General features: G+C 38.2%; 1 protein-coding gene across 1 annotated transcript; it reads left to right on the forward strand.

The window, feature by feature from the left end:
* Positions 1-13899: 13899 nt before the first annotated feature.
* PPARG (peroxisome proliferator activated receptor gamma) lies at positions 13900-44602 on the forward strand. The gene is made up of 7 exons (XM_009982127.2): positions 13900-13942; positions 18464-18691; positions 20697-20866; positions 22597-22735; positions 31957-32156; positions 36391-36841; positions 44355-44602. The coding sequence occupies exons 2-7, from the start codon at positions 18472-18474 to the stop codon at positions 44600-44602; spliced, it is 1428 nt and encodes a 475-aa protein (XP_009980429.1). The 5' UTR covers positions 13900-13942; positions 18464-18471.
* Positions 44603-63974: the final 19372 nt, after the last annotated feature.

Raw genomic sequence — 63974 nt, forward strand, 5'->3', positions numbered from 1 at the left:
AATTATACTAATATAATAAGCATGGAAATGCTGAAGTGTGTGAATTTGTGAAGCAAGATCTGTATTGTGAAGAAAAAAGAGTACTATAGAGGTCGTAATTGTTCACTCAAAGGAATATCACTGTGTTCCAGAAACAAGCCATTATCTCACAGCCAGTGCTGTCCTCATCCTCTGAATGCAAGGAGTCCATAGGCTTTAAAATCCCTCAAAGCTTAATCTCTAATGACATTGTGAGGAAAAAAAAAATATGGGTGAAAGATTCAGGGAAATACCTTTATTATGTTCCTGGGGTTTTTTTAGTTAACGTACCGCATGACTTTCCTCTCAACCTCTAGGAATGCATTGGATGTCTGTCAAGACCACAGTCGTCCGTACTGTAGAAATGTATGAAAGTTGTCTCTATACACAGTTGCCATTGCTCTTTTCCTTATCTGTGAAGGAAACACAGCAACTCCCACTGGGGAAATTTCATGTTAACTCGCTCTTAAAATAAAAAATCAAGGGAAAGGTCATATCCTAATAAGCTGTGCAAATCTAAATTCCCAGGGAGCTTCAAAATGACATTGTATGACTAGGGCATTAACAATTTTCCAACAATGTATTTTTGAACTGCTTCCAATAGTGTTTTTAACATCCGAGAACAAATAGTAAAATAAAAGATATGACTGGTGAGATACAAGATCCAGTTGAGCTCTGCAATTCGTAGTATATAGCTCATTGATAATCTGGGGACTTTGTATCTGACAGACATAATGAAATCAGCAACTTTTTCTGCATTCATTGACATGTAAATCTTGTAAGGAAGCTATTTATTGATCAGTTTATTTATTATTGTGGTCTCCTTATCAGTAGTTTCTACTCTTCTCCTTAACCTGGGATTATAGAGCAATGATTTCCTCAGATTGTCTGAGGAAGGAGGAGGTTCAGTTCGAGAACCTGCTTAGCATGGTATGTATGTTTGTGTTGGCTGAGATTTTGAATATTATGTTCAGATATTGACCAAGGGGTGCAGAATTCCTTCTCAAAAACACACGCCGTCATCATCATCATCCCACAAAAGGTAAATGAGGTAAACTGACAGAAATTTTACAGTCAGTTTTAAAGGGGCCAGTGCTTGACTCCAGGTTATCTTGTCTGACTCAGTGAGTGTATTATGTGGAGTTGTACGAAATATTCCATAGTTTCCCAACAATGAACCCAGTCCGGTACTGGTTTACATCTGAAACAGTTTAGGAGTTTTGAAAACACAGGGGAGACTGTTGCCTAATTGTATTAGTTTCACGTATAATGCCACACGCGTTTTACAACTCCATCCTTTACATAGGAAGAGTGTGCCCATACAAAGCTGTGAGGTGAACACCCTCTTCTTGTAAACCAATGAAAACCAGTTTCTGCTTTGCACATAGTTCAGCGTTTAACCTATTTTGTGATGATATATTGATAATAGAAAGTGAGAGTGAGAGATCAAAACGAGGGTCTAAATTCCCAATCTCTCCCAGTTTGGTGTCATGGAATTAGATTACAGTTTTCCTTATTCTCCTCCTTTGCATACCCCTCTGAACCAAGTATATCACTGTTGGCAAAGGGTCACCTAAGCTGCTACAAAATAATTTCTTATTTTGTACGGAGTATAGTAATAAGGTTTAAAACAGATGTTCACACCTCGTTGCACAAAGGCCAGGAAGTACAGGGTGCGGGAAGCAGTCTGCTATTGAAGACCTTTTCTGATCTTTTGGATTAGAGGTGGATCAAAAAGTTTCAGTGGGAGTTTTACATGGACCATGAATGCAAGAAGGGTCTTATCCTGATATTCAGCTCTATATTACCGTACATCGCTCTGGATGTAATCCAGATGTCCCTTCAGAATTTATTTTTTGTGATAATTTTAATAGTTTTTTAATAAGATTCCTTTTAAATACAACTGAATCTTTGAAGACATGAATAGTCTTGTGATCATGCTTCAAATTCAGCATATAGAAAATGGAAAACTTTAGATTTTTGTTTAGCAATTAAAACCAAATAATTAGAACAGTAAAAAGTCACAGTAACTTATCCTCAGTACATATCAGAGCCTCATGATGTTTAGTTGTTCGCAAGCCTGCTTGAGGGGTTACAAAAAGTCACAGTAATAACTTTTAGTTCCTCACACTAAACTTGCTTGCCTAGAAAATTAATCACCTTAAAAGAATAATGGGGCATAACGATATAATTTATTGCAAGGTTAACTATTGGTATTCTGTCCAAATTAAAGATGACTAGCTGATTTAGAAATAAAACAGTCAAGTTATCAAGCATTCCAGAGCTTATGGGCAAAATTCCAGTGTATAATTTGTGGTTTGTTTGTGAAAATGACATGCATATTTAGATTAATGTTGCATGTCATTATTCAAAATAACACTTTCCAGAAAGTTAGTTAATTTGATTCTTTTCAGTATACTAACTTAATAAATGTTCCAGGAAAATATGCAAGAAGTTAGCTATAAATGTAAGTACTTAAATATACATTTTTGTCTTGAATTGTGGTGTATACATCTTTATCATGACATGAAACTGAAAGATTGGCTGTTAGCTGTCCTCTTAGATTACTTGCAGAAGAAATTCTTAAAGCATTTTAAATATAGAAAAAACAAGATGATGACAAGAACACATGACAGAGAAGGGAACTGAAATTTTCTCAATCTCTTTCTTCCCCTCTTTTTAATACTGTTAAATTTTAACATAGCTGCTTTGCTTGTACCACTATTGTTAATGTTGCATAACGCTATAATTATTAATCCTACTGACACAGCCTTAGAACTTGATTATACACCTTTCTCCTCAGCTGAAACTAGCAAATGCTGTCAAAGATGGAAAGGGAATGGCAGTTCATAGTTTTAAAGAAAACAGGCAAGTTTACATGAACTGTAGGCAGATGTCAGTCTCATACACAGAGCTTCAGAGAATCTGAAATCCATATGAACAAAAGTGACTGGGCACACGGAGATTTTCTAGCTTAGAGCTAGTAGGCGCTTCATGCTCTCCACAATATTTATGTGCAAAATACAAAGTGCAATCAGAGTCTTTACTGATTTAGTAAAGCATTGGTAGATTATTTACAGCTGAAAGCAAAGAAATTTACAAAAACCACTGTGTAGCATTAGTAGTTTAAAATAACAAAATTCTGAAAGTATACATTGATAACAGTTTCCTAACAGGAAATTATTCTTAGCTGTGGATACTCCACTTTCTGTTTCGTGTCCTAAAATTACGTCATTTTAACTCTTGAAAATTTCTTGTCAAAAATAGCAACAACCATTTCCATCTTCCTTTGATAGAACGATTTGTACAGTCATACAATCACTACACAGACCAAAGCTCTGCTGACTTTGAGTGTCAGTGCTTGTGACAAGAGCGCGACTTGCTGTGCGTGGACACTGTGGGTTAAAGGTCACTAAGATTACTAACTGAAGAATAACATCAAACACAATTTAAAAAATGTTGTTTTATGGCAGAAGCAACGAACAGTAGCAAAAGCCACAGAACTGCTAAATTGCCAGGCATATGTGTTTGCTTAGGCATTAATATAAATATTCCCTCCCTGCTTTCTGGATGAATGACACTTACAGGAAATATGGGAGTGACGTACAGTTCATAGGAAGGAACAAATGAGTTGTGTGAAATAATTTTCCATAACTCAGCAGGTAAAAATGTTTTATTCCTTTATGGGGAAAGCAAGGCAATTTCAGTTGATTGGTTGGAAAAACTTTTACTTCAAAATAGAAAGCTTGACAAAAGTAGGGCCAAGTCATAGTAGACATACTCTTAGGATATTAATAACATAGCGGAAGAATAACCCAACAGAAAATAAGATCAAAGGAATTATATCGTTTTTAGTTTTCATGCACATTGTAAAATCCAAACCTTATCAGATTTCTTATTAGAAAATACTGTAAGTTTATGCAATAATAACAAAGTCAGGACTTTGTAGAATTTTGCATTAACGCAGGTTATATTTAAGTTCTTTTCAAAATGCATTCATGATTTTGAATTTCATGAAATTTTGATTCATGAAATTAAATCAAAGATGAAACTGTGTTCTTTCCCACAAGTATTTCATCTAGTTTTTCTTTCAAAGGGCTGCAGGGAGAACGTTCATCTTTTCATTCAGGTTCAAACAGCACTTACCAATTGTGTTTTTAATAAGTTAGTTCTGTGTCTTTAAGTGAAAGGTATCTTGGTTTTTTTTTCCCTTGAAAAGTACATTTGGAAAAAAAAAATCTCCGTCAAATTCAGTGCCACTCCCAAAGACTTGTGTCAGAAAAATTTGTGACAGGGAGCCTTTTCTTGGAAAACTACTGAGGGATGGGTGACAGAAGGCTTAAATAACCTTGTACAACAACTAAGCATGTACCCTTTTTTGAATTATTATATAATATTGACCTAATACTCCATTTTCCGAATGCATGTATCACGATATTTTCTTTTTGAGTGACAAAGGCAGTTTTGTTTATTAGTATTATATAGTAGGAACAGAAATGATGTAATTGAAAATAGTTTTATTTGTCCAATGTATAGACTAACATCCAGGACTGCTTCAGCGTTCGCAAAGGAAATTGTTCACCCATAAACTTACAATTCTAACCCATTTTATTTAGTTTATGACTTGATAATATGGTTCTGTTCTAGAGCTTCTCGATATCTATTTCACAATAACTCTGATCCTGGGCTCCGTTTGTTTGGGCTGGGTTTTTTCTTTCCTCTCTTCTGTAGTTGCTCTAGTTTTAAGTTCCAGTCTGCAAGAAGTCTTTCTGAAGTATGTAAAATAGAAAATTCCAAATGAAATTCATATAATTTCTGTTGAAACTAAGAAATACAGTAACATGAAAGGAGATAAGGTGGTGCTAACTTAATGCTGAGTTTTCATAGTTGATACTTTAGTATTCTTTGTCTCATATTGCTATTATACAGTCATAGGCAGGCTTTAAAATTAATATTTTATATCTAACTCTTATGACAGCTAGTTTTCAATGCTAAATTTCCTTCAGAAAGTTTCCACCCATTTTTCTTCTGGAATAAAACGCAAAGTACGATGTTATATTACATTTTATTTTATACTGACCCCAAAAAAATCCCAAGAATGGGGAAGATTCTCTTGATGCTCATGTCCTGTAGTCCAACAGAAGATTCAGAGGGGAACTGTTCAAGGTAACTTTAAATTTAGAGCACAATTCGTAATTTACTGGTGTTCATTAAATACTTCTCTGAGTGTTGCACAAGGTTGCAATTTCGGTTACAAAAGCAAGCTTACTCTATTTATGACCTGATTCTGCGCTCCTTGTGTAGGCAGCCTGAAGTCACCTTGGGGTAGTTTTAAAGCTATCTGGAAAAATTAATATTTAGAAAGACGGAGTACATGAGATGCAAAGAACATTGATCTAAATATGTGATAAGTATCCTACACTATTGAGAACAATAATTATTGAATCACATGTGAAAACATGTCAACATATTTTAGTTGGGAATACTTTGGAGGGTCAAAAGTACAGTAGTCAGATGACAAGAGATTGCTCTATTGCTGAAAAGTGGCTGAGCAGGTTATATGTTTCTTACTTCATACAGTTGAGAAGGTTAATTTTTTTTTGCTAATTTAAAAGATGAAAGAGATACATTTATGCAAGAGATGATAGGTGTACAAGAGTTCAAGTGTCTTTATTATTAAATTATTTTAGTTGAGTACTCCTAGTAGTAGTAGAAAGCCTGCTCTTACATATAATCAAAGTGGGGTACCCATTTTTCTTTCGCCTGGTGTTTATCTTGTCACAGTAATGGCAACGATTACGATGGAGTAGAGAGTAGGGTCCTTCAGCTCTGAGTTGGGCAGCACTGCACTTGGAAGAGGTACGCCTATCACTCATAGCACCCTTCTGAGTTTAGAAATGTCTGATAGAGCAGCACTAATGAAAAAACTCTTCAATGACAGTGTGTAAATAACTGTATTCCACACAAAATTTGAGCATACTTTTACTAGGTTAATTTGGGAGGCATCTGAAAGAGGAGAATGCTGAACGTTAAGCCCTCTGTGGTACTATTTATCTGCTTTCTCAAGCTTTGATATGTTTGAACTAGCTTGGCATCACAGTTTATTGGCTGTACACACACGTGTACAGAGTATTGTCTTATACTTGGCATAGATCAGAAATTACATATAACTATACATAAGAGAAATTATATATAGGAAAGTCTGCTCCCTGTCATGCCGAGATATTTTCTGTATTTAACGCACAAATAGCGCTAAGCACGTTTACATTATCGAATGAGTTTTGCAACACGGTGCTTTTTAGCTTTTAGGACTTGGTGATTGTCCAACGGGTTACAATATTGTAAGTGGTACTAAATAAAAAAATAGTGCTCAATCAAATTATATGGGACCTGCATATGGTCGTACCATATTAAAATACATTTTACATTTTTAGTATTTTAGAAGATGACAGCTTTGTGATGAAAACGGCTCGTCCTGATATGAGAGAAGCATTTTTAGGGATAATTTGCAATGTATTTGACTGCCAGGAAAAACTTTAAAAGTGGGATTTAATTCAAGGAATGAGTTTAAACTCATGCTGCATTTGTTCCTCCTCCCCCTCTTCCTGTGGGAGTATTCAGTATTTTGCCATGGCAGGGAACTGCATTTAGGATATTAATGAGTATATTTTATCCTATTACAGTTGTGTGCCTTATTAGCTCATCTCTTGGAAACAATACTTGAGTTGCCTGTCTTGTGAACGTTAAAAAGCACTGACATGACAGAGTCGGAGGAAAGAAAAAAAATCCCAGGCTTCTTACCAACAGTATTATGCATCTGTAAAAAGATCTCAATAAATTCTTTGCTACTACTAAGTGAATTGAGAAAGCTTTATGTGGTTATTTAAGTATTAATATTATAAAAGTTCTTCAGTGTTAGTACAACATTTATTACACTTAAGATGTCTTAGAAGAATAAATTAACCGGATATTGTGCATGTATTAGACAACATTTACTATTAAAGTTATTAACACTTCAAAATTAAATACAAACTTCGTATTCAGATTTGAATCCCATAGTGGAGTACATCTATCCTAAAACTTCATGCTAAATTGATATCTTAGCTGATTATTATTGACTAAGCACCATTTTTAAAGAATAGAGTCTACGATTTTATATTAAAATGCATTAAAAGACACAGTGATGATGACCTAATGAAAACAGATAAACAATGGAACATAAGATTGTCTTGTAAATAGCTGCAGTGCTGCTCTTGTATATTTTGCCATACTATATGCTGAAGCCTTTGATAATGTCCCACAGGAGATTTTTCTCGTTACAAAATTCGATGTGATTCGAGGAATTTGCAAATTTTCATACTATGAATCACGTGTGAGCACAGCATAAATTTACTAGATAGCATTTCTACTATACTTGAATACTTTGGGATGGTGCTGTTTCCTCTTTAAACACACAGTAGGAATCCAGCTAAACATTGCAACTGTGTTTCATGGTAGCTGTGAGTTTATTTTATTAATTCTGGGCACAGTGTTGTCACTGTGATTTGTGAGAAACAGTAATTTTACATGGAAAATATGGCATTTTATGAGAACCTAATTTCTTATGGAGCTGTATTACAACATATATTGTTTTATTTATGTGTACACGTGTATGATATGGAATTTAATAACACACTCTAGCTAAAGAAGTCCTTCCTTAACTAGGAACTGAGTTTTTAAAAGTACTTAACTTTAAGCAAGTGTTTCAATACCATTAGCAACAATACAATATTCAAAATAAAGCCTGTGAATTAGGATTTTACTTAACTGTGGCCAAAACACTGAGTTTCTGCTGAAGCTATAAAACTTTTATTGACTTCAGAACAAGTTTGACATCAGAAAGCACAATCACAGGTTATGCATAATCTGCACATGAAACTTCTGAATGTGGGATTTTCTCTTAAAATACTCTTAATGGCATGCACTGAACTTACAAATCTGACTGAAACTTAGAGAATGAGAAGGTACCAACTCCTTTTTGTTACTGGTAATAAAAAGAGCTTATTATCTATTATATGATATGACATCTTATTTTAAAATTAATTAAAATTTTTATTGTCTTATTGTACATCTCTGGGATATATGGAAAGATTTCTGGAACACTGTTTTAGACACCTTATTTCGCACGACGAGAATCCAGTTTCAAAGAATCTAGATGCAGGTTGTTCTCTCATATTGAGACAGAGCCAAAAAAAAAACCACCAAAAAACCTGCCCCCCCAAAAAAACAGTGTAGGTTAAGCTCCACAAATATGAAGTTTTTGAATTGTATGAATTTCCTGTAGGGTAAAACTTTCACTAGACCTGAGTAACGTGGAGTCTGCCCGGTGTAGGTAACTGCCAGTTGTAACAGGTACATTGAGTCTTGGAGCCAAGCACAGTTCTGAGAACGTTAACGTTCTTGTCAATTAAATTGCGTTATGACTTGCTGGTTGACAAAGCCTTGCTCTCTTGTGTAAAACACAGCATGGTTTTGCATGTTTTAAAACCAATGACTTCCTTCAGTCATGCGAGGCCACTGACATGGCAAGAGAAGGCCTCCTCCTTAGGAGCTTGGCACATTTAGTTGTTCCTCTTTGCCAGAGGGGGCAAAGGTCTCCCTTCAGAAGCGAGCTTACTCTGGTTACAAAATTCAATGTGATTCACTGCCTGTCTATCAGTATCCTTTTTTAAATCACAATGATTCATAGAGAGTAACGCCTACGTTTTGTATCATGAGATACTTTTACAATATTACCAGTGCAAGTTAGAGACATGTTTGTTTCTGGTTTCCTCAAATCGCTCAAAACCAGAGTGATCCAGATGTGAGCTCCACTAATGCAGGCAGGCATACTGTAAATACTGATCTATGATCTTTGCCCACTAGAATTCTGTCGGAGTTTATTCTGAATTTTGTATTAGCAACCAGATGATATCTTATTTTTCAGATTTTGATACCTCTCGGTTGTTTTTTTGTGTTAAATGGAACGAAATAATAATTTCTATTTTGAAGAGTTGGAGGTATTTTTAAGACATTTTTGTACAAAAAGCATTGGAAGATAAGTCTTTCATCAGGATTAATTTTAGTTTCCCTATATGGCACCTCACAAAGCACGTATTGTAGCTGCCTGTAACTAGAAAACTGTGCAGTTTTCCTGTTTGGGTGTTTCTAAGAACAATCTGAGGGTCCTTTCCCACAAACTTTGAGTCTGAATCAACAGAGCAGAAATTATCTCTGCAACTCAGTGTTCTGTCAGTCTTCCAACTGTAGTAGAACACTTTCATTTCTGTTGTAGTCAGTCTTCTGCCACCGGGACCATAACCGTGTCACTTGCAGAATTTTGTAGTTATGTTCTTCATGATTTTGAAGTGCTGCTCCTCTTAAATCTGTCTGCAAAGTTTTTCAAATATATAAATCAGTATTTCTAATACAGCTATCTTCCATTGTTCAATATCCTCTAATTCTGTTTAAGCCCTTATTTAAGCTCAGCCTGGCAATCAATTTCTCTTATATCCTGAAATGACTTAGTTTCATCAATATCTATCCCGTATCAGAGTGCAACAAACCTTACATTAAGCAATTAAAAGAGGACGGTAGAGTTCGTAGCATATCTGAGTAGCCTGTGGCATTTTTGAGCTTGATTCTCCTTTGCATTTATATTTACAATGGCTTGTGTTGCTGCAAGGGTATAAAATGCTGGTATTTCAAATAAGAACCCTGACCATTTACCATTTTGTGTGAATCCCATAGGCACAGAATATATTTTAAATTAAACAGCTCTATTATTCCCTGAATGGGCTTTTCCTGCCTCACCTCCCCCCCGCCGCCCCCCGCCCGTTTCTATTAGCAGCTACCTCCTAAACATTGCAGTAAATTTTATGGACTGTGCTTTTAGTGATCACAGCTTGTAGTTATAATTCAGTTATAGGAATAAAATACATTTCCTAGTGATTTATGAGCTGCTTGCTTTTGGCCTTTTCAAGCATTTGGATTTACACTGTTTCTCAAGTTTCTTCCAATGTTTTGCCATGCAGCCTGGCTGAGAGGATGAGAGGGTTGACTCTGCTTTTACTTTTTATTTGGCTTTTTGAAGGATGTCAGTGTTACTGTTCTCTACAGCCCTTGCACGGTGCACCACTTGGACTTCTCAACCTGGTTCTTAAGCCATCCAGTCTTCAACACTCCTCCATGGTTTGCACTGGGGAGATGTGACAGAAACTTGCATCTGGTGGCAGTGTTTCAAGATGTTCCTGGGAATATCTGGTTTGTTGTCACACCCTTAACATTCCACTCAGCCTCTGGTTATTGCTTTTCTTTTTGCTATCAGAATTTTGGTCCTGTGCTGGTTCTGCAGGTTAGCACAGCAGACTGTAAAAGGAGACTTTCATAAGCTCGTACCCCTCCCACTCCATGATTAACCCCTGAGATGTGCTTGTCGGCTGCACCCTGCCACAGGGATGATACATCCCTCCTCCTCTGCTTAAAGATGTAACAAAACCATTTTGTCTAGAACCACGAGGCTTGGTTTTATACGGAATGTTTATTCCCGTTCTTTCAAAAGTACATTATCTGTGTTGCATGTTTTTGATATTGTCAGGTATCTTTCCTAATGGACATGTGCATTTTTGGGCCATGTTTAGATGACTTGAGGGCTGGATCTGAGGAACAGAGAAGAAAGTGCCATCCGTTGTCTTGCTCTTGTGCTCAGAGTCAGGGCTGATGTTAAAAGCAGGGCACCAAATCGTCTGTCAACATACTTCTTCACTGTCGCTTGTTATCGTGGAGCTGATTTTGACACTCAGTATTTGCTAGAGGACACTAGGTATTTTCTTTGGTTTTGCAGGTAAATTAAGAGGGATGGAGAGCTGTAGTTTAGAATTCTTTAATTGAAGTAACTCCACTAAAGTTTTGTTCTTTTCTTCTGCAGTGAGCTTAATTTTCATTCCTGCAAAAATTTTTGATAAATTCATATTTGAAAAGAAAAAAAGCAGGTCTACTGAGACAGCGATACAAGCAGGAGTGTGCTCGAGTCCAAGGTGCATGCAGAAGTACTTTTGGTCCTGCTACAATGCACAGGTCTAGGGTAGGAGTGCTGAAAGTCAATATCAAGTTTTCAAAAACTATTTGAATTTACAATACAAAAATTTGTCAAAATACTTATCTGTTAATTGCCTAAGTAAGCCTGGGTCCTTTTCCCACAATCACAGCGGTTTCTAATTAATCTGCTTGGAAAAAGACTGCTTTGGAGAACTATTTTAAGTCCTACCAACATATTGCTGTTCAGTGCACACATCATCACATAAATCAAACAATTTCTGCCCTGAATTATACCAATGTTTTGAGTATGTGCATGGATAAAATGAAAAAATCCTTTTTATTTCTGCTTCTTGGTAATGCAAACATAAAATCTGTAATGGGATTCTTAGAGCAAGTCTTTATGGATTTTTGCTGTTGCTTTCTTTTTCTTGCTGCAGTTTGAAGTTACTGATCCATCATGATTTTTGTCAAAACACCGAATCGGGGGTATCAGCCAACAGGATCTTTTTATGTACTTTTTTACTTGTTTGTTTGTTTAAGAGCATCACTGATTGTGTCAGCAGAGTTCTTGGAAAGAGTGTTTTTTTAGTTACGCTGTGCTCCCTCTGCTGACTCTGCAGCAACAGAACACAAAGCAGTGCGGGTCCTACGTTATGGAGTGGTTGTTAGATTTGAGAACCTGCAGACTGTACAGTTGTTTCAATGTCCAAGAGCTTTGTGTCATTGTTTCCAATATAGAAAAAGACGCACATATTTTGATTTATCCAAAACCAAATTGCCTTTATTTTATGCAAATCTTGTCTAATAAATAAAGTCCATTATAATGACAGATACTACGAATGAGAAATAGGTAATATTCATGATTGAAGAAGGCTTAAACAAAAGGTTTAAACTTAGCTTAGTTCCTAAAGGCTTAAACTAAGCTTAAAGCCTCCTTGTTCTCAGACATAAACAGGAATATTAAGAATGTGTAGAGTAATACCATCCCTGCAGAAGTTGTTGCTGTTTTAATGATAACACAGTGAATGGGGAGGGTGGGGGAATATAATATCCTTTCACTGGACAAGTGGAAAACTGAGACAAAAGTCTAAATAGAAGCATGTTGTGTTTTTTTTCTTCAGGAAAAAGTAAAAGCCATAAGATGTTGCAATTTTCTCTGAATAACCTGAAGAACAATGAATAGGACAAAGTGATAGCATTTTTTTCAAGTCTTACTGGAACTGATGACCGCCTACACCTTTCAGAGATCAGTTAATCACTTTCTGAACACAGTGTATCACCAGACCCCACGCCTCACATCGAGGACCTGAAAACAGCACTGTTGAAAATGTTGGCTTGAACTGCTTGTCCATTGCCACATAGAATTTCTGTGTCAGAGGCATTGAAGGGGCTGAGTTCCTGAAAGGGGGCTGCAATTGCTTTATCACAAGACTGTCCTTTCTCTTCTTATAGTCCCTTTGCAGCATTCTCGTCTAAAAGATTGGTGAAGGTCTTTAATTCAGTGGATCTGGTGCCGTCCTTTAGGGTAGATGTATTTTTGCAAGGCTCACATAAAACATTTTCTTGTTCGTCTTAAGTAGATAAATAAACTAAATATATGGGGATACCAAATGACTCTTCGCCATCTCTCAGTCTTTCTTAAAAGCTAGGAATGGTTGCGTGATCTTAACCAATTTATGCATGACATTATTTCAGAGATGGTCTGAGCCTGCTTTAGTTAAATGGATTGGCAAAAGTCTCATTAATTTCTGCAGCACTTGCATATGAGTTTATCAACCAACTCTGACAGAGTTATACATGAGATTAAATTCAAACTATGCCATGAAATATGTTTTAATTAAAAAACCAAACAAACGAAACAAACCAACAACAAAACCCCAATATTTGCATCATGTATATTTGTCCGTATTTATATCTGTCCATGTAGTATAACTATACCATTGCCTTGGTTTTAACAATGTTTCAAAGCTGAGAGGCTATAACTATTTTGGTTTTTTTTTTTCCTTCTGATTTTCTGTAATTTGTATGAGGTCAGGATGTTCTGGTTGCTTCATTAAACACCTCTAGGGTCATATTTTGGTAGTTTTGTCTGGAAAGAGCGTGTCTAGAATGTAGTGTAACAGGCCTTTCAGGTTAACTGAGCACAGGTAGTGTTTATGGTAAAGAGTAGCTTGTGATCCAAGATGTTTTTCATACCATGGTAATCTCGTGCTATATTTTATGTTTTCCTAATATAAAAAATGCACTGAGTAACTTTCTTAGGAACTGGAAATCAATTTGCAATCGTTGCTGAATGAAATAACTTAGTGATATAATAGTTCTTACAATCAGCACTAGGTTAACTAACTGTAAGCTGTCGCTATGGCTGATAGTTAATACAGACGTGTATCAGATGAGTTCATGTGCCTTCTTTTATCTACTTTATGCTAGTAGATAAGAGTTGGCCACATGAGATGAAATGCAAGTAAAGGGAGTTAGAACAACTAGTTTCATATCTCAGCATTTAATGTTATCTCTACAGCGTTCTCTTTCACTTCTGGCCTTTGATGATTAAATGTTAAAGCATATTTATCTGACTTCATGTGAATAACTTCTCTGCTACTATTCTGCGTAGTCTTTTGCTGGTTGAGAATGATGTTATGTTATTTTTTTATTACTTGGATCTCATATGAGCATGTGTGAGTTTTACGAAAGAATCCTGGAGTTGTCTATTGATTGGACTTAACGCTTTAGATGTTTTAGTGATTGTTTCTTGTATTAAAAAAAAAAAGCCATGAGGTGACTGCAATTAAATAGTTTTTTTCAGAGGGAAAGTTGACATTCATCTTTTATGGGGAGGAAAAAAGACAAAATACACAGCAGAAATCGAGTAAAGTTATGTACAAAACAGAAATATTTTTAAAGTAACTATTAAACAGTTTTCAAAATTTAGTTTTCAATAATGCAAGAATAAAACTAGTGCATAAAAATTTTTCTTCTTTCTAGTATTTATAATACAAATTAAAACTGAACAGTAAAATTAATTTTGTTTCCAGCGTAATAGTAAATTTTATTAAATTGAACAAGATATCCATAATTTACTAAGACTTAGAAGCCATATATGAAGATTCAAACTTTAAAACTGAAATGAAATGCTTTGATTTTTAGATCAAAAACCTGAGTGAACCTGAAAATTCTCATAATTCAGAAATGTTTATGAATAATATTAATGTGGGACCATTGCTGCCTAGCTGGTTTGTTGTATAAAGAAATGCTGTAATACGCATCTTGTTATCCAGAAATAGAGAAAGGAAGCACAGAACAGCTGTCTTGTGGTTGGTTTGACCTTAGATATTCTTGCAGTACAAAATCTATTACACTGACATTCCTTTAGCAACTTTGAATTTACTGGCATCTTCAAAAATTAGCTATTGATTGTATATCTATATGCCAGGTCACATTGCTGCTTTTTTTTTTTTTTCCAACCAAACAGGTCAGAAATATGTGCATAAGGAGAGAAAGTCAAATATTTTAGTCATTGTGTTGCCGTTGAAATACAGTAAGAAAATAATCCTTTACCACCTCTTTGCACAGACGTCGTAGTAAGTAGCAGCAATTTAGTTCCTACAGCTGGGAAAGGACAGAAGTCACTTTATTTTACACAGCAATGAGGAAAGGCAAGATTAGGCAGAAGCTGCACGTTCTCCATCTCTCCCCGTGTAGACACACACACGCATGTAACACCCATCTTGTCCTGCCTTGTGGTGCTGTTGGAGAATGTTGCATCCCTCAGAAAAGATGGGCTTTCCTTCACTGTGGCGCCCGAGAGGCAAAATGTTTCTCAGCGGTGGTTAGATTAATTGTGCTGTGTTCATGAGCCATCCCAGGTTGGTGTGAGACTGGGAGTCAAAATCCATGTAGAATGTACAGAGCAAAGGCCTTGTCAAGTTAGATTTGCAATATAGCCAAAGTTCTGTTTCCAGTGGAAGGAAAGCAGTTAAAAATGTACACGCAAACCCTTTTTTGTGTTTGGTAAATCCTACATACTTATGGCATTTTACCACGCCAGAACCTTTTATTTTGACAGAAGACTTCAGATGTACACACTTGCGTGTATGTGTATCTATATAGTACCATTGCTAGGTACCTTTGTGGCCATCTTATGTGAAATTATAATATAGACAACAGGATGATTTTTCAAAGCTAAAAATAGACATTTTTTACAGTGGAATGACTGAGCAAAACTTTTTTAGTTGGCTGAAGATCAGAAGAGCTGATATTACCAGTCATGGGATGTTAACCTCTGGGAGGGGTGGAGTTTATAGGCTTCTGCTCAAAGAATTGTAAATGGCTGCTGATTCCAGGGTTTATTACCTTAGAGCAGAAATATGAGTAACATAAAGTGGAATTACTTCATGACCCGTAGCAGCTGATAGGTGCACTCACAATTCCCTGGTTTTACTCTTCAGTGTAATCTTGGCATTTTTATTTCCTCTATTCCCAGCGTACAGACGTGTGATGTGAATGGATGCACAAAAAAAAAAGGAATGGGTTTTGGGGGGTTGTGCCCAGCAAGCCAGACCTCTGGACTTACATGCTTAGCCAAGTCTTTCTAAGCTGTAGCATAGCGGTACACGGTGAATTTCATGCACACACTGTGGTCTTATGCTTCAGGAGTTTCAAAGAATTAATTACATTATACATAAGTTCTCCAAACCATCACTGTCGTCCGCTGTGTTACGAAGTGAGATACAGACTGGCTTTAACTCGCCGTTAGGCTCACAGCGGTTTGCAAACTGAAGGCTTTTAAACTGAAAATACAAAGTGATGCAGCCTCAAGATTGGGAGAATATTTTTGTAGGTATTTTATGGGTGATGCAGGAAAACTGTTTAATTTCAACATCTGCTTTGCGTGTAATAAAATATCATGATCAGTGGCAAGTGATTAAGCATATCTCCACTCAGTGAGTGGCTTAAGCTTGCACTTCTCTTTAAGCATGTACTCAAGCCTCTCCAGCTGCAACTCTAGCAGGGGAGGTGCCGTGAAGGGCAGCTGGCAGTGAGTCCTCCTGCCCTCAGATGACACGGTTGTCTGCAGTTATTTCTTGGCTGCATGGTGCCCTCCTGGACACACCTGCGCATACGGAGTCCTATGGACTCCATAGGATTAACTCGGGCTGTAGCCAGGACCATGCCTGTGGGCACCCTTCTTCTTCGCCCTTGAGGCAGCACTCCAGATTCAAAGGTGACATAACTCTCAACGTCATTTGCTTCAAGGAATATAAGCCAATCTTTGAATTTTTTATGGCTGTTGATTTTTTTTTAAGATGTGTCCAGTTAATTACAAAAATGGAATCTTAAGAGGGAATCTATTCTATTTTATTGTTTTATTTGGAAATCTGTTTAAGGAAGACTGTTCCCAGTGTTGATGGCCAGGGATTTGCATTTCATACTTACACACAAATTGACCATTTGGAAGATACTATAGAACACCAAAGTACTCCGACAACCTATAATGTACTTTCACCAGATAATTCCCACTTGTGGCACTTAGAAATTCTGTTGCTTACTCACAGGCAGATCTTACTTTCGTCAAGGATAACAGGAGATTGTGTATCCCATCCAATGGCTGAAGCCTTTGGGAAGGCAGACGCCTGGCTGACCGTTAGGCTGACCTTGCCAACATTTCACCCTTAAATACCGTTTGCTTTGCCAACATTTCACCCTTAAATACCGTTTGCTTTACGGAACTCTATCAGCCATGTAGTAACAGGAGTGGCCGTGTGAAGGAACTACAGGTTCTCCATCTGTTCTACTCGGGACGACGTGTGTTGTGCAGCACGGGACGCAGTAGTCTCTTGCTTCCACTGCAGTGAGAATTTCTTACCTGAAATTTAAGAATAAGAAAGATGTCTTACAACCTTTGTTGTCAGTGTTCAAAGTAAAAGAACTAAAGGGTTGTGCTGCGAGTCCTAAAAGGTGGAAGAATGACGGTGGCTTTCCTGAGGAAAGGTGAAGAGAACTGGAACCATTTCCAGCCGTGACTACCTTAGCACTTCAGCGTAGTTGGTGGGGAGAACAGCCACTGTTCTACCTACCTGTAGGCCTGTCAAAACAAAGGATCATCTCAAAAATTAGAGAGGTCTGTTCCATTATACTCGTTTTGCAACAGTGTTTTGGCAGTGTAACAGAGTAGTTTTAATTCTAAGTAGGTCAAATTAAAGTTCCTGTTATCTAGAGGTTAAAGGCTACTTACCGGATTGGGTCTAAAGTCCAAATTAAACAGCCAAAGTGACCAAGTTATTTTAGTTCCATAACATCTATTCTATTTTTAGATTAGAACGTTCTTTTTATAAATCATGGAAAATTAAAGACAGACTCTATTTATAAAACAGTAAGTGCTTTACACTTGCTGTTTCTTGCAAACTTTTTCATAGTTGAAATATGTCTAAATCAAGGATTTTGGTTCAGCTAACTGTCAGAAGAGGATTCAGAAAAACATTTTATATCTCAATCTAAGTTCACTCAATTTGCTGAAGATTTTTGCAGATTGAAGCTGTTTATTTGTTTACTACTTTTGAGATCTGCATAAATGCGTATGGAATTTGGAAAGTCGTAAATTAAATTTCCTCAAGCCTTGCGTTTAAGACTTTTGACATACTTTAGGAATGATTAAAGACTTAAGATATTTCTGGTTATTTGGAGGAAAAACACCACTATTTAATACCAACTACTTTTTTTTCCTTAATATGAAAAACCTTGAGATTTTCAAGCCCTAGGGAGAAATGATGATTAGAATTTGCAAAACTGAAAACTGAAGTGTGGAAGACTTCTAATTCTATTCATATGCATACTATTGAGACATGCAATTAAAGTCAGTGTCATCAGTCTGTAAAAAAAAAAAAAAAAGTTTTTTTTTTTCTGTTATGCTGCTTTAATGTCACCTTTTAAAAAAAAAAATTACTTGCGTGCTTACTAAAGTACATAAGCGTTCTGTAAAGTATCCTGTTAAAATACAGGTGTATTTCATCTGGGCATTCAGAATTATTTGGATGGTTATTTTTCCCAGTTCACTCTAGCAGCATACCTACAACAGCCGTTCTGTTCTAAAGTCAGCCTGAGCAAAACCTCATTTGCTCTTATGACATGAGATGTCCTAAGAACCTCAAAGCTGAGTTAACTGCCCAGTGTTAGCCATGCATGTTACTGTGCAGCCTAATGTTTTATATGTGACAAACTCAAGCCAAACGTTAGATGAGGCCTAAACATTCCCCTAAAACCTACACCTGGTTGTGAGTTTGCATCTCAGCCCTTTGGGCAGGAGACAGTTGGGCCTCTGCTTGGGCCCAGACTCATTACAGACATAACCAGCTTCTTTTAAAATGTCTATTTCTTTCTTTTTTGCTTTCAGGGATTACAATGGTTGACACAGAAATGCCGTTTTGGCCCATTAATTTTGGAATTAGTCCAGTGGATCTGTCTGCGATGGATGATCATACACATTCCTTTGACATAAAGCCATTTACCACTGTTGATTTTTCAAGCATCTCTTCACCGCACTATGAAGATGTTCCTCTTGCAAGAGCTGAGCAGACAAGCATTGATTATAAATATGATATCAAGCTCCAGGATTGCCAAAGTATGCTTTTAATTTTTTTTAATGTTTCCTTTGTGTTCACATTTGCTTCATTCTCTGGAGTGTACTATCAGCAAAAGGGCTTTGAAGTATTCAGTTGCCTAAATGCTGGTGTCTTGTGTTATCAGAGATGAGAGGTTGTGGAGTCTCCTTCTCTGGAGATGTTCCAGACCTGCCTGGATGCGTTCTTGTGTGATCTGATCTAGGTGGTCCTGCTCCAGCAGGGGAATTGGACTAGATGGTCCTTTGAGGTCCCTTCCAATCCCTGACATTCTGTGATTCTGTGATGTCCACAGGATATTCTTGCAAGGCAGGTAGAAAAGATAGAATATATATAGCAGACCTTCTCCCTTCCAGAGCAGCAGTTGGAGATTAGACAAGGTGTCATAAAGTATCCAAAATGACATTAAACAACCCTACCATTTGTTTCTGAAACCTCCAGTCTCCTGTTCACGTATCTTGTGTGTAAATTGTTCTTTGAAGCTCTGCACACACAATGCAGAATGAATATCCTGGATGTTAAAAAATGCCCCAGCATACGTAGCATATTAATTATTAATATGTGTAGCTTTTAAATTCCAAATGGCCTAGGAAACTGATAAAGTAGAAATACTGGCTACATCTGAGTCACCATGTTGGTATAACTTTTATCAGTGTTCCTAACGCAGGCACTGCAGTGTTCCTGCAGCTTCATGGGTAGTATTATTTATTTATATACTGTGAAAAATGCTCTTCTTTCACCATTTACAGCAAGAAAAATTAGATGGAACTCTTCTTTTAAGAAAGGAAGTGACCTATTCTTAAATAAGTTGTTACTTCATTCCTGCTCAAAGTAGGAATGTGAGGTTTCTGTGCCTAGAACTTTTTTAAAGATCCACTTAGCCTACTTAGATCTGACGTTACTTTTGTTTGTAGTAATCTGTGCAGGAATTCTTTCAGGGAATTCTTGCTAGGAAAATTGTGGTATTAATTTCAGTTGTACAGTGAAGCAGGTACTTTGTACAGTGAAGCAGGTACTGTGTACCTCTGGGTTACTTATGAAATTAATCAAAAGGCATTTTTCCAACTAATAATTTATTTTTCTTTTGTTTAATTAGCAATATGCATAACACTGATAACAAACTAGAGAGTGCAGTAGAGTTTAAGTAGGATAAATCCTCTTTGTCTTTACTTAGATAATTTTCCACATTTCCTTTTTCTTCCTAGTTTTTATAGGAAAGAAGATTTTCTAGTTTGTGTAGTGTAGCCAGTCTGGAAAAGAAAAACATTCAACTTATTGTAATAGTATGTCTGTTACATTACTCCTGAGGCATGACCTGATCAATGTTACAGTGTCAAATGGCACAGCTTCCTCCTGTGACCAGTAAAGACTGGTTTAAAGGTGTCATGTTTGGCTGTTTGAGCTTGCTCAATGTTACAAATTGTTCTCTTAATTAGGAACCTTCAGAAGAGAAAATGAATCTTTAAACTGCATCCAAAGTTGAACGATGTTCCCCAGAAGAGAGAGAAATCTACATATCTAGTACTATACTATCCAATATATGTATTATCCAATAATATATTATTCAATGTATGACTATTAGATACTTAAATATACTTTTTTAGACTAGAGTAGAAGCTCCAGTCCCTCTCCCTGCAGTAGTTCTGAACACCTTAAAATAATACAACCAGGTTAGATACTGCGAGAAGCAAAGCCTTTCAAATACGAGGTCCCCATACGTGAATTTTTAATATCCCTATCTTCAAGTCATTCCACATTATAGAGCTGAAAACTGAATCTGTAATACACTTTCTACATCAGAATCTGCCTCTTCAAGGTTTTCAGCCTATCTTCTGCCAGTGAAATAGCTGCTTACGTCGCTTTACATCCTTGGTTTACTACTCATCCTGTATTATGAAGCAGACTTTGGAATCTGTTTACTGTGATTGCTTGTGATTATTCCTTGTTTCTTTCTATATATATTTAATTATACTCTGAGTTTATCATTTATATCTTCTCTATACACAGGTGCAATCAAAATGGAGCCACCTTCCCCACCCTATTTTTCAGAAAAAGTTCAATTGTACAATAAACCTCATGAGGAATCTTCCAACTCCCTCATGGCTATCGAATGCCGTGTGTGTGGGGACAAGGCCTCTGGATTTCATTATGGTGTGCATGCATGTGAGGGTTGTAAGGTAAGCTGTCACAAATGTATTTTTTCTGAAGTCAGATTTGATGCTATTTTCATCTGAATAATCACCTGGTAAAAACAGAGATCTGTGTTTTTTAAAAAAGTCTTGGATCTGTAAGTAAATTGTTCCACATGTACTGTGTATACTTTATCACTTAGTAAGTGGGAGCTTTTAAAAATATAATTTGCTTTTTTAATTATGTTACTGATCTATTTGAATTTTCTATGCATTTCTCTCTTTTGTCAATTATGCAATTATATTTCATTCCTGCTGTCTCGGAGATCACTTGTAGAATCTGAATTCATATAATGCAGCAAAAGCAGGCTCATGTCCAAGTCCAAAGCTCAATACTCTGAGCAATTTAAAATTCAGACCCTGTTATTCTGATTGATTAGTTTCTTTACCCAATTTACACATTTCTAGGTGACTACAGAAAAGTCTAATTGTAAAAAAAAATGCGGCTTTCTGCTTTAAGACTCCACCAACTTTTTTTTATGTCAAGGATATTTAGTGTTAGTAATACAGAAAGGACAAATGAATGTTATAAAAATTGACCATCCTCAAGAATGAGAAACGAAATGCCAGAGAAAGAAATTAATAATAATTCATTAAGTTCAAAGAAAAATATTACAGATTTTAATGTGAAATTCCCATCTTCTCTAGTTTCAATATTTTGAGGAAAATAACTAATAGAAAAGATCCAATGCAGAGCTTAAATAAAATTTGTAGCACTGAATGAGGAGCACACATAAAGCAATAAGTATGGTGTTGATTACTTAACTTACAGTGAATTACATAAATAAGACTTGGCATTGTGCTTTCATTGTTATTATTCACTGTGAGGAAAATTAGTTGTTACAAATAACAAATGATGATGAATTTGGATAAACTTTATTAATTACGAGTGATCCGAGAAACCATCTTTAAACTGTAAAAAGACAGAATTGTGAATTCCCATAATGATTTCTCTCTTTATAAGTCTTAATAAGACTTCTGTGTAATAATTTCTGTGAGTTTGGCACCAAGTTTTTTAAATTTTCGTGTGCCAATGTACTTTGCAAACAATGGAGATAAACTAGAAAATAGAACCCAAAAATAAACATTGCAAAACTGGTTCAGCGCTGTGCAAAAACACAGAAATAGAATAGGTGAAAGAATATAAATTCTCTTTAAGTACTCAGGCTCAAAAAGGAAAAATAAATATTTGAAATACAATAAAAAAATACTTAGTTGGGAAAGAACATTTAAACAAACAGATAACCCATAACCTTTTTTATTTACTTGAGATCAAACTGCTGGTGGCAGAATTTTTGGTTTGTTGTGATTCGTAAAAAATTTTCTACATTAGTAGTGAAAATTTCCTGTTCATTTTATAACAAATTGTCCCATGAGCAGTGGAACAAATGGAGCTCTGCTTCCTTTGGTGTAGTGTTCCTCATGCTCAGCATGTCTGTGGAGCTCCCAGCTTACGTCCCTGCTGTCATTCAAACCCCGTTGCTTGCCATAAGCTTCCCCAGCTATTTGAGATTTTCACCCCTCTATCAAACCAGGTTGAAAACGGCTAATAAGATCGGAACAGGAGCACAGTATGATCACGAGCCCTACTTCCTTAGGAAATCTGTCTAAAACAGATTCAGTGTGTGTACAGAAAGGTGCCTTGTATGTGTAGAGAAGTGAGACAACGACACTGACAGTTTCTTGCATCCTTTTACATGCTTTTGTGTTTGCTCCAGGGCTTTTTTCGAAGAACAATCAGATTAAAGCTAGCTTACGACAGGTGTGATCTTAATTGCCGCATCCATAAGAAAAGCAGAAATAAATGTCAATACTGCCGATTTCAGAAGTGCATCGCCGTTGGAATGTCACATAATGGTAAGTGTGCATAGTGTATTTCAAACAATGATGTTTCATCTGAAAAATAACATGAAACATTGCTATGATTACTGAATGTGCTGCTTTCATATTTAGTGCCTTCTGTTTCTTTAGGCTAGGCAGTTCAGAAATATGTGTCGGAGAGATTGCCCCTGAGTTTAGCAGACTCTGTATGATTGGAGCTTACTTTAAATATAAAAATCAGATAGGCAGAGATCTGCACTTATACATATAATACATGAAATAACGTATGAGTGTGTTTTACTCTCCATCATTCTTGCTCATTACACTGTTGGTTGTTCTTCCTGAACATATTCCTAGTGTAATTGTTATTTTTCAGTGTGCTGTCTTGTTTTCTGGCAGGTCTCTTCTGCACAATATCCCTTTCCCATGAGTGGAAAACTTAATTTAATTATGAAAAACAGACTAGAGAATTTACCGAAAGTTTGTAAATGACAACTAGAATTCGATGCATCGAACAGTTATCGAGGACTGTTAGCATCACTAAATGAACAATTCCTCGTACCAGAACACAACATATTTTAAAGGAATGGGCCAGACCCTGTACTGTTTTAAAACAACCTGTCCTCCTCCTTCCTAGGCTACCCACATCTGGGCATAGATTCCAGTGTGTGGTAAGTAGGAGCGTAGTGTTTCTTAGCATGCTCGTTCAGCTGTTGGCCTCTCACCACGTAGCGTGTGTAGCTGTGATTCCTGTGTCATGTGCACGGTCCGACCTCTCCAGCATCCAGAGGTGGATATCCTTCCCCTCTGTGAGCTGGAAGCAGCATCTGTGTTTTGAGTATGTTGCAGTCTTGGATAGCAAAGGTGTTTGCGATTGTGTGTGGTTCTGTGATTGCCTTCTTTACAGCAGGTGAGCAGATAGCATTAAGCACGTCACCATACTGCTCTCTTGGATAGAATTTAGCAGAAAGTCACTATGAACTTCAAAATTAACATATCAATTCATGTGGAAATACTTACGAATGTTTGGACAGAAAGACATAATGAAGATTCTTTGCTGCCTTGCTTTGGCAAAGTTCAGTAATAACAGGAATTCAATGTCATAACATAGAGACTTTTGTAATTCTAAGGGTAAAGAATTGCAAACATGACTGGGAAAATAATTTCGCTGTGGTTTTTTTAGAACTTTCATTATTTTCAACATAAAAAAATGAGTGTAATGTCCCCAAGAGGAAAGCTTAACTGTGGTTTGTGAAGTTAATACACGCAGTGAATGTAAATTGGTATGGGAAATGTTTTGCTAATAGAAAATATGGTTTTCAAGTTCCTGGGATGCAACAGTAACACTTAAAAATAAATCTAATTTTGAAATGCTACTGTGGGTATTTATATAGTAATTCAGGAGGTTTTATTATTATTATTTTCAAGGTGCATGCCAGATTCTCTCATAACCTAGCAACGCAGCTTCCGATCGTGTCAATGGGAACCATGTGCAGTGCTATCGAGAAGGGGAAGGCCAAGGCCGTTCTCTCTGGCTTAGTAACAGAAAGGGCTCAAGAAGTCTTTTTAAAATTAATATTTCACCTGCCATTCCCTCTTGTTCAGCCACTGCCAAGGCAGGAGCTGTGGCACCGGCAGGGGCCGTGGTTCCGGGAGTCGGGGAGGCAGAGAGAGGAGGGAGAAAGTGCAAAGCCGTTTGTCCCAGGGCTTGAAGGAGCACTTTCATTTGCTCTCACCATGAGTTCACCCAACAGGGAGTCAGTAGTGTTTATATTCAAGTGTTGGCTTCTACATTTGCCTTTTTTGCCCACTCTGGTTACATCCAACACCCTCATTCCTCCATCATTTATGAAAAAGAACTAAATTTTGCCTGTGAAGGCACAGGCTGTGTAAAGAAGCTCGCAGAAATGCAGCGCTGGATGTTGGCAATGACACCGAGACGCATTTTTGTGTTACATCTACAGATTAAAGCTCATCCATTTGGGTAGTGAAATTATCTGAATTCTAAATGCTTGGAATCAGAATGTGGATTATTTGTGCCTGAGGGTTCCAGTCTATGACTGGTTTTGAGTAGATATGTTATTGCAAAATGAATAGGGCACTTACAGAAACGAGGGATGCAAGGAGACACACAGCAGCTACAGGCACATTTTTTCACGTATAAATGCTACATACCACTTGGCTGAAGGTTAAAACAGACAGTAGTGTTCTCATGCTATGAATATTGTTTTACTTTCCTTCTCTAGCCACAGTGCTGCTCAGTGTTTAACCCTTAGTTGCTCAGATTGTATTCTGTAGTACCACTAAGCAGAAACTTGGTTCTTTTATTTTAGAAGTGTCATTAATTTTTTCTCTTCTACTAAAAGCACTACTTATATAAAACCAACTACTGTAATGGGAAAAAGAGCACACATGGCAATATATCTTTATATATTTTTTGTGTTTACTGGACACATGCCCCCAGTAAACTCAGACAGGTATACACACTGGCTTTATCATGTGTTTTCTAGTGTAAGAGGCTGTGATTATAGTCTATTTGGGGACTCATTTTTGCTCAGAAATAATTTAGATGATCGGAAAAGTAGAATGCAATACAGAAGAGTTTATAAGCAATCGTAGTGACTTCTCCAAGCCATAAAATGTGGCATAAGGATAAATATCCTAGTTTTTTCAGAGAAAGGCAAAGGATATAATGTAGCATGTAGTGTCTTACTATACTCACTATTGGTTTTATATCACTGACATATGGAGAATACTGTAAATGCAAGTAAAGGAATAACTGCCACAGGAAAGAGAGAGAGGTCATGCATTCCAGCTGCAGGCACATGCCCAAACTTGCACAGTCTGCTATTACTGTGGAAGGAGTTGCCATCTGAACCCCTTACACCCTTGCATCATGAGCAGCAAGCTATATTTCCAGATCTCTTCTACCTGTTTGCTGGCTTGTCCCTGCCCTTCCTGCCCCTGTAGATCCTGTGTTGATCCACTTCCCAGGCTCCTGGGAGATAAGGAAGCTGGGCCTGCTGTGAGAGTAGATGAAGAAGAGAGAAGATAGTGTAGCAAGGAGGGTAAGTGGTCCAGGGACATAGAAGATGAGGCTAGGGTCACAGGAGGGAGGTGGAGAGATGCAGGAAAGGATGCCACCCATCCTTGAAATTTTCCTCAACCACCAGAAACACTGTGAACTTTTATCCACCCTGTGAACTCTAACATCTGTGTCATCAATCCCTCCTAGTTCTTCTCTCACCCAAAATCCCACTTTCCAAACTCCTTCTGTAAAGCTCCTGGTGCCTGACCTGTCCCTGATTTTTGTCTGTCCTCTGAAAATGACAGTGACTTGTCCAAAAGGAAACTACTAGGCTAGTATCACAAAATCTAATTTTGCCCCAAATTTTGCCCACAATGCCAATAAACATTGAACAGAATCTGTTGCAACTAATATAATATTTGTAAAATATATTCTAAACATTAAAAAAAATACTTTAAAACTATACTTTTGCGTGTCAAATTATAAGATAGGAATGTTTGATTCAGAACTCCCTAACTTTACGTTGTTAATGAATTGCTATATTTAAAATATACTTTTGAGCCCTTGTCACCTTTTGGTTAGGAAATTTTATTCTCATAATTCATGAATTACATCAGAAATCTTCCAAGACACATATGTTCATGAAACAGGGACAGTGTTTGAAAGTGGATCATGAAATATCCACTGCTATTAATCTGTGCTACAAATACACAGTTAAAAGAAACAAACACATGTGGAAATGATAGGTTGCTAATAAACATACAGTCCATACAAAAATAAAGTATAACTTTACCCCAAGCCCAGTTTTCACACACTGAACACGAGAAAATATTGCGAGATTCCTAATTACTTTAGGATTGCCGAATTACTTTATGTAAAAATCTGATACTATGATGGCAGGTAGCAAGACACACCCTGAGGATTTACGTAGTACAGAAAACAGTAAGATCTCATTTCCCTTCTTAGGGGAGTCGATTCAGTTATTTAGGAGAAGACTTGGTCCTGTCTGCTAAATGCAAAAACTGCTCACTTCAGCGGCTGTTTGGCGGAGCTGATGGCCATGCGATGGGATCCTGGCAATCCCACTCCAGTAGGCTGCCGAAGCAAGGATGGGTGCCGTAGGCCAGTGAGAGATAACCCCTGCGACCCCGCTTTGATTAGCTAATCAGCCCGTGCGTTCTGTGATAGCAACGGGGAGTTTGGACTGGTTTGACGTTGATGGAATGGCTTTCTGTGCCATGACTAAGCTCTGTTTGCTCTAACGCAATTCTGAATGCAGCATGCAAGGACAGAAGTTGGAGTTTATAATCTAGTTTGCCATATAACAACATATGTGCTAATTTTCTTTCCAAGCAATCTCCTCAGCATTTTAACAGACGTGCTATATAACTCCATGTTACCTTAGGCAGTAGTATGTATTTCTTTTGTTGTTTGTGGTTTTTTTTCCTTTTTCATTTACACAGGAGGAAATTAAAATAATCTTTTTTAAAAAAGAAACTGAGAATCTGATCTTCATAGAAGAGTTAACATTGTGAGGCCCCATGCCAAACCTACGCCAAATATTCCTTTAAAATATATCTAAAATATAAGCCAAATATTCCTATAAAACATATCTAAAATAGAAACTTTAATCAGGTATCATTTGATACAGTCTTCCTCCCTTCCTGGGCTTTATGTCCAAAATAGATTATATATACGGCTGCTTGCGTTCACAAAATTTAGCACAGTGAAGACAATGCTCTGATTTAACATTAACATTCATGGGGTTTTTTGACTGTATATACATAAATTATACAAATTCTCAAACACATGGAAAGAAAAAATTAGATATGATTCCAACAAGGAACAGTCCTGAGACAAATAGCAAAGTAATAAATAATATTTGGGTTTTATAGCACTTTTCATGCAGAGGTCTCCAAGCACTTTTCAGGAAAATAAGTATCACCATCACAAGCGAAATAAAAATAAATGATAAGTGAAAGAAAGCATCTACTCCAGAATATTAACAGTAGGATGAACTGCAATGCAATCTGTAAATTAATTAAAATAATTTTGTATTAGAAGCACTAGGGCTTCTAACACATGCCTGCTTTGCAAAGGTAATTTAGTGTCTCTTGTTGGGGATAAGCACACCAGAAACATGATTCCGGAACAGCCTTAGTCAACCTTATTTTCCATTAAAAAAAATAAACACAATGAAAGTTGTCATTTATTATAAATTCTACAGGAGTGCTATTGTAAACTTTTAACAGAAAACTATCAACAACAATGTTGTTTAGCAATACCGAGTTGCTACCACGAGTACTGCAATTTACTTCCCAAGAGACTCTTGGACAGGAGACAAGAGGCTGTGCACGGGAATTGGGGTATAGGATAAGGGGCACGTTTGTAAAACACAGTGTTCCTACTACGCTGTCATTTTGTGCTCACAACGAAAAGCGAGCCTGTTTTGTACTTGCAGTATCAGTGCAACAATAGGTAGGTACAGTTATGTGGAAAACTGCTGTAAGTTTTAAAAAAGAAACTATCCCCCTCGATCCTGGCAAACTTGTGTGGAAAAACCACACACACGTCTGTTCACCCGCGTCTGAATTTCTCGCAGGATGGTTGTTACCAGTCGGGCTTCTGTTCTTTGAGAGAATACAATTATACAGCTCGGGCAGGTATTCTCTAACGGCAAAACAACCTCTGCTTTGAAAATCCCTGATCTTTTCAGTAAAATGTCTACGTTAAACAATTCTGTTTGAGTCATCAGTGGCATAGCTGGTATAAACACTGTGGTATATATACCATTAAGAATGTTCCAGCAGATACTTGATTAAAAGAGGGAGGGGGGGAAGAAGAAAAAGAAAAAAGAAAGTGGAAAAAATAAAATAAGTTCCTATTGTTTTTAATGCCTTGGGAAAGAGTTTTAACTATTTAAAGTGAAGTTAATATTAAAACATAAGAAGGGGAAGCAATATACTGTCCTTTTTTTTTTTTTTAATCCCTTGTTTGTAAAAATAACCTTGAAGAAAAGGAGTTTTATGCAGGTGGGATTCCAGATGATAAACTTGCTTCTGCAAACCCCAGCTCTCAAGAGTGGACCACTAGCAGAATCATGTCTCATACTGGTGTTCAGTCAAGCTCCGTTTCCATAACACACAGTTAGCATGCTTACAGAATGAGCTTATAGAAGTCTCAGCAGGCTGTTAGGGATGCCTAATTTGTTGAAAACGAATTATAAAGATATTATATATAATGTTATAAATGTATTCCATGTAAAATACCAGAATAGTTTACAAGTGGGATTTATCATAACAAAACATTTTTCTAGCCCGATATGCTCGTGAAATCTCTCAAAGGATGCGTTCCTTGGAGTCTCTAAGTATTTCTGTTGAGTGTTAAGAAGCCTTCAGGTGATAATAAGTTGCACTCCATCTATTTCTGGAAACAATCAACATTTTATAGACAAAAGCAACTCTGATCTCTCTTTTTCATTAACAGTCCTTTATATGAGGCTAATATTTGCCTTGCTTGCTTTCCAGATTAAAAGGTCCAGTGTAATAGTCTGTGAAGATTTACTAGACTTCACTTAGGTCTTCAGTTTGCAAATTCTTCCTCAAAAAAAGATGATGATGAGGAGCTGAATTTGTTGGCAAGAAGCCAATCAGAAGCATCAAAGTATCACGAGATTTTTTTTTTCCTTTGATGAAGCTATTGCAAAATGCACATTTTAAAAGTGGACAAATTAATCGTAAAACATTAATATTGAAAGCTATGAATATTGAAAGCTTAGTATTAAATTGATATTACATCTGAAACCAGGTTTAGTGAAGAACACAATAGCTTTTAATGAAAACATGAATGTAACAAATACCTAGCTGCACTGTTCAACATGGACTTTTAATTAACCTTTAACACTCTTATTCGCTTTATTATTATTATTTTAACACCTTCTTGACCTCATATTTTGGTTATATGTGCTGGCCCTGTAACAATTTCTTATAATATTTATGTAATAATGTATTTTAGCTTTATTATGTTGATAACAGTTTGATTCTTTTTATTGACTCAGTCCTTAAGTATCAGAAAAAAAAAAAATCTGTAAATGCTATAAAACATTCGGAGTGAATTCTCACTGTATTTAATTAATTAAATACTCCTACTTCATTCATTTTACATCTTCAAGAATGTCTAAAATGCAGACACTAGTATCACGGTTTTAATGTTATTAATATCCATACATGTTTTTTTTTTAAATCTCAAAGGATTTGTGTTAACTACAAATAATAGTTTTTAATAGTGAGAGAATTCATTTTAACTGCAAAAGGAAAATACCAAAATGGTCTTCATAGAACCATAGAGTGGTTTGGGTTGAAGGGACCTTCAAGATCATCTAGTTCTAACCCCTCTGCCATGGAGGAGGTTGATTCACAGTCTTCATGGAAGCATACGTAGTTGAATTAATTCCTTTGTAGTTATGCTGAATTTTTTCATCTTTTTATTTTGGTTACACTAAGTACAAATATGAAATCTCCTTTTGTTTTGCACCAATTTTTTATACAGCACTAACATTACATACGTTCATCCATTCACATTACTTCTTTAGAGAATGGTGTCAGGCTCTTTGAGCCATTGTAGTATGTCATATAAACTAATACGAAGTTCATAATTTTTCTTTAAATATTTTGCTCTCTGCAGAAAGGAGGGCAGTGATGTCTCTCTGAAAACTATTGTTAGTAGCTGATGAAGAATACTTAGTGTTTCCCACGAGAGAGAAGAAAATACATATGCCATGGTATATATGATCCAAAACAAATACCAGTTGGCAATTATTCAAAATTTCCCATATGAAAAAATTAGAAGCAACAGACATTTTCTAGGGAAAACATACGAATATGTTAATTTGTACCTATTCAAGTAGCTTTCCTTTCACAATGATCTTTGTTCTGACACGTTAACTCTAAGGATACCCAAGCAAATATGAAATACACAGCACGCATCTTTCGGGGACTAAGTCTGCCGAAAGAGAAACGTCGTGCACTGTAAAAATAAACAACCTTGCTTCTAAGCCATGGAATAAGAGAACTGATCAATAAATATATGACAAATGGACGTTTTTATGTTTTCTGGCACAATTATTTATTCTTGGGGAAAAAAGTGTCATTTTTGTCCATCAGCACGCTGCAAGCGAACTCATGAAAGGAAAGTGGCTGGTTGTTTCCAAAGTAAACGTCCCTAGTACAATCATTCACATGTATGATCTTAACAGCACTTCTACTTTACCCAAGGAGGACACTAGTCACGGACAAAATATTTATAATATTTCTATTTCCTCCTAAGGCCAAAATGCAAACTTTTATTTCTTCCTTCTGTTCTTTTGTTTTTACGCTCTTTTGTTCTGTTTTGGTTTTCTTGTAAAATAAAATACATTCTGTTTACTGAAATATCATATGATAAATCAGTCTTGATCTTGATGGCTCATTTGAAATATTTTCCAAGTCAGTTCCTATATGAAGAAATAGTGTCCTGGATAGTAAGTCCGTAGGTTTGAAAGTAGAAAGTTTACAGCCTGCCTTAGGTTGGTACTGAGCAGTTGTGAGATCGTATGGCTACGTAGAACCAGTTCCTGTTCTTTGGATACTGCAGGCACATAGGGCTACCATGAAGAACTCAGCCTTTTCTGGCTTTTTTATTCCCTGCACAACCTTCTTTCTCATTCCTTAATTATTTCGGTAACATTTCATGGCACTTGCTACATTGAAGTTCTCTTGAGCTATTTAGGAATTTATGCCTGCCAGGCGTGTGAGTGTTTTGTTTCTAAACAAATGAAGAATCTGAGCTCCGTATGGTGATTTGCCCAAAACAATACAAGGCTGAAAGGTGATTCCTACCCTAAGCAAACAGAATTTTAATATCTTAAAGATTCTTCACATTTTATTTAGATTGGAGGTAGAATCAGTGGTTTTCACCAACTCTGAGGGGTGAGCTGACAATAGGTTTCCAAGCTGTTTGGGCACATAGCTTATTTCCTCTTTGAGATTTGTTTATTTACGTTTCTTTAAAGCACTTCAGCTGTTTTTCCTATATTACTGGAGAAAATAATCTTTTTTTTTTTTTTACTTGCCTAAGTACTGTTTTGTTAAAAACTTCAAGTGCTCGTAACAAAAGGTGACATAAAAATCTATTCAAATATGGGGTTTTAGGTGCAACTATAGCTATAGTAATTACTTGTCATCTTCTTCAGCCATCAGGTTTGGGCGAATGCCACAAGCGGAGAAGGAGAAGCTCTTGGCAGAGATTTCCAGCGACATCGACCAGTTAAACCCTGAATCTGCTGATCTACGAGCACTTGCCAAGCATTTGTATGACTCATACATAAAGTCCTTCCCTCTGACCAAAGCCAAGGCGAGGGCGATCTTGACAGGAAAGACGACAGACAAATCAGTTAGTTGCCTCTGTTTTTTTGTTTTTTCTTTCTTTTGAGTAAATAATTTACCACATTTACAACACATCTTTTTTAAAAAAAAAACACAACACACTTCCCTGTTGGCAGTTACATATTTCAAGCTGTGTCTGAAACACAGGAAATGTTTTTAGACAGGATAAGTAAACATTATTTGAAAAAACTCCAAGTTCACCTAATAAAATACTTGAAACCAGTACAAGAATTTGAAGGTCATCTTAACCTTTTTGTATTCTCTGATCCACTCTTCCCGTTTTCCTTCTCCTTCGCCAGAGGTTATCTTCCACACTATCTGTTTAAGGTGGCTATCTAGCTGTCAGGAATTGATTGTTATACTGTTCACGCATCCGTATCAGAGCATATTATCATAGCATATTATCAGTGCTAGCTGTACACAAAGGAATATTTTTTTCCCTAAGTGTTGAATGATTCCCAGTACCAACAGCATCGCTAGCCTTAACTCTGATGCTTATTCTTGGGATGTTCTGATGACTTCCTGCATTTAACTGGGTTATCTTGGATCAGATCACTATCCTGTGTTGATGCAATTTGAATTTTAGGACAATGTATGAGCAAATCTTTGAAAAGTAAAGAATAGAGATATGTGTATTTATGAGTTGCTTTGGAAACTTCAGTGGCAATACATAACAATCTTCTGTATCAGTGAGAAAGAGGATAAATAAGATCTGATTATTATGGTAGGTGTAAAATTCTGTCACTATCTTAATACCTAAAGAGCAAAACAGTTTTTCAGAACTCATAACTCTTAGTTTTCTGGAATCATTAGCAGAAATTTTATTTTCAGGATTACAACAGAGACTATATTTTATTTTCTTTAATGATTTCAAAGACAGGAAAGAATCTGGAGGTATTTTAGGCTTTCTTTCTTTAAAGGCAGTTACAATCATAGTTTAAATATTGTCCCAAATTTCATTGTACCCCTCACATAAAAACTTCAGATACGGTGGACACTTAAAATTGAGTAACTTTTCATCATGAAGTACATAAAGTTTAAACTAGCATAGTTTATTTATTCTGCAGAAAGCCGATACGCTAAGTCCACTTGAGAGTCATTCTTTTTCCAAGTCTTTCTGCAGTTCCCTCTCTATCTCAGAAGCATAGCTTACTGGGAAAGAATACAGCAATTTAGGTTTTTGAAGTATGTTCTTAATAACTATGCACCTGTACTGGGAAACAGAATAGAAGTGGGATCAGTAATTACAGATGTTGTTTACTCCTCTTCATCCTGAAAACGTCAACAGGAGATCTGCTCCTTTTTTCTGCAGCTGCCCACTGTGCATGCTCTGAAAGGCGATGGAAGTTTGGGCAGGGTTACCTACAGTGCTCTCATCTTCCATTCTTCTAGATGTGTGTTTAGAAATCTGGGAAGTTTGTTTCTGAGGTCCCATGTGGATCCACAAATCCTACTTTTGTCCTGTAAGCTTTTATGAAGTTGTCATAGAAATCAGGCGTGTGGCTTGCTGCTTGGCTGTGCTGGGTACTTATTTGTCTGGGCTTCAGGAACTTCATCGTGTCGGAAAGTTACGCTACTGCAACACTCGTACAGTAAATATATAGTATGCCATCAATGATGTTCTACTTTTTATTGCAAGTTTTAAAACTTTGCTGATTAGAATATAGCAATAAAACAATAGACGTACTATTCAGCTTTTCATTGCTGCAAATTTTCAAGTCTCTTTAAAAAAACAACACTGAAAGAGTGACACAGTATTCAATGGTTGCGACTTTTATATTACTTGAACTGTAATGGACTTTGTAATATCAAAGTGTTTACTACAGGCATAGTTCAAATTTATATTATCTTTTAGTTGCTCTATCATCGGCATTAACTGAAAATTACTGGCTGTGCTAAACGAGTGTGTCAAAACTAAAGTGACTATCTCATCCTCTTCTGGGATATTCAGTGCTCATTCGAACATAAGATTCTCCTCATAAAGTTGATCTCAATCCTTATGTTAAAAGTTTCTTTAGCTATTTCGAACCCTGTCTGAGTTTTCATCTTCTAATGTTAGTAGGCTGGCGAGATAGTATAGTCTTTCTGAAGCACATGTACATGCACAGATTTTCTGGAAAGAAAAGAGAGGAATGACCTACTAGTCCTAAAACATGCATTTTAAAAGCCTGCTCTACAGCCTTGTTATTCCACTGTTTTGCATATGCATGCATTTACATATTTAAAGATATGTATAGAATGTTTTTTCTGCTGCCCAAATAGCATTGCATCTTGAGAAATACCTTATCCTTCTGGCTTTTCTCAGTACACTGCGTTTATTTTTCCAGTTTCACACCGAAACCCCAGTGCAAGTGGAAAAATAGTGCCGTACCTCATACTGTGTAACTGAATGTCATGGCCCGGCCCTGTGTTTGCCCGTGGCTTACCGTGGAAGTGATAGCACTAGTATCCTTGGGCTTGCAAGCAGCGGAATATTGATTTAACGAAACCATTTTGACAGCTGGAATCCGCTGTGTGGGTACTACTGTTCCAGTTCACAGATAGACCTCTGTTTTCCAAGCAGCTGTACCAGTTAAAGACAGAACTGTCAGCTCTCATCCCTCTCTCTCTTCCCAGTGAAAACGAGTCGGAGCTTTGCATTCAGATGACCAAACTTTCACAATCTCCATCTACAGAACGCTGGGAGATGGGTGTAGGAACCTCTAGGTGGTGGGTAGCGACAAACTTCTGTGGGCAGTATCCTCTTCAGAAGGCACTGCCAGGCTCGGAAGAAAGTAGCTATTTCCAGTTTTAAAAGTTTCATAGTAATTTAGCACTGAACAGCCTTCAAAGCTTGTTTAATCAAACAGGAATAGACTTCTAGGAGTTTCCAGAAGCTGATTCTGTGGGAGGGGAACACTGACTACGTATGGGAAGGCTGAGGTTATTTTTGAATCTGTTCTGCAGCTCATAGTGAATATAAAACCAGGAGCATGAGCACCCATATGAATAAGGCATTAGAATCTGTAACCATAACGGGGCTTAAATTTAAAAATGCGTTTCTCTAGTCCAGTTCTTGGTGTATAATTCCTTGTATTTTAATCAATTAATCAAGTATGTTAACAAACCTATTAATATCAGTAGCTATTTGTTCAATGCAGCAAGGAACTATTTAGTCAGTTATCCTCTAAGGAAAGATTCTTCAGCTAAACTCAAGAAATCTTTGCTTAACCACTTATTTAAAACCAGGAGCTTCTTCCACATATTCTGAAACAGATTGTTTCCAGATCCTAACGAAAGTTTTCCTGGCACTACTTTTTCTAATCTGCTTTCAAAATTGATTTATTCCAGTGGAGTTTATTCCTCAGTCAAACTCGTTCTTCTGTTCTGAAGGGTGCTGCTGCAGTTTGTATCGTGCTATTTGTGTTTTCTTTCCCATTGACAAGTTGTTTGAGTTTAAATATATCCTAACTTGGTTATTCTTAAAGGAATTAACAGCAAAAGGTTAAATTTATCAGATACATAAATAAGTTACATATCAGATACACCATAAAGTTGATATTTCTTCCAGCACTTTCTAGAAAGACAGAACTTGAAAAGAACATGACAGTATGTGAAGTAATCCAAGTGTGGACGTACTCTGTCTTTCTACAAAAATGAAGTTATATCATCAGAAGTGCGAACATGTCACTGTACAATTACTAGATTCTGTTTTATAGAAGCCAGTAAAATTCAGGTAAAAGGAATAACATTGTAATCTCTTGTTAATAAGCATTCCAAACTTTGAATTCTGGTATTACAGAACTTCTGTAAAACAAACAAACAAACAAAAACCTTATTAAAAAAAAAAAACTAAACAAAACAAACAACCCACAACAACAAAAAACACAACAAAAACCTACAAAAAGAAAAGGCAAAAATCATGGCTATTTTAAGGTAGTGTTTGTTACCCCTCTCCCCTAATTATTAAAAAAAGTGTCAGCCAAAGTCCTATTTTTGCAACGTGGATTCAGGGAACATGTGAGAAGTCCTTAGGAACTACTTGTTCTTTCTGTAAATCGTTTTAGCATTCTGAGGCTATTTGCTTTAATAGGTTTATGAAGATTTAACCCTTTGGGGTCAACTCCCCTTGATATATTCTTTATATGTTTCTAAGTGTTTTCTCACGACTTGTGCCTCTGTACGCTACTTCAGTTTCGCAGGAGTCAAATGCTCATAGAAAAGAGATTTGAAAGTAAATTGTCTTTTCTTTTTACTTTTAGCCATTCGTTATTTATGACATGAACTCTTTAATGATGGGAGAAGATCAGATCAAGTGCAAGCATGTGTCGCCGCTGCAGGAGGAGAACAAAGAGGTAGCAATTCGCATTTTCCAGCGATGTCAGTTCCGCTCGGTGGAGGCAGTGCAGGAGATTACAGAATTTGCCAAGAACATTCCAGGTTTTGTGAATCTTGACCTGAATGATCAAGTAACTCTCCTGAAATATGGGGTCCATGAGATCATATATACTCTCCTGGCTTCTCTGATGAATAAAGATGGGGTTCTTATATCTGATGGACAAGGATTCATGACACGGGAGTTTCTGAAGAGCCTGAGAAAACCTTTTTGTGACTTTATGGAGCCCAAGTTTGAGTTTGCTGTGAAGTTCAATGCACTGGAATTAGATGACAGTGACCTGGCAATATTTATAGCAGTCATTATACTAAGTGGAGGTAAGTGCTGTCTTATTTAATATGATATTTTATGTCATAAAAATGACACTTTTAATTCCTATCCAAACAGGAAAATGCTCAGCACTACGGGATGGGTGTGAGGTTTTTTACACATAGTTTTTTATTAGTTTTTAACTTTCTTGATGTTGTTTTCCCTTTTTTCAGTTTCAGGCAGAAACTGAAAATGTGAATGACCTGATATTAATGATGGAGCTGGAAATGCCTGCTGAATCAGCAGTTCATTTAGTTAGAAAACAAAATCAGGACTATCTTTCTGAAAACAGGAAGGGTGGAATTTCACTGGCAAGAGCTTCTAAAAGTTAAAATTCTGTATGAGGATTTTTTAAACCTGCAATTAGATTTTGTGGCTTGCTAATTGTACACAAATAGCTTTGACTCCATAACAATTACAAAATACATGTGGCATTTGGCTTACAGGATTTTTATGGTGGGGTTTTTTCATCCTTGTTGTTTTTTCATTCATACAAGGTTTTGTTTGCCTTTAAAAGCGGGGAGGGGGGGAAGAATGCATTTCTCAGGAAAACTAGAGTCTCCTAATGCCTGAGAAAAACAGGCACTGTGTGTCTGCTCTGTTCAGACTTCCTAAGGTGCTGTTTGTGTTAATGTTTATGCATTATGTTTTAAGCCATGCATGACCTGAAAGCCCAGGTATCAGGCTACATGCATTCTAACACTTCGTTTCAAAAGACACGGAATTTCCAGCTTTTTTGAAGACAGTCAGTACGTTCTCTCTGGTTCTGAGGTAATGGAGCTTTTATATTGTGTGAGTTAGCAACTGCTACCCAGATCTAGTTCACTTAGAAACCTTTCCACCGAGAACATGAGATATCAGATATATGTTTCAGGTCAGGCTGAAGGTCTTTTCCTTGGGCCAATCCTATGAAATTAGTGATTTCGCACAAAGAAAATTTTACCCAACTGATTTTTTTATTTGTGTGTATTTTGGCTTAGAATGGTACTGCAGATATCGATGGGAGGAATGTGCTGAATGTTCTGAATTCAGATCCTCCACAGAGCAATGCGGAGTATTTTGTTATTAAATTATGTTTAAGCAATCAAACACAACAACCACATGCTATTGTTCTAAAAACAAACATTCTGTGGAGCGCGCATTGTTATGTGCAGCTTCATTTAAAATCCTGTACAGTTACTTCTGGCATTGTGTTTCATTCAGTAAAAATGTGGTATCACAAGATGGTTTATTAGACTAACTAAATCCACTTCAAACAAGTACAGCTCCCAGAAGACATTTTCTTGTGCAAACCTTCGAACACAACGATCCCTGGGGACTCTGAATTAATTCGGGAGCAGAAAATAGGTTACGGGTATGTTTTCGATTGGCTTTGACGGGGAAGGAGAAATTATACAAATCTATTAGGGCACTGCACAAAACATGCCAATATTTTACATTTTTTAAAATAATGAAATTTGACAGATGAGAAACAGGCCTCTCAAAATCCACTCTTAATTGAAAAAAGGGAACTTGCAATCTGCAAAGCTAGGTCTGCTATGCTTCAGTGATGTTTGGTTTATATTAGAGGAAACAGGTATGATGTAACTAATCTTACATTTTACATCTCGGGAGGAGAATGATTCACAGAAAAAAAAAAAAGACTATGCTGAACCAGATTTAACAAGTCTTTTTTTAAGAACAATTTGTAAACCGAGATCTGGAAAGAACTACCTGAATTTTGATAGTTAGTTCTTAAACAACTTTGAAGCAAGTCTATATAAATGTATGAATTCATCTAAATATAAATCAGTCATTATAAATATATAATTCCATATAAATACAAATCAGTTCTATCCAGAAAAATACTTTAATTTCTTGATAACAAAGGTCTTTCATTATCTTTACTCAGAACTTTTTTTTTTCCAAAAAAGTGTGATAGTTGTTTTTAAAAAGCGAGTTTATATTTTTAAACCAATTAAGCTCTGCTGCCAATTAGAGAGTGACTTTTATAATGGAATTTACAGTCAGATATGCAATTCATTCAATACATATGTCGAACTGTGTGTATTCTGTGGGAATAAAAACCTTATGAGGTATGGAACTGCAATCCTGTTTCTCAGGTGTCTCACATGCTCTTGTTTCTGTAAGAGCTGTGTTTTACAGAACTTAATTTCTGTGAGAACTATTTGAATATCGAACAAGGATGATTTCCTTCCAAGTAGGATCTCAAAACCAGCTCATATTACCTCTAGGACTTTACTAGCTGCAGCAATACTCACTTGAACATTTAAGTCACTTCAAGAAATCCTGTGTACAAATATCTTAAAATCAGTTTGTGAAAGGAAAAACGATCCCAGCCAGATGCTGCAGTTCTAAGTGAATCTCTCATTCCTCGCGAAGTGATGTTAGCTCTGCTGGCTCCACGGGTGCTCTCTCTTACACAGCTCTAAAAAGAAGCAGCGAGAAGGGAAAGAGAAAGATCGTTCCAGCTGGAACATTACATGTAGAAAGCTTTTCATTGTGAAGTGTTTGGAATTTGCCACAAATCTCATAAAACGGTTCAGCCTTTTGATATCGAAACACTTGCTTTTGCGTTGTATGTAAAAAGACAAAATGCCTATGTAACAGTAGTAATAAGCTGACAAATTAATTATAACAGCAACAAAATGGAAGTACTCCCGCTTCCACAGTCAATCATTTCATTGTTTCTGAGCTGCTCAGCGCAGCCTCACTCTGCCTCAAGGATTCCTAATGTTTCTCTAAAACTCATTGTTACAAAGCTGAAGAGTTGTTTTTATGTTGGTACGTTGTGCTTTAAAGTAATGCCGTGCACGGCAAATTAATTCTAATATTCTGAATTTAGTGCAGATGAGACAGAGACTGTGTGTGTGAGCAGTGAAATATTACCTTGTTTTTACAAAAGACATGTTTTATGCCGTTAACAGCAACCAAACTCTCATGACAACATTCTTTTACTTATGCTAAATTTGAAAAATATGCTTCAGCAAAAAGAGATTTGGAAAACTGCTGTATTCCTGTGTGCCACTGAGGCGTGTTCTCAGCCACGAGTGAGTGCCATGGTATACATGTTAAGCAACATGAAACATCTTTAAAATATTATATATGCCTGAGCTGAAAATTAAGTCTATCGTAGAAGAAATTTTAAGGAGAACGAGTTGGATGTCTGTGTTTGGGCAGGAAGGATAACAGTCCCAGCCTTATTGGGATCATCCACATTTATAAACAGAGCAAACTCACTCAAGCAGGTTGTTGTCAAATAAAGGAAAAGCTCGAAGGGTAATTTTGTACCATGTTTCCACACCATGGATGGACTTGAACTTTTATATATTATCTGCTGCAGTGTTTAGGATATCGTGCTGTTTGGGAACGGTAGTCGGGTATACCTGTAACCACCCAGACTGTTAGTCAACATGCAGTGAAACTAGTATTTGAATTCAGGAATGTTGTTACCTTAACTTTTTGTGTTTTCTGAGTGTGTTCTTTACACTAAATTTTGAGCTGTGAATCGCTGCTGCTTGTTTAAATGCTATATTCAACAATTTTGCTGCAATCTGAGATCAGCAAAACTTGAAGTTTTATTACTAAGTAGTACCAAGAAATAATTCATATCTGACTGCTACACAAATCCTGCTCTAGCAAACCTGTCAGAACAAAGAAATGCTTCATAGTCAGACCAAGAACGGCAGATAATCACTGTGGGCTTTAAACCAAAGTCCTGATGACTACAATACATGTGACAGTCTCGGAAGAAAAACCTCAAACTGCTGAGTCATATCAGCCTCAGCAAAAGGAGTAGCACATTTGTTCAGTCAGCCATATCTTTGCCTGTTTTATCATATTAAGATTTTAGAATATGCATTTAAATGCAAAATGCAATTAATCAAAGATGTTAAAATGTGAAGGTATGGGTAAAGGTAAGCAGATGACTATTTCGTATGTGAGGAACAGAAAAAAATCATAATTATTGTTACAAACGTGAAAGAAGTATCCAAATCTGTAAGTAAATAAACAAAATATTTTTCCCAGAGATAGTATAGAACACCAATTTACACAAGGTCATACTGTTGACACTCAAAACTAAGGGGCTATTAGCCTTTCCCAGTTGCTGTGAACATTTTCTTACTTAGAACGGCTTCCTGCAGAGTTTTCAAACCGAATGGAACAGCAGTATGGCAATGAATGAAAACCTAAAGAAAAACTGAATAAAGAAAAGTCATAATAAAGAAAGAAATGTGGGACTCTCTTGGCATAGCCTGAATGGATAAAAGGCAGGTGGCAAACAGCACATTGAAAAAGGCTGAACTTCAACCAACAGTCTTCTGTGTCGGAGAGGTTTAACAGTGGTGTCCAGTTCACTTTTTGTTCTCTCTCACTTGAATCGTTTCAACTCTCTTTCCTTTGGCCTTCCGTAACCTGATTTCATTGCTTCGTAAGAACGTCCTGCTACAGCTCGTTTACTTTCGGCTTTCGCTTCCCTCTTCAGTTCCCTTGGCAGTTGTTTTCTGTGAGCTTTCAAACAGCAGTTCTGTCTTACTTAGCCTCTTCAAAGGCCTCCACCACAGTGTCATATCTAGTTTACTCCCATTTCTGTTTCTTCCTATTCTCTATCTCAATTTTTCTCACGCTTACTGTTAATAATTTCTTTTTTATTTTTTCTACAAGCCACATCTATCTGGAGCTCCTTCCTGCACAAAATACATCTTTTGGTACAATAATCCAATCAGGCTGGAGCATATATATATTTAAGAGCATCTTAACAACTTGTAATATACCATAATACCTGTGTGTTAAAGCTTTTGCCTCTTATTTCCTTTTTTTTCTGATGTAGATAAGTTTCTTGGAACAGAAACAACATTTCCCTCAGTAAGAAGTTTTCACTGAGAAAGTATAGTGAACTGTCAACACCACAAAATAATATCCATATCCTGAAGTTCTCATTCATGAAAAATCTCTCTTGCCTTCAATGGGAATTTTCCTTCCTCTTGAATTGGCTTATTTAAAAATAACATCTGATGATTTCCTAGGCTTTTGTCATAGTCATGTTTTCTGACTGTAGTTCCACTGGGTCATTATAAAACCATTAGACTGAGTTTTTCAACAGAGCTTAAGGATTTTAGGCTTTTAGGTCTCACTGAACATCAATTGACCTTGGGCACTCAAATTTGGGGGGTGCTTGGTCAGCTCCAGTCTCAGTACTGATCTCCTGGGTTTGCCTCCTGGGCTTTAAAGTTGTGCTGGGGAGCACAGTGTTTGAGTTGAGTTTCACTTCTGAAAAGCTCACACCCTGAAAATTCCCACCATAAAAGAAGCAGGGGGCAAATGGAGATTAATCTCAGAGGAAATCAAGGCCACAGTCTTTGTGCTTTCTGATTTTTTTATATCACTGTGCACTGAGTCATACCCAGCTAGTTCAGAGTTCATCTGCAGCACAAAAGTAAAATTTAAAGCTATCGCAACCCAAAGCCAAAATTATTAACAGCTTTGAAGTACTGAAAGTTGGGGAGTTTCTGGAAAATATAAAGGTGGCAACTAGATTTTGCAGAACATGCAATGAGTTTAGGTAATCGAAAAAGAAGCATCTAAAATTTATAAAAATTTCCCTAATTTTCTTTAAAAACTGACTTGACAATATTGCCAAAGGAAACTAATAAAAAGCAGCCGTTTTTTTGGAGACCATTTTCTGCTTGCAGATATTTACTTACCGACTTTCTGAACCATATGTTATGGTGTGACTGGTTGAATGGTATAAATAAGTGGTCTCTGCCAGACGTACAGCTCATCAGCACGGAATACCGCATGGAAAGGGTGGCCAAACGGGTCCCTGAGCCCAGCCACCTGTGGCTGAAAGCAGTCGCTTCGTAAAATCTCCGTCAAACAAATACCAAGCTCCACGTTCAAACTTGCTGTTATTCTTGTTTCTGAAAAACTGTCCCCAGACCTCACCTCTTCGAGGGTCCTTTCCTAATCCTACTCCTAATCCTAATCCCTGTCCTTTCCTAATCAGTGACCTCCATGTATTTGTGGTTTCTGTATACTCATTTGTTTTCACGCCAACTTTGCCTTTTAGTTTACACGGCAATTTTTTCTTCACGTAGTAAAACCCCAATATATTTATAAAGAGCTTTGTTTTCTCTCAGCCTTTTTTCTACAACACAAGCTGAGCTGAGTTAGTAGAACTGGATGCATAAAAAGGTTACTAAGATCATAGGAAAAACAGCTTATTTTTTAAATTTTTAATATAGCTCAATCTCTTGTCCTTTCTAAAATGGAAATATTGCCTTAGGGAAGTAATTTAAGGTGAGCTATAGGCACTGCTTTTTATTGATCAACCTTTGGAATTAATTTCTTAGGTACACAGCAAATGTTATTTAAATTATTGACTGTTTTTTCATGGAGTATGCTGATAATCACAATGCGTTACCCAGTATAAAGTAGTTTAGCAATAACAAATTACTGGCAGTCATTGTCATATGTGAGAACTTAATAATATTAAGCATTTTATTAACTTTTATTAATATATTAATTTTGGTTAACTTCATTAACTTTCATGGCTATAGAATCAAAGAATTTATTACCTCAAATCAGAAAACAAATGTTACAAATTATTTTAAATAGTAATTGCAACCACTTAAGAAGATATTTGGGACAGGCAGAAGTAACAGAAGAGCTGTTATTATGAAAGATAATAATGGTTAAAAAAGAAAGTTTTTGCTTCTTGCTGAAGAATAAGATATGCCAAAGGTAATCCTGGACTCTGGCAGCTGTGGCAGTGCAAGTAGCTGACTTTGGTTGCAAACATCCATCCCAGATTCCTCCATATGGAGGAGAGCTCTCTGTTTGCATGAGCCCAGAAAAGGCATTTTCCGTGCAAGCTACACCTATCAGTCCTCCACTGCCACAAGCATCTGTGGCAAAGCTGAGGAGCTGGTGCTAAAAGCTATTGTGAGACTTCTTAATAGCAGCTGGAACTTGGGTGTGGAGAAGAACTGAACCAGTGATTTTTAAACCTCCCAGGTTAGTATGACTGCAGAAGTTGAACTTATGCCTTTTATTTTTATTATTTTGATAGGTTAGCATCCACCTTAGCAGCAAACATTTTTAATAGTAGCAACTACATGAGTATGTGTATATACTCATCTGAGTATATGTTGATTTTCCAAAAGTGAAACTGTTTATCCCCAACTGTAGCTCACTCATCCTTTCCACAAATGTTCCCAGTTTACTGTGCAAAATGCATTGTAGTATTGTACAAACCTGTCTTTGTCTCTGCACCACACAAATGCTTGAACTATTTCTAAGACTAGTTCTAAAAGACTATTTCTAAGACTAGTTCTAAAACTTCTTTGAGCAAATTTGAGTAAAATCTTACAGATAAATACACTAGGAAACTGTCAAACAGTCCTCAGGAAGCACCGTAGGTAAATGCTTAATGTACTGAGGAATCTTTCAGAAATTCATACATGAGATTGATGTTTCCGTGTTCTTCATAAACTTACAACTCCCGCTCTTTTGTCCTAGATCGCCCGGGGTTGTTAAACGTGAAGCCCATTGAAGATATCCAAGACAATCTGTTGCAAGCTTTGGAGCTCCAGCTGAAGCTGAATCACCCAGAATCGTCACAGCTGTTTGCAAGGTTGCTGCAGAAAATGACGGACCTCAGACAGATTGTAACGGAACATGTGCAGCTGTTGCAAATAATAAAGAAAACGGAGACAGACATGAGTCTTCATCCACTCCTACAAGAAATCTATAAAGACTTATATTAATGACCGTAGTAGTTCTGATCCGCTGACATGATGTATGTTCTTCAGATTGCACTATTTCTTTGAGGGAAAACTTTGCATACCTAAGAAATTACTGTGAAACAGCATTTAAAAAGAGAGAGCTTAGTATAGCAGATCTATTTTATGCATATTGTTTATAAAGACACATTTACAATTTACTTTTAATATTAAAAATATCTATATCATGGAATTGTTGGCAGTATTTTCAGAATTAATTTTTTAAAATATCTTATTTCTTAAAATTGCTTGTCCGGTATGATTGATGCTTCACTGAAGTTGGTTAAGCATGCAGTTAAATTTTCAAGTTAAAAATAAAAATCTTTCTCCTTAAACATTTCTAGGGAAACGTTTTAAGTATTATGTTTGATTTTGTGCTCCCAAGGCAGCAGCAAAATAACAATAAAATGACATCACAGAGTAGTGTAACTTCCTCCAAGAGCTTAAAAGGCCAAAGTTAGAAAGGTCAGATCTGACAATATTCGTGCCTACCGTCGTATAATTTTACACTGATAGAGCTCTGTAAAGAGGTCTTAGTGTAGGTGAGTGCCCATCATTTGTGGGCAAATCCAAAAACTCGATGCCATTTCAAGAATCAGTTAAGTAAGGAATATGCACTGCGCATCACTCTTAGGAAGCAGAGTGGTCATTATTTGACAAACTGTCATTGAACAACATAGTCAAAAATGTCACAGAAAATCGGAATAGTGTGACTCCTCAACGAAAGCAACGTTTGAATTCATTCTTTAAATCCTAGATCTGTAATGGCAGCCCTATGTCAGTGTGGCTTGAGCGATCGTTGTTTAGCACTGGGAACTAGAATGTTTTGAGATGTTCGCTGCTGTGTTGAGATTGTCGGCTTTCTTATATACGTTGCCCTATAATGTCACCTAAGCTTTCCACTGGGAGCAAACCCAGAAGAGTGAGTAAATGTAACAGGAGGTAAATTTACTTACACGAGCTTCTTTCGGCATTCTCAATACTGACGTGACATTCCCTTAGGTTCACATTTAGCCTGCCCACCTTTTCTGCTTGTGAAAGTCAAGCAGGTGTGATCCATGCTGGTGGACCAGAAGAGGGGATGTTGGGAAAAAAAGCCATTGCAACATATGTATTGAAGTAAGGAGCAGTCCTCAATTCAGTATCCTTGGTTTCCTCACCATGCCCACGTTTTATTTATGTAGCAAAAACTGTGCCTTAAACTTAGTGAGACAAGTTCAGTGGTGATTCCTAAGTGGACAAAGAGGTAATGCATACATGAGCAGACTGGATTTTCAGGGAATATAAATTGGCCTCGCTCCCAGTGTAGACCTTGAAAATCTAAGTTGGTGTAAACTATGCAATAAAGAGGCTGACAGAGGCAAATATTAAAATAAATCCTAAGCTCATGCCTCTGGGCCTGTAGTCAGTACTGAGCATTATGCCCACCAGGAAGTTTGGAGAATTGGATCCTTCAGCCTCTGGGTTTAAAATCCACAGAAGAGATTGCACGGAGATGAAGTCAGTATGAGGCTAAAGGGAACAGCTTTGATCTTCGCAGAGATCATTTCACGTAACTTAGAAATGGTTGCCCTCGAGCGAATGGAATGTTGCATGTGAGCGCTCAAGGTGGCATCTTTCCTGCACATTTCAGGATAGGCACGTTGTGCTAACCCAGCACCGGATTCCGACAGCAATTACACGCGCACTAATTTGTGGGTGTTACAATTCAAAAGAAAATACTCTCTCTCCTTGTTTTAAGTTGTTTTCTACTGGACAATGGCCATTTGAAATTTTGCCATCTATCACTTGGTGGGAGAACCTCTGTTTAATTGCGGAGTTCCTCCCCTCCTGTAGGAGGACACAGTAAAGATTAACTGGCACTGAGACGGACCACAGCTCCAACACTGAATTCCTGTAATAGCAACACACAGCAAAAACTATTAATCTGAGCCTGCACTTCTTATACAATCCACTTCTGCATCGGCTTCCCTAGAAATGAGATTTCAAAATCAGTTTTAAACAAAGAACTCTGGAACATGTTCTTATGCAAGTCACATGAAAAGTTGTCTGAAAAGGACGGTGGAAGAGATGCACTGACAACGAAATTAAGTTCATGACTTTGTAACCAAGCAGCACGTTAAGTCAAAGAGCTTAATTCTACTTTATTGCAAGTGGTAGTATTTCTGAAAGTAGCAGTTTAACAGTGACGGTGCTCAAGCCGTTCAGTCCGATACAGACATACACAATCCATGTATTTTGAGAGCCGTAGGGTAATGGTAGACACAATGGTCTCCGGATAAGACCGAAGACTGTTTTGCAGGAACAGGTGTTATCCTTTATTAGGATGAAGGGACTGAATGCCCAAAAGCCGATACTTTTCTTTCAACTGTGTAAGCTGCTCTAATAAAATATATTGTTCTGCTGACATCCTGTCTTCTCTTACATTTTGGTAGTTATTCATCATGTTTTCCTCAAGCCCCAGAAAATGTTAATTTTTATGTGAATTATTAATCACAGGAATGTTCTGATTCTAAACGGTTACATCATGGTTAGGAAGTTTTGCCTAAAATACTTTTCTACCAGAATAGGTCTTAAGGGAAAAATGTTCATTTAATGGACAATTGCTATGTACTAATTTAGAATAAATGACTGTTATGAGGATATGAAAACATTTTCTCAAAAACCAGCATTTTCTCTTGTGAATTATTTTCAGAATTTTGATCTAATTGTAAATACTTTCTGTTTCTATGGGACTTTATTTATTAAAAACAAAAAAAACCTTCTAACACGGAGTTTCTAAGTAGGTTGTAATATTTTCAGAGTCTCTAGAGTTTTGGTTAGAATGGGCTATGCCATAAATGAACAATTTGGGTTTTGATCTTCAGTGCTACTAAAAACATTTAACAGCTCAAAAATAGAAACAGTCAGCTGGTATGTGCCTTCCTTTGAAGAACTCCATTTTTCTCGTGTTTTACTGTCCTTCCTTAGGCATCTGTTCACTGCATTGTAACATCTTCAGGGATGATGTGCTGAGTGGGATACTGGTATGTCCCCACAGCTTTTAAAACTTCCCAGCTGTTATTCTGTCTTGTATTTTACACTGATCTGTTTTTTCAGTGGAAAAACGCTGGAGGTCAATCATGTCCAGAGAAAGTCCTTTGGTGTACTCGGACACATCCCGCAACTATCTGCCTATTTCCCTTACCATAGAATCACAGAATGGTTAGGGTTGGAAGGGACCTCAAAGATCATCCATGTCAAGCACCAACTGGTCATCGAAACGTTTCTTGTAGAAGCTCAAAGGTCTCTATCTAACAGGAAAAATGACCTTCGGACAAAGTTCACTGGTGACCATTTCTACAGTAAATATTGCTGTGAGTGGCCTAAAATGAAGATGTAGATGAGAAGAAAACATTTCCAGCAATGCCATTATTGCAGCAAAGGCAGCCGAGAGCATTTTCATCACCGTTCCCATAACTGCAGTGAAAAGTGTTTATCCTGCTAACGCAGGTAACTAACCGCCTTTCAGCACTGCATGAAAGGAAGCAGCTGAGTTGTGTGTTCCCAGCATAATCCTTTCCTAACACAGACAGCCCTTCAGTAGTCGAAAATCCTGAAGCTGAGAAAACAGACTTCCTGACGACGGTTGTCGTGACTTGTGTTGCAAAGCTTTACGAGTGCCACAGGCCGGCCCTGCCCTCTCGCTTCAGCGTACCCACCCTGGGTGTCAATGCACCACTGGTACAGTTAAGCCCTGGGGGATCAGGATTTAATGTTTGATTTTGCCTTGGAGCTGCCTACATTCTAATGGGACTTTTTCCTTTTAAATAAGAGGTGATATCTCTGCCTCGAACGGACGTAACACCAACTTGGTGCACATAAGTGATACAAAGCTGCAGCTAGAGATTTATAGAAGGAGGAAAACAAAAATGAGGGGGGCAGAAAACCCCAACAAACTACCCTCCTGGATCAGCAGCTCAATCATACACCGGCCAAATGCTTCAGGTTTTCAATCATTGGAAAAAAATTGTTTCTCATCTTAAATCCCATTCCAACTGCCTTGCCTACGGTGGTTAGAAATCAGCTGCATAGGTGTGTCTCCAACTACATGAACACAGCAATATACTTTCACCCTTACCAGCTCTAACTAGCCCCAGAAATGTTGATAATTGTAGGAAAAAACAATATCTGAATTTTTGATTTTTCATTTTGCTAGGCAGGATATAGATACAAAATTCGAGTGGCGAAGCAGCAGCACATCTTAAATATTGCTCGCTGGCTTTAAGAAAACAGTCAGCAGCCAATGACTGGCTCAGCGACAAAAGGAAGAAAGGAAAAGATTCCAAGGTTTCAGACGCAATATGATGTTATATATGTGTGCACACATAAGCAAGGACATCCACAGCATTTGTTTACAGTATAGCTCCTGACCAGAAACCCTTAGTAGCAATCTGTGGGTGGAAGAACTCCAGACAGTAAAAAAATAACTGCTACTCGTTACCTTTTTGCTCATACCTTCTGAGAGTTGCCTCAAAATACATACCACTCATTTTCCAGTATAAAAAGAATATTTAGATATAGGTAGTTTTACTTCTGAGCGACCTGCGTTGCCGTCTGGCCCTCTGTTTCATCAGTCCTCTTTCGCCACACCCCTACTTTCAAGACAAATTCAGCTGGATTTCTCCTCAATATGTGAGCTGTTTGCTGTACATTTCCTCAGGTTTAAGCACTGAGTTGGAGATGGGTATGAGCGACTGCAATGGGGATATGGAGACAGCGTAGTTTCCCTATGTCTGCTCGCTCACCAGACCTGGTAAACGCAGGCTCTGTTTCAAGGACCGCACGGGGCATCCCTGCGTGCGGTACCCTGGTCTCTGGACCTTCGTGTTCTCCACACAAGCTGCACACTTGCGAAGATACCGACTCTTCTTCCCAACGTGCACAGCATGTAACCTTGGAAACGTAACTTAACCGTGTTTATTTGTGTGCCAGGCACCTAAAGTTCCCAAACGAGATTAGAGTCCTGCTGTACTTGGCCTCACAGGCACCAGCACTGCACGCGCCCGGACGAGGCAGACACAGGGAGGGAGTAAGCGAATTTTATGCTGTCCTAATTCAGGATCCACAGACAGGAAACAACACTCGGCTTAGCACCCAGCCCCGCTGCTTAGCCTGCCTTTCACGGGTTTTTATGGTTATACCTCGCAACAGCCAGTTGCCGTTTGAGACTGTGTTTGCAAGAAGTTCTAGCGTAACGAAGCCAGTAAACAGCATCTGTACATCGATATGCTCCCAAAATACGAATGGGAGGTCTTTACTGTTTGATGTACCAAATCCTGCGCCAAATTACTGCAAGAACACAGTCTCTACGCTGTAGATCATCTAGATCATATAGCAGGAATTCTCCGGCCAAGCCTTACTCAAGGCAGTAACTCTTAGATCTTCAGGGTTAAATTCTTTGGGACTTCTTTTAAATGTGGAATTGATTTACTCCAATAAATTTTTGCAAACAGCTAAAATCAGTTCTCAGCTCTCAAATGGGACAAGTTTCTAATTATGGTTTTGCTAACTGAAGATAGCTCTCAGCTCTGCTTTGCAAAAGGGCATGCGTGGTAAAGCAGAAAAAGAGCTTTAACTGCGAATGAAATGGCCCTTCTACTGAGACACGTACTGTTTAAGGACTTTCTTTTTAATTATTAAGCTTCCTTATTGTGCTGGAAATGGGCAGCATTTTCATAACAGCGTTGGCCAAGAAGAATATCCATCGCTCGTTATATTATATGCTGTTACCCAACAAGGTTTTTTTAGTTCAGTGGAAACAACAAGGGAAAACTGTACTCTCTAGAGGCAGGGGAGGGAAGGAGAACGACGCAGCACCATTGGTTCTCACACTGGGAAGAGCTGGCAGTGCAGGAGAAGATCTTGTCCTGCTTGCTGCAATGATGATTAAAGCATTCTGTTGTGTCAGCATATCCTCAGTTTTTTAGTGCTAACTCTCAGCTGGCCATATCCTGCCAGACTTGCAAGCAAGCCTGCCAAGCCATCTCAACAAAAATGTAGCTTTAAATATTATAAATGATGCTGCATTTTGCTGTGGAAATGTTTCCTGAAAAGGCTGTTCCAAAACATCCTTTATTGTTGGGGGAGGGGAGCAAAAGGGGCCTGGGAGAGGGAGGAGGGAGGAAAAAGAGCTACTTTTAATAGACTTTTTTTCTTTTGAGGCCAGAGATTCATTTCACATCATTCTGTAAGACCAAGTGGATATTTTTTTCCCAGTGACTATAAAACATTACAATAATAATTTCGTATGTAAGTTTTGGCAACTAAGCTTGGGGTGGGAGGAAGGACAGAGGGCATCTTATTTTATAAAGGATTGCAGTGAGGGATTTTGCAACTGATCAGTTAGTAAAATCTTTTTGGTGGACATCTGCTTGCTGGCAAAGGATCTCTCTCTTCTTCCTGTTATATTAAATAAAAAATCACAGCAGAGCAAACGAGGTGGCTCTCACAGCAAGGGCAAGGTTTGGGTTCTAGACCAAGAAAAAGGATTTGGATCTCTATTTGATAACGAGGTAGTATCACAAACTGTTGAATGAAATCTCTCCAAATCAGCTGGTTTTGTGAAACTTTGGTTTCCAGGTTTCCTTCTTTTTTATGTATATGACCCAGAACTGAAACCATGGGACCCCATCTACACGTAGAGTTCCAAACACTTGTGCAGGCACATACAGAAATTCAAAGCTGTTCAAACTTAAAATTCCAATTGTGGCCCATTTTTAGGGAGAGGTCTTTCTAAAAAGAACATGGTCTTGCAAAATTCCTTCAAAGTTCAGCCTCAAAACCGAATAAATTGAAAGGAAAGGAATGATTAGAGCCATGCGATCAGAAGTGGATTCCGATGTGCCCAATCCAATAGTCCACCCTAATGTGCAGGAATAGTTTCGTTGCAGTGTGTCTGAATCCAGGTTATATTTGCTATCTCTTAGCCGAACTTTCATCAAAAGATCTAGTAGCTATTCAGCTGAGCATTCCTACACATCTTTCTTACTTCCTTTTTCTTTAGTTTTCACATTTTTCTGCATTTTACAAGAGCATTTTTTGCCAGGCTAATTCCAGACTGCTGGGCAATCAAGCACACACTGGCTGAGTCACGCAGGCTCTTCTGCATCCCAGCTCTGCACACACAGTTTGAGGTACAAACATGAGGTATTGGTAGTCTCTGCATTTTTACAATAAAATGTAAACAAGGGCAATAAACCCAGCTTCAAGGAAAACTGGACTTCCAAGGTGCTTTGCCTTTGCAAGATCAATTTATGGAACAAAATTCCCTCAGTCTTAATACTAAGGTTGCACTTGCAGTCCAGTGGAAAAAGATACTGCAAATGACTATCAGAAACAGGGTGGTTTTTTTAAATTATTAAAACCAAAACATATTAAAGGCTTAGTAAACTAATTATCTTTTTTTTTTTATTTTGCAGGTGTTATTGAGAAAAATTAAAATGTACAAAGATAATGGAAAATTAAGTCACTGGGAGTTCTTTACCTTCATTTGCAGGTGAGTTCTACAAGAAGTGATCATTGCATTTAGCATCGCAACGCAAAGGTCCAGAGCCTGCTTGCAGATATAATTCAAATCAGGTGTAATGTTGTTAACAGCAATGGCATTATATCAAAATGAAATCATGGTGGATGAAATCAGACTAAAAAATTGATTTTGAAAACATGATAGAGTTGCAAAGGTGGTGTGTAGGAGTTATTCGGATAGTCTAAGTTCTGAAGAGGGTACGTTTGGCACTCAGCAGTAAAAATCCTGTACTTATAAAGTGGGAATTTTCTGATGTAAGCTATTTTTGGACCCCCATAAGCATAACCTTTAACTTGCTCTTTGTAGAAGACTGTGAAGTGTTTACCTGCAAGGTACAGCATAAGTGCAGAGCACTTCTACCTTGTGCTGCTGTAATAAATTGTCATTGCTGGAGATTATGCAACTTAATACATACGTTACGAGGGAGGAAACAGTGGGCTGTAAAGCATCCACTTATGATGTCTATAGGTAATCTTTCACTGATGTTCACTTTGCTGCACTTCTGTTTGTACATAGCAAAGCTGCATATATTAACTAATACAAAGCTGTACACATTAACTAATACCAAGCCTGGAACGTAATTAACCAAGTTATACAGAGTTTGGCTGAAAACCTTTTGAATCCAGCAAAAAATCTCCAAGTCTGAGATCAAGCCTAGACTGCAGTAGCTGTTGGTGTTCTAGAGAAAAATCACATTTGTATTATATATGACATGACCTAAGAGCTCATGGTTTGGATTCGGGCAGCTCTCAATTAGACAAGATGTTTAGTTTAGTGAAATGGACATGGGCTTTTTCATGCCAATTGGCTTCAATGCTCAAGAGTCAGGCACATTCAGTTCACTAGTGCAACAATCACATCTTCAGTCTCATTTGGATGTTTCCTTATCTCGCATCCCATTTTGCATTTCCATCCAGATCAGCTCTCCTGAGTATTGAAAAAGGTCTGCTGGCAAAGAAGAGACAGTACAAAAGAACTGCAGGTGTGACACTTCCTAAAATATTCCTGTCCCTACTCAGCTCTACTGTGTATCTGTTCACAAAAGTGCTTCTGCCAGTGCACAGTTCCAAAGAAATCACCTTTCAACCAGGACTACTTGTAGAATGGGCCTCCAGAGGACAAAATGTACTAATGAGTTTCAGGCCCTTGACCATTGCCACTCGCGCTTCAGTCACGTATAGAGAAATACTTACCATGCAAGCAGGACAGAGGAGGTTTGGAGAGCGAATCTCAACTCAAGTTGTGTCAGAAACACGTTGCTTTTTGGTATTGTGTGCAATGCCTCCCAAACTGCACCACAGCCCACTGCAGACAGTCAGACTGCTCACAAATGGTGCTCCCCACCATACTGGTGGAGCGAGGAGTTTGGGTACTGTCTGGGTACTGTTAGTACCCAAAGTGAGCAGGATTCCATCCTAAATGAAAGACTGAAGATACCTGTCCCAAAAATGCAGGAAAGACGTTTGCAAAGAACAGTAAAAAGAAATTGGACATTAAAAATAGTGAAAGCAGGTTGATGGTGCCATTACCGCCCAGTTAGAAGCAAAACATCCGTGCTCAGTAGCAAGCCCACCGTGAATCTCTTGCCAGCACTCTGCCATCTCCGGGCTAGGCTGAAGCCTGGCCGGTTTTCAGCGGCTGAGAAATTTCCTGCTACACCAGCAAGAACCCTCTAACTTCCACTTGCAGGAACATTAATTAATATTCAGCTCTGGGCATTATTCAAACAAGAGGGAGAGAGACATCGTTGTAGGAAGGAGTGTGTCTGACTGGTTTTCCCAGTTCAAATCTTTCCATGAAGAAGTAGCCGCACAAGGAGCTGACTCTCAGTGCAAACTAGAGGACAGCTTGTGGCTGCTGCTGCACCCCAGATTCTTCCCATTGTCCCCAGTTCCTGTTCCCTGCATCCGGCCTGTGCCCTTGCTGGGTGTGAGTGTCTGTCTTGCTCAGAGTTATGATAGTTTGGTTAGCAGCCAAGGGGCTGAGGATACAAATTATAATAGCATTTCCTTCCCCAGAAACCATTGTGCCAGGGGAAGGGAGCTATGCAGACCCAGCTGTTCCTGCTTTCTGCAGCTATCCTGAGGTCAATGGCAACCTTAAGGCATCTCGGGAAGGAGCATCTTGCCAATTCCGTAAGGCAGCAAACCTTCTCTCCGACAGCTCTGACTGTGAGAGAGCTGAGTGAGACCTTACAGGCAGTTTCCCTGCTGAGCATGAATGCCTGATCAAGATTTTCTAAAGTTCTTGCAGTGGGGCTGGAAACAGGAGTGCACTTCTGCAAAAGCAAATACAGATTTAAGCCCCCAAATGAGTTTCTGGTCTGCACTGGGACAAACATGAGACAGTTCAAAACTTCCATGACTGTATCAAAAAAAGCCCTTCTGAAGACCCAGGTTCAGACTCCTGTTCTCGAGCCACGGTGCCGGAACTTAGTTTTCCTCAGCTCTGGCAGGTGTCTTAGCTTTTGCAGCCAGTTTCTCTCCCAGTTTTATTTCTGATGGGCCTGTTCTACTTTGCATCGATAAGTGGCCACGGAAAGTGCCAGTCCTCATCTGGAGGACAGTGCAGGGACTTGAAACCTTTGTCCCTCAGGTTCCAGGTGTGTGCTTTAACTCACTGGCCTTTGCTTGTGCCTGATTTGATCTTTCTCTGATCTGCATTTAGTCATATGGGTACAAGTCCTTGTACTCGGGTGTGCTGAGCCACAAGCAACTGGGCCCTGAATGCTTAGAGATTAAGAGCCTACCTTTAGGCACTGGTTTTGAAATTCTCATGCAATTCACATTGTAAGATAGTGTAGGGACAGTAGCTGTCTAGGGGACACTTTACATTATAAACAAGCCTTAAATAAGTAGTAGATGGAGCTATTACCCAATCTGTTGTCGTGTTTGTGTTGGTTTTTTTTTTTAAAAAAAAGACATTCCAAAGTACCCTACAGATTTTTGGAAAAATGTCTTGTGCACGTTTTTTTTTCTTTTCAGCAAAATGACAACAACAACAAAATGAATGAGTCCCATGTTACAGATCAGACGGTGTTTCTTCACAGGGTTTTAAAGCTTGTTGTTACACAAACGCGATTCCCACTGCCAAGAGTAAGCTAATATATTCTTGGCATGCCCGGCAAGTCTTAAATCTCAGACAGTGGGTACATTCTGCTTGACATCCAGAGGAACAAAATTTCACTTTGACAGCTGCATGGTAAAGAACTCCTTATTCAAAATAAAGCCTATTCCACTAGGCTTAGACACACAGGGCCTCCACAAGCTCAGGAGGCATTTTGCATATGTTAGGACTGCAGGGCACGAGAATGTTGTCATATGATTATATCTTCTGATTTTCTTAGAAATTACCCCAGCTGCGTTTTAATGCTGCAGGTGTAATTTGAAATGAGTAATTGCTCAATGGATTAAGAATCCAACATGTTTTATTGGGCATTTTAATGTGTCTTTCAAATGTGGTTTCAGAGATAAAATCTCAGCCTCCAAATTGCACCTTTACCAAGGAAAACACATTGCTCCACTCAGACCATTCTCAGCTCTCTGGTTTTACAACACTATGCATGACCAATCCAATGGAGATGAGTTCAGGAGTGGTCTTTCAGCAACCAGCTCAAAATGCTTTGTCACAACCAGTGTCAGCTGGATTCATTTTGATGATGGGGCAAGCTGGAGCACTGAGGCTGCAGGTAAGTGATGAGCCTGAGATCATCCAAAAGCCCTCTGCATACTAAGCCTCAGTCTTAAACCCCCTGTTACAGTATCTTCTGCAGTATTCCTAAAAATATTTCTTTTTCTCAGGAAAAATCCACTGACTGTCTTACAAAACACCACCAGAAAGATTTGAATTTACAAACAAGAAAGCTAAGCTAGGACTGTTCCTTTAAAATTCCATTTCCCCAATTCTGTGTTTGCTTGCAAGTGAGCAACTTTTTTTTTTTTTTTTCCCCTGCTAGTGGTTTTGCACGCTACTTTCTCACGTCTCCTAGGAGAGCAGGGGTGCCTGGGTAGCACGCGAAGAAGCACTACTCTGGATCACCTCAGGTCAGTGTAGCTCTTTAATAAACACTAAACCAAAATGAAACATCTAATGATATGTTCTCTAACCAGTGTAACGCATCCAGTTACTGGGCCGGAGCATATCACTGGAGCTGACTTTGATACTGTACACTGGCTCTAAAAATCAAGTGTCTCTCTTCTGTTGGTGCAGCCCTATCAAAGCCACCCATGATGGGAAATATCCATTGGTGTTACAATATTAAAGTAGAAAACTGCAGTTTGTGAGAGGCTTTAAAGGAGATGATAAAAGATTCTGTACATTAAAATAGAAATAAAAGATAATAAAAATAAAAGATAGAAATTTCAAGGGTCAAGTACTACCAAGGGAGCATGAGGAAATAACAGAAGACAAAGTAAAGATTAATTGTTTAATGTCTTCTTTGCTTAAGTCTTCACAGTAAAAGGTTAATTCCTACCAGATGCTTAGAATAATTGAAATTAGCAACAAACTGGAGTATAGAGAGCAGGAAAGTAATAGGTTAAACATGTTCAGCTGGGTTAGATATATTCAAATTAGTAAGCTGTAAGGAAAATTACCCTGGAGTATTTAAGGAAATAGCTGAAACAATCTGAACCATTATATGATTATCTTTAAGAACTTGTGGATCATGGAGAAGTGAGGTCTCAAAGGGCTTCAGAAGGACAAACTTCTTTCTTCTTTCTTTTTTTTTTTTTTCCTTCTTATAGGAAAAAGAAAGGACCAGGAGACTTACAGATTAGTCTAGCTTCAAATACCCAACTGGTTACTGATTCGTTCAAGTAACTATCTGTCTTAGAATCTCCAGCCAAGGTAAGATAATAAGCAGTCCACATACTTTTGTCAAGAGTAAAATGATGCCACATTAATTTCATTTCCTTTTTTGACAGAATAATTGGCCTTGTGAACAAGGGAGAAGTGGTAGATGTGCTATGACGTGACTTTGCACCATTGCATGTAACTTTCATATAAACAAGCTAGTGTAGCATTGAAAGGTAAAGCTATTCCGGATGTCAAAATGGATGAGAAAGTATTTCTCAATAGCTTGCTGTCAAACTGAGAAATCATGCTAGCTGGGATGCACAAGAATTTTTCTGAGTACTATCTGCTTTGAAGTTTTGCTTGATGACTAGGATAACAAAATGTATGGTGCACTGAGAACATTTCTAAATCGCATCACAGAGACTTCAGCATTCTGGAGCAAAAGGTTTTAATTCAATTTGATCTCGGGATATTGGAGTTGGTGTCTGGAGTCAATACAGTGAGGTTCAGCAAACATAGGAGTGAAGTTTTACCTGTACAAGAAAAAACTCTAAAATGCCATTACAAACTGTGGAATAATTGGCAATGTAATGTTGCCACGTGACATAAGTATCTGGATAAAGCAAATCATGATCCCAATACACAACAGGATTATGTTGCTGTTGCTAAAAGAGGCAGGCACGACTTGGTAGCCAGAACATCTGTTTGGCTGACAACTGACTCTTACCACCACTAACCATGATCGTTATGTCCTTGCCTTCAGTTTGATGGCACAGTCCTAAAATGCCTGAAAAGGAGGCAGGGAAGGAGAACGGGGAAATACAGAAAAAAGGCAGCTTATTTCATTTCTCATGTGGGATGTGGACTTCTTTCCATAGGAAGACCCTGTTTCTTGGTGAGGAAAGCCATCCTCCCAAGCCAGCAGTAAACCAGCCCTTAATACATTCACTATAGTTTTTTCTGGATGGCATTTCAAATATATCTGTGTCAACACTGGCTGGCAATGCACGCCTCAAATCCAGGGTATGCTTTAGAGACAGCAGCACTCTTTCGAAAGACGTTTTGAAACCAGACGATTTTATTAATCTGTCTCTCCCTCTCTAATAGACTTACGCTAACCAGTCTCTCGTGCGTAGTCTACTGTTCCCACGAATTGCTGGAGAGTGAGGACTTGATGTTCCCCAGTTCAAGAAAAAGCCTCAGGAAATTGCAAAAAGTCCTAAAAAGCCACAGTTTGTTTTCATAAAATTCTTTTCCTTTTAGAGAAGTAATAGATTTTTTTTTTTAACATTCTCTCTGATATTTCAGGAGTTAATGGACAGTAATGATCTAAAAACTGCAGAAAAAAATATGGCACAAGACACGGGAAAGATAGTTTGGCTAATTATCAGGGCTTCGTTTATGTAGGAAAAAAGGTTGTGTAAGTTACACTGAAGAGTCTCGGATTTTTTTTTTATTGTTTTTTTTGTCAGCATCTTTTTCTGAATGGATTTCTAGGTTCCCTTTAGATCCTCTCCTCTAGCTATGTTACTCGTTACAAGGCAAAAGTGTGCATATATACTACGGCTCAATTTCATGTTCCTTAAATTAAGGCTGTCTGAAAGCCAAGCATCCAAGTAGACTCATTGTAGGAAGCGGGGAGTTCAGCACGGCATTAGTCTCCTGCAAAGATCAATGTTTCAGGCTGTAGTATGGCTTGCACTCTGGTCTTCTTCCTCTGGTCTTTCTTTCTCACCTTCACGTTCATGAGGCTTGTAAAATAACCAGGACGCAATTATTTTGTGTCAGGCAAAGGAAACCTGAGGCACAAGAGACTTTGAGTCTGTCTGAAAAAAAAAAAAAAATCCAGGATTTTACTCTATTATATATCCCCTCCACTTGGTGTGATTGTATATACTTCTCCCCATACTGGGACATGGTTGACAAGATTGTTTCCAAGTCTTCAGGGTGCCCAAGTGCTGCAATGATTTCACTTCGCTGAAGACAGTTGTCACAGGCATTTCCTAGGGACTTTGGCACAGCCTTGCTGAAAGAGTTGGGAGATTTGCTTTACCGAATGTATGCTCAGTCCTGCACAGCCGTGAGCTTGCTGGAGGGGAATCTCTGACATGTATTTGCATTACATATAGAAGAAGACGTCAAAGGGCATTTAGTATTCTCAGGAAAAAAAAAAATAAAAAATTGCAGGATCAAGTGACAAGGGGCAATGGCTTTAAACTGAAAGAGGGCAGGTTTAGGTTAGATATAAGGAAGAAATTTTTCACTCTGAGGGTGGTGAGGCACTGGACCAGGTTGCCCAGAGAAGCTGTGGCTGCCCCATCCCTGGAAGTGTTCAAGGCCAGGTTGGATGAGGCTTTGAGCAACCTGGTGCAGTAGAAGGTGTCCCTGCCCATGGCAGGGGGGTTGGAACTGGATGATCTTTGAGGTCCCTTCCAACCCAAACCATTCTATGATTCTATGAAGTTTTAATTTGGAGCTCTTGTTATAAATCCATTCACCTGGAAATCATTGTAAGAGGATGAGATTGAGTTTGTAATACAGGTGTGATCCGATGATAATATTTCTCTTAATATTGAAGAAAAAAGGTTGAAATTTGTCTTTTCAAAAAGATGGTCCAGACTTGCCAGGGATCTCATTTCAAAATGCACCATGCATGTTCCTGGAGCCCCTCCCAAAATGCTGGGTGCTTAGAACTGGCTGTTCCGGGTGACAGTTCTCCTCTTTGTTTCCAGCTGTTGCATTTATTATTAGAGGACAAGCAACAATACATTAAAAGCTTTCTTAATGTTTGTTTCTGTTAGGCAATTGTATTTGCCATGGGGATAATATGCAATCAGGGCTGGAAGAAGCAGCAGTGTTTGCAAACTACGGGTGGGTGAGGTGAAAATCTTTAGTGGGTGCATCCAAGAACAGAAGGAGAAAGGTCTACAAGGCAGACTTTTCATTGAAGCGTGGCCCAAGGATTCACATGTGAGGCATTGCTCCTTTAGCAGACAGTATAAAACATCTTTAACAGGTTGATTTGCACAACAGACACCATATGATCAGCTGCTGCTGCTGATGTAACCAGTGCTACTGAGCTTATCCCCACGAATGAGCGAGTTATTTGTTACTTTCAAAGAGAGAAATGTTTATTCCATACATATGTCCTCACTGTTCTCATTAGTGAAGGTGTACCCACTGAAAGAAGCAACGTACTATGTAAATGTCCCCTCGGATGTCCTGTGACAACAGGAGCTGCAGGTTAATTGTGTTTCATCAAAGCGTTTCCTTTATTTAGCTTAAATGTGTTGGGTTTTTTTCCATTTCACTGGTAACAGCGTTTTCAGATCTGGAGCTGCCCACAAAGCCTGCAAAATCTCCCCTTTGAGACAACAAACAGACCAACCATGTTTAACTAGCTGTGTGAGTGTGCAGGTCACAGGTTTGCTCATAAAAGCGAGAGATTTTGCAGGAGCACAGGCTCCACCTGCTATCTTACAGCAGCATCTTGTTACACAAAGTTTTGTACGTTTGACCTCAGGGAAACCTCATTCAGAAAAAGGGAAACTATACGCAAATGCTCCTCTACGGCGGTCGCTCTTTCAGATACTCCCACCACCAACTCCTATTTTTTGCCTTCCCTCTGTTAGGAATAGTTCAAGACTCTCAGCTGCTGCCTTGGAACAGGACAATGGATTAGAAGATCTCTTGGCCCCTTCTAGAACTCTCCTCCTTCTTCTGTTTCAAACTGATATTCAGGTCTTTCTCCAAGCCCTCTACCTCAGCTTCCTTGAATGGCAACATCTAACCTTGAGATCCCAAGTGCTCTTTACTGCTTCTTTGAATTCCTGTTCTTCAGAGCTGAGAACAACTTGGTTATTCATTTTACCTGGAGTAAAAGTGGACACCATGTAAAATACAGTCTTGCCTCAAATCCTTGATTTTACTGAGATTTCTATGTCATTTCTGTTTTAAAGTAACAGAAGATATGGCAAAAACACACACTGGACTAGTTTAGCAGAGGCTGAAGCTTTCAGCCTACTAATGGCCATAGATTTTCTTTGATTTAGATGATAGATTTCAACACTTCAGAGAAGCAAGAAAATACAACTATGAGAAAGAAATCATTCTTCTGGCTAGATGCTCTTGGAAATCTGTTCCTGAAGTAAATCAAAGAAATCCATGTTTATCTATTTTTCAGAACAGCTATTTTCCCTGTTACCTGCTGGCTGAAATATGTGTGCAATAACCTATAGGTGAAGTGAGCCTCCGAGCTGAGCATCAGCTTTTGCAGTTGCTCCCAGAAAATATAATGATTTTTCATTATTGTTCCCATACTGCCCTGAGGTCTGTTACGGAATGTACTAAGACTACACACCGTTGGCCAAGGTATAATAGCAAGAAGCAGGTGGAAAAATAAAATACGATTTTAATTTCCTGCCATATACTAACCTTTTACTATACCCAAAGCAAAGGAGGATTATAAATAAGATCTTACTTTTTGTTTGTCACTTGATTGATGAACTGTTTAAGTAATTCTCACCAAATGTATTTAAAACATATTTTTCCCTGTCACAACGTGCTCTTGGATTTCTTCTCTGGGAACTTGTGCTTACAGAGTTTTGCAAAGCATAAGTGCTGTAGCTGAGTTAGCAGAATTCCTTGGCTTGCTTGTGTAGGATTGGGCATATAGACAAAATACTGGAGTGACAATCTGTAAGCAGAACACCACTGCTTCAGTTTCTGCCAAATTGATAGCAGTGGTTCACTGCCAGATGATAAAGAAATGACGAAATTATCAGCACGGGAACTTTGTGACTTACAGTTTGTACTGATGTCTGATTATTACTCCAGTTAGGGAATACAGAACTGGGTAAATGTGTAACTACAGCAGAATCAAACCAAGCCACTTGGCCCTAGCCTGGAGAAGCTGCCCATCTAGAAGGAGCCGGTGACTGATTAACCGAAGAGCAAATGCCGTGCTGAAGCAGACAGTGTAGAGTGAGTAGAACAGCCTCTTCCTATGGTTCTGACCGCATCGTGCAGCTCCATATTTAACTAAGGTCAGCCATGGGCCAGTGCCTATTCTGAAATAAGCAATGCAGAAATGGACATTATTTTAAAAACCCACAACAATAACAACAAAACAAACAAAAACCCAAACCAACCAGCAAACAAGCAAAAAACCCAATCCCCCCTCCCCAGCCTGATGGTTGTTTCCAGTTGGTGACCCACTGTGTGCATGCTCCTGACACCTGCATGGCAACACACCTTAACACACCTTCCTTCCTCAGCGGTTCTGCAGAAAACGAGGTGAACGCTCAGAGCAAGATACTGCTTGGACCTTGGATCCACACATGAGCATTTCATCTCGGGTTAACCAACTGACAATTAAATCAAAGCTGATAATCCCCTTATAAAATCTAGCTTGGACACTCCCCAAACATTTGCTTCAAACGAAAAATGTGTAAAGTTTTTCTCCTCCTTCTGCCCCTGTTGGGCAGGAGGATACGTCTCCACTGTAACGAACCTCAAGCTGATTGCTTTTCCGCTTGTTTGGAAGTGCAAGGTGCAGGCAGCTCTTCACAGCCACGACATGCTCTCCTCCCAGTCTGAGGAAGAACATGTGTTGTGTTGTTTCAGAGAGTGCTTCCCGAAGCCAAACTCATGATGGAGAATTGCTTTCCATCAAAACACAAGTGTTCTTAGGGTCAGAATAAACTAACGAAACTAAGAAGCACTTTTAACAAAAACCAATGCTGCTTTCATTCCCCATTAGAAAATTTCCTGCTCCTTGAAGGATGGACTATTCTGTGACAAATGTTCTCATTCCTCTTTTATTTTTAATCCCAATTCCCAGCTGTAATCGGCCCCAGGTCACGTGCTGTTTGTTCTGCCCGAGCATCCTCAGACGATAGCAAAGTCATTTTCTCAGAAAGGCTACATGGCCTATTCTGCCAGGCGGAGCGGGGAAAAACGCTCTCCAACGCAGCGACACCAGAGCATTCCCTCTGCTTTCTGAGCACAGAGAGGGGATTTGTGCCCCTCCTTTCCCCACACGTTAGTCAGCGCAGGCTAACGGGGCAGTGGCCTTGCCTGGTGGCTCACAATGAGAGAAAAGGCTCTGCTGGCATCAGAGGAAGGGCTAGCAGAGTCTGAGCTCACGTACGGGGGGGCAACGTGCCAGCCGTCAGTGAGAAGGCGTTGGAAATCACTCATGCTGGAGTGGTGTAAGGCAGATCTGTAAGCAGAATCACACTGTGATGAGTTATGGCCATCCTTCTGAAAGCTCAGCAGTATTTGGATAAACTGGTTTTAAAAAGTCTGAAGGAATAACTGTTTGGACTCGCGTTTCTGAGCAATTCTCTGCAATTACCTGTCTTGACTTTTGACTGTTCGTTTTCGCTCTCAGTTGTTTCAGCAAGCAACTAGATGACATCTAAACATCTTAAATGGGCTAAGCTGCTCAGTTCCTTGGACTTCTGTCTCTTGTCTTGCAGGCCTGTGAATTTTTGGTGGCTCATCATTAAGTCCCACTTTGTTTTATAGCTGTCTCCAAGCAGGAAAAGCCTCTCCAGATATTGAAAAGTGAGTACCATTGAATTTATGGCTATACATCACTGTTCTGTTCATGAAGACGAGAACAGTAGCATTTACTCCATGAAATACTTGCTAATTTTCCTAATTCGAGAAAATCATGACTCATTTTGAACTTCCTGTGTCGTCCACACACCCTCTGAGCCAGCACCCTTTCCTGCAATCGGTGCTCCAAGGCAGGAGAGCACAGGGTCCTTTGTGTTAAAGAATTTGTCTTTTGGCCCTTCTGTCTACAGAAGTTCTTTCGGTTTGTGTCCAGTACGAAGTATTTTTCAAGGAACATAGCATTTGTACAAAGCAAAAATAACGCCTGCTTCATGATGCAAGGGTCAATAACGCTAGCATTATCATGTTCTCTAACATTAGGATTAAGTTCTGGAATTATTGTGATTTAACCCAGTACTATTTCTGAAA

The sequence above is a fragment of the Tauraco erythrolophus genome, chromosome 12 (assembly GCF_009769465.1).
Source record: "Tauraco erythrolophus isolate bTauEry1 chromosome 12, bTauEry1.pri, whole genome shotgun sequence".
In the NCBI taxonomy this organism is placed as follows: Eukaryota; Metazoa; Chordata; class Aves; order Musophagiformes; family Musophagidae; genus Tauraco; species Tauraco erythrolophus.

Excerpts from the sequence above, each read along its gene's own strand:
- PPARG (XM_009982127.2), top strand. The coding sequence starts at position 18,472 with ATGGTTGACACAGAAATGCCGTTTTGGCCCATTAATTTTGGAATTAGT. Across the intron at positions 32,157-36,390 it reads GAAAGACGACAGACAAATCA|CCATTCGTTATTTATGACAT; the intron begins GTTAGTTGCCTC and ends TTTTACTTTTAG. Across the intron at positions 36,842-44,354 it reads AGTCATTATACTAAGTGGAG|ATCGCCCGGGGTTGTTAAAC; the intron begins GTAAGTGCTGTC and ends CTTTTGTCCTAG.